The sequence below is a fragment of the Mustelus asterias genome, unplaced genomic scaffold (assembly GCF_964213995.1).
Source record: "Mustelus asterias unplaced genomic scaffold, sMusAst1.hap1.1 HAP1_SCAFFOLD_107, whole genome shotgun sequence".
Taxonomy (NCBI): Eukaryota; Metazoa; Chordata; class Chondrichthyes; order Carcharhiniformes; family Triakidae; genus Mustelus; species Mustelus asterias.
In genome coordinates, this window is record NW_027590151.1 from 542917 (window position 1) to 615005 (window position 72089).

General features: G+C 43.9%; 1 protein-coding gene and 1 non-coding gene across 2 annotated transcripts; both read left to right on the forward strand.

Annotated features, from left to right (window-relative positions):
• Nucleotides 1-6939: 6939 nt before the first annotated feature.
• Nucleotides 6940-35525, forward strand: LOC144484440 (T cell receptor alpha chain MC.7.G5-like). The gene is made up of 9 exons (XM_078202972.1): nt 6940-6982; nt 7131-7436; nt 8221-8256; nt 10452-10745; nt 11072-11122; nt 29774-30085; nt 33014-33076; nt 33521-33631; nt 34208-35525. The coding sequence occupies exons 1-8, from the start codon at nt 6940-6942 to the stop codon at nt 33628-33630; spliced, it is 1215 nt and encodes a 404-aa protein (XP_078059098.1). The 3' UTR covers nt 33631; nt 34208-35525.
• Nucleotides 35526-65705: 30180 nt separating this feature from the next.
• Nucleotides 65706-65778, forward strand: trnav-aac (transfer RNA valine (anticodon AAC)). Its single transcript has one exon. It is a non-coding gene; the product is annotated as a tRNA-Val (tRNA).
• Nucleotides 65779-72089: the final 6311 nt, after the last annotated feature.

Consider the following 72089-nt stretch of genomic DNA (forward strand, 5'->3'; position numbering starts at 1 on the left):
TTCTGCTAACAGATGAAATGACAAATTTCAGACCACGGTTCTGTTGCATGCTGAACGAGCGGATGCTCTCAGGGCATCAGGTGATTGTATTTCACTGGATTTCAATCGATTGTCACTCTTGTGTTAATATCTGCTGTGATTGAGAGATTTCAGACGCTCAACCGATAATTGTCCATGCAAAAGAAAGTTATTTTTTATGGTCAACACTCTCCAAATAATACTCACTTAAAATCAAAACGTGAAGCTGCAATTCCACTAATTGCCGTTTCCTGGTTTCTGCATTCCCTGGATCCAGAATATTAAAGGAGAATGGCGTCAATTAAGGTTTAATGGAATACGTAATCATGTATATAACTTCCATGGTAAATACCTTACATATCGTCACCGAGGACAATGTAGAAATGCAACACTGATGTGTGGTTTTCGATGAGTTGCCTTGGGACAGAATTTTCATATATCCTTTTCAGTAAAAGGCTGAATTATCTCCTTTGCTCAGACAACTCGGAGCTTCAAAGTCGCAAAAGTTTAGCCCAGTTTCTCTCTCCACAGAGTCTTTCCAGCAATTTTCTGTTTTTATTTCAGATCTCCCTATCATATGTACACATAGACATCCATTATTTCATATTGCCACCGAGAACATTCCCGTCGGTTTAACGTTGCAATTCCTCCTGTGTTTCATTATATCCAAGGAAATGACTAATAACGGCATTTGGTGTGGAAATTAATATTTGATATTAATGCGGGAGTGTTTGAAGTCTGTCGATATGTTGGGCGTTGGATATACATGATTTGTACTATGTGTATTGGTTGCAAGTTGTTGATTAATCTCACTCCTTACAACAGCAACATGCATCACATTCTGGAGTACTTCCATGGAGTGGAAAGTAAAATGACCACTTGGATTTTTTCAAAGTATCAAAACATTACGGTGGACCTGAGCACCAGCTAATGGCCCATTATGCGGGATATCTGTTATTGAAACCTGTAAGGGAGAGACAAGGGAGAAATGTAGGTGGAGATATGGGAAGAAAGCAAGAGGGATTGAATAATTGGAAATGGAGGCGAGACCTGGAGTTAAGCAGAGCAAGAACCGGTGATATAAATGAATGAATCAGGAATAGATTTAGAGGAAGATACAATCAGAGAAACAGCTGCAGCAAAACAGACAAATACGAACTAAAACATGGGGAATATTTGTTCCAAGTGTTATTTTCACTCCCAGATATTTGATACATTCTGTGTTTTGTTGCAGAAACCAATAGTGATGATTCTGTGTCCAAGGATCAATCTGAATTAAGGGTTCTCCAAGTACAGAGCATAATGTTGGATTGTAAATACTCGGACAGCTATTCTCCCTATTCTGTTCTGGTATCCGGGCGAAACTCCGAGATATTTAATGAGGATTTATAGCTCGGAGGATGTGAAACAATATTGTCCACTTTGTACAAAGGAACACTGTTGCTCAAATGTCATGATGTGGAGATGCCGGCGTTGGACTGGGGTAAACACAGTAAGAAGTTTAACAACACCAGGTTAAAGTCCAACAGGTTTATTTGGTAGCAAAAGCCACAAAAGCCACACCTCAAATGTCACCAGGACGCTTCTCTCCGATACCGCCTTATGTTTCTGGTGCAGAGATAGAGCGGATCCCGGACAAAAGCACCGCACTGATAGTTCCAGTTAGTGATCAGCAGAGGGCGCGCTCACTCCGAAAAACAGAAATAATAAGTGAGAGTAACAGAAATGTATTATAATTCCGAGCCAAGGCACTCACCAAAGTGAGTTAGTGGTTCGTCAGCTGACAGTTTGTCTCTGGTGTTATTTCCTCGTCTGTATCAATTATTGGCCAGCCCTTTCCCATCTCCCCTTTCCGTTTCTCGGTCCATTTGATCACAGTCGGTACACAGCGTGTGTGTGAATGCTTTTTTGCGAATATTACTGAATTTCCCCACAGTGCCACTGTCATTTCGGGCGTAATTTTCGAGCTTTGTTGTTTCCTGACACCTTTTACGGACCAGCCTTACCATAACTAGATAAGGATTTTCTTCTGATTTGATCAACGCCAAAGGACACCTTGCCCTTATAAGGAGATTAGTTATACCTCAGTTCAATGTTCTTCCATTGACTCGCAGTCACCTCACCAGACAGGGAATTGTGGACAAAACATGTCGCACATTTTCTCTTAGCTCGCAAGCATGGATTGAATCGTAAATTTAAACTCACTATCGTCTTATTTCTTTTGTTCGGGTTTGAATCTTGGAGATTCTGTCACTCAGCGACTGTCCTTCGATGTTATCAGTGATCGCTGGATGTACGCCCAGATCTCTCTGCCTGTCAATACTCCTAAGGGTTCTACCTTTCCTGTATAACTCCGACATGCATTGGACCTTCCAAAATGCATTATCTCACACTTGTCCAGATTAAACTCCATCTGCCATTTTTCCGCTCAAGTCTCCAACCGGTCTATATTTTGCTGTAGCTGTATCCTCTGACAATCCTCTTCACTCTCCGCAACTCCACCAGTTTTTGTGTGGTCTGTGGACGTACCAATCATACCAGCTACATTTTCCACCAAATCATTTCTATATACTACGAACAACAAAGGTCCCAGAACTGATCCCTGTGGATCATGGCTAGTAAGAGTTTTAACAACACCAGGTTAAAACTCTTACTGTGTTCACCCCAGTCCAACGCCGGCATCTCCACATCATGACGATCATAGCTAGTCACAGCCTTCCAGTCAGAAAATCACCCCTCTACCGCTACCCTCTGTCTTCTATGGCCAAGCCCCAGTTCTGTATCCATCTTCTCGCAGAGAACATAAGGCGCATGTGCAGTTTCGCCTTCGGCATCTTTTATATTAAATTAACAATTGTATTTTTATTTACATATAAATCACCTCCCGGTGGCGTGTCTGGGTCAGAGTTTCAGTCACCTTCTCCATTTCTGAACAGTGTTTTTTTTTCTTTAAAATAAACGGTGGGGGTAGGGGCTGGTGGTGACGTCACCGAAATAGGACGGCCCGTCCTTCCCCGCCTCTGGCTCCTGGTGTTCCGCCAAAGAGCTGCACCTAGTCCAGGGTGCGGCCAAGATGTGACACTGCAAGGAGCAGCAGCAGCAGCTGCAGGGAGTGGTCAAGTGGCCCCTGGCGCCCGAAGGGGAAACAGCAGCAAACAGAGTCTCTACCCAATGACTTCCCCAAGTTCAGTTGTTCAGTGACACTGGGAAGCTCTTCAAATCTAATCTTCTACTTCTCAGATTCATCCCCCCATCCATCACTCCTTCCCTCGATCGGACTCTCGATTCATCCATCCGTCCATCCCTTCCTCCCTCCATCCGTCCCTACATGTGTCCCTCCATTCACACAACAAGAACTATTCAGTCTGCACAGCAGCTTCAGTCTCATTCCCCCAGTTTGTTTTCCACTCTTTATCACACCAATTCTTCTCCCATATTCTTCACATCCTAACATTACAATACAAACTTGATAATCTCTCCAATTTGACATTTGTTCAGGGATACAGACAGCAGATAAATTATCAATTACACTCCCAACCTGGGCTATGGTGATACATTTACACATGATCTCATTTCACAATAAAACCCACACACCGGTTTTAAGTTTGCTTCCGTTATTGCTGTTGTGCCCAGCAGGTTGAGTAAAGTGAAATTGACATCAACACTTTATGGTCTCTGTCTCTCTCTGCGTTTGTGAGACTGCCCGTAATAGTGTGTGTGTGTGGCTGTGTGTGTGTGTGTGCGTGTGTGTGTGCGTTCTTCTGAAAGTATATGTTTTTGGTTTTATTTTATTTGATTTATTATTGTCACATGTATTAGTATACAGAGAAAAGTATTGTTTCTGGCGCGCTATACAGAGAAAGCATACATTTCATAGAGAACAGTAAGAAGTCTCTCAACGCCAGGTTCAAGTCGAACATGTTTATTTGGAATCACGAGCTTTCGGAGCGCTGCTCCTTCATTAGGTGAGTGGAGAGGTAGGTTTTACAAACACGGCATTACACGTACATGGAGAAGGAAAGGAGCGAGTGCAGAATGTAATGATACAGTCATAGCTAGGATGTAGAGAAAGATCAATTTAATTAAAACATTGTTATAGAGTTCAAAAGAGTTAGAATATCGTTTTAAAAGCATAGACCAAGAGTAAAAGATAGCATTAGAGAGATGATGGGCACAGCTTGCAACAAGTAGCCACGGTCCGACGCCATCTTGATTTTTTTGGTTTGTCTCTGTGTTTATCTGAGGGTGTGTGTCTGTGTTTGTTGTCTGAGTGTTTATGTGTATGTGTCCATGTGTGCGACTTTGCTTGTGTCTATTTGTCTGCAATCGTGTGACTGTTTTGCCTGAGGCTGTGTGTGTGTGGATGTGTGCCTGTGTATGTTTGCTTGTCTGGTCATGTGTGTATATATGTGTGTGTGTTATGCTGAAAGTGTGTGTCTGTGAGTTTGCGAGTTTGCCTATGTTGTTTGACTGAGATCATGTGTGTGCCCATGTTTGACTGTGTGCATGTATTGCTGTGTGCGTGACTGTGTTTGCCTGAGTGTTTGTGTGTGTGTTTGTGCGTGTGTGTTTTTCTGTGATTGTATATATGTCTGAGTGGTTGACTGAGACTTGTGTCTAAATGTGTGTGTTTTGTCTGAGAGTTTGTGCTTATCTGTGTGCTTGCATCAGAGTGAATTTGTATGCATATGCGTGTTCGTTTGATAGGACATCTGTGTGTGGGTCTGTTTCTGTATGTTTGTCAGCGTGTGTGTGTGTGTGTGTGTGTGTGCATGCATGTCTGAGAGCATATGTTTTCTTTGTGTGTTTGTCTGAGTTTTTCTCTCTATATGTCTATGTTCACGAGTTTGCTTGTGTGTGTATGTCTGAGTGTGTGCTTATGACTGTGTGTTTGTCTGTGAGTGCATGTGTATGCCTGTGTTTTTCTGAGACTGTGTGTCTGTGTGTTTGCAAGATTTCCTGTGTCTGTTCGTCTGCGAAATGTGTGCCTGTATTTGCCTGACTATGTGTTTGCGTGTGTGTTTGTCTGGACTTGTCTGAATGCGTGTGTGTGTTTGTGTCTGTGTGGTTGGCTGTATGTGTGTGTGTGCTTGTCTGACAGCCTGTCTGTGTGTCAGAAAGAGAGAGAAAGTATGTGTGTGTCTGTGTGTGTCTGAGCGTGTATATCCATGTATGTGCCTATGCGTGCGAGTTTGCCTGTATCGGTTTTTCTGAGATCCTGTGTGTGTGCGTGCTCGTGACTGTTTGTTTGTCTGTGTGTGTGTGTGTGTGTGTGTGTGCTCGTGACTGTTTGTGTGTGTGTGTGTGTGTGTGTGTGCGTGTGTGTTTTTCAGGGGTGCATTTGGCTGTGTGTGTGTGTATGTGTTTGCGAGTTTGCTTGTGTCTGCTTGTTTCAGAACTTGTGTGTTTGTCTGAATGTGCGTGTGTGTATGTTTGGGTATGTGAGTTGGTCTTGGATTGTGTGTGTGTGAACATTTAAAATAAAAATGGATGATAGAAAAGCTACAGCACAAACAGGCCCTTCGGCCTACAAGTTGCGCCAAACATGTCCCTACCTACTAGGCTTACCTATAACCCTCCATCTTACCAACTTCCATGAACTTATCCAAAGGTGTCTTAAAAGAACCTATCGAATCCGCCTCCACCACCACTACCGGCAGCCGATTCCACGCACCCACCACCCTCTGAGTGAAAAACGTACCCCGAACATCTCCTCTGTACCTACTCCCCAGCACCCTAATCTCAAACCATCAAGTCCTGGTAGCATCCTAGTAAATCTTTTCTGCACTCTTTCTAGTTTAATAATATCCTTTCCATAATAGGTTGACAAGAACTGTAAACAGTATTCCAAATGTGGTCTTACCAATGTCTTGTAGAACTTCAACAAGACGTCCCAACTCCTGTATTCAATGTTCTGACCGATGAAACCAAGCATGCCGAATGCCTTCTTCACCACTCTGTCCACCTGAGACTCCACTTTCAAGGAGCTATGAACCTGTAACCTTAGATCTTTTTGTTCTATAACTCTCCATAACACCCTCCCATTAAATGAGTAAGTCCTGTTCTGGTTCGATCGACGAAAATGGATCACTTCGCATTCATCTAAATAAAACTCCATCTTCCATTCACCAGCCCACTGGCCCAATTGATTAAGATCCCATTGCAATCCTTGATAACCTTCTTCACTTTCCACTATGCCACCAATCTTGGTGTCATCTGCAAACTTACTAACCACCCCTCCTAAATTCTCATCCAAATCATTAATATAAATGACAAATAACAGTGGACCCAGCACCGATCCCTGAGGCACCCCGCTGGTCACAGGCCTCCAGTTTGAAAGACAACCCTCTACAACCACCCTCTATCTTCTGTCATCAAGCCAATTTTGTATCCATTTAGCAACCTCAACCTGGATCCCGTGAGAGTGTTTCCAGCTTCTGCTCCAACCGAACCATGCGGTTTGTGAGGAGCTGCAGCTGGTCACACTTCCAGCAGACATAGACGCAGGGACACGAGAAATTTCCCTGATCTCCCACATCTGGCAGGAGGAACATATCACGGCCCTAACTGCCATCTCTGCACTTGGACACTGAAAAAAAAAGAATAAGAATCTTACTTGCTTTTGACAAAGAGGGACATTCCCAAACTCTGGGTGGCAACAGCCAGAGGGGGCGCGGGACGAGATTCTCGGGTCGGGAGCTCCGAGGCAGCGATAACTATGGAACCTCGACTGAATGTTCATTGCTTTCCGCCACCTTTAGATTTTCGAGATTTATTTTAAGCAATGGGCGTGGCCTAAATTGACGACGTTCGGGCCTGATGTCTTTCAGTTCAGCTCTGAGATCCAGTGTCCCAGAGCAGTCCAGCTCTGCAGTCTCCAGCTCCCCGTCATATAAACCATCAGCTCCGGGCAGCAGAGCGATGGGAATCCTTCTTGTTTTCAGCCTGTGTGTCTGTTTACCCCGTGAGTACTGATCACACTAAACTACATTGTGTGGATTGAATAGAAAGCTGCCCCAGTCCATCCCAATTACAGACATTGTCTGGAGTTTTAGCCCCGTTGTGTGGTTCAGCTCTGATGGGCCTTTAAACTCTCTGTGTTTCATTTCCAGGATCTTTCAGTCAGTCAGTGGAACAGAGCCCGGCAGCGGTGACCAGAAAGGAATGTCAGTCCCTCACCATCACCTGTGTTTTCTATGGTGGATTCTTTGCTCGTGCTTTGGAGAGGGCGGAATTCTTCAGACAAATACAGGCTGGGACAAAGCGGGAGCGGGTCTCCGACGGAGGGAGATTTGTTGTGTCGGTGAATAAAGCAACAAAGACATTTTCGTTGGAAATTCGGGATGTGAGAGTTGAAGACGCCGCCACCTATTACTGTAAAGCTCATTACAAAGGCGGCAACACAGTGATGGGTCTTGGCTTCCCGCCATACTAAAACTCTCACTGAAGATTTTCACATAAACAAATGAAAAAGCGGAGTTAATCTTCCCTGACACCCGCACAGTTCCATCGCACACCGTCAATCCCACAGTCAAGTTTATAATGAGAATTTGATTATTACCGTTAACATTCTGAGTGTTATAAACATGAAGTGTGTGCGGAAGCTGATATCTTTCCGGGATTGGCGTTGATGAACGAAGAATGGAAATGACTGATCCCACCTTACAAACCCAAACAAAAGATGGGATCATCGTCTCTCAGCTGGAACTGGGAACCGCAGTCCCCGCTGTTTAATTAATGTCCCTACATCTCACACAGTATATGGGGTTTTGATGCTGAATTATAACACTGTGTAAATGATTGGGGGAGTCACAGTGAAAAGGAGCTGAGCAAATACCTGTGCACAATTACCTTATACATTTGTAGGGCCCAGAGAGAGAATTATGGGTTGATGTTATGAGCGCTGCAATCTGGATTAATTACATTGCACTTTCCATCACTCACATCTTTCTTTGATATTTTTCTCAGTTAATATGAAGCGACTATCTCCTACCTGGGGATATTTACTGAGAACGCGGGGCCTCAAAAAGAACAGTTTGAACTGACAGAGACTTCAAAACATTGAATAATATTTATTGATTTAAATCCCCCGAATAATGGGAACTTCCAAATGACTGTGATGATTTCCCGTCAAGTTGAGTAATCGGTAGTTCTTGTACGGGGAGACTGAGATCGGTATCAGTGTGTACTACTGGTATGAAGCCGATGGATCAGGGACGGTGGTGACTGTCACAGCCGGTAAGTGACTCCAAACCCCGCCGTGTTACAAAATGTCTCGTTTAACGTTCACCGTCATTTTATTATCGTGATCGGGATCGTTTCAGTCCAATTGTTACGGATAAGGATCTGTTTACAAATCCGTTACAGATTTCGATTTGGGGGCAGGACGTGATTTAGGAGTCGATCCAGGTCAGCCCTGGGGAAAGCGAGTGTGAGACCTGATGCAGAAGGCGGTCAGCGCTGTAGGGATAGTGGTGGTTGTGGGGATGGAAGTGGAGGGGTGGGGGTGGATGGGCTGTGATGTGAGGTTTAACAGTATTTGGGTCATTATTAGTTTAACGGGCACATTGGGGTTAACATCCATATCAAGGGCTTTCACAATCCTGATAGTTTATAACAAATTATCGGCACTCTGGAATCCACCTTCGGTGTTAATTGTGACGGAGGGAGATCTGCCTGTCTCGAACAGCCCGGCACTGGGATCGCAGAGCTCTATCCTGGGCAGTAGACTGCAGTCCCTGCCGTGTAATGTGAAGAAGCTTCCGGTTGAATGAGATCAGTGCCACTGCGGACAGTTCATTTAACCGCAACAGTTCATCCAATAGCTGTCCCGGGAGACAAATAGAATAAAAGAGACAACAGACTTCAGACATTAGAGACCCTGGTTAGTTCTAGATTGAATTTTTCAATAGAGAAATCAGTTACTGAAATTAGTGAAATTGTACCTGACATTCCTCTAAACATCCTCCATAGAACCAATCACTTTCCTCATTTTCCACCGTCAAAAGAGGCATAATTTAAAATGAAACCAAATCCCCCACACATGAAAACACTTTTGTTCGAAATGAATATAACTGGAGTTTTACCATTTTTATACTGAAATATTAAACTAAACTGACTTAAACCTATACTTTATTTCTAATGTCCAAAAACACTGAAGAGATTAGTTAAACTATCTTTGTTTCCTGACAGTTGTCATTTACAGAAGAAAATAAATACATAAATTCGAATAAATTCAAACAGGGAGAGCCAGAATGTGGATCTCGCTGTCACATTGAATGTTTGGAGCAGAGGCGAGTGGTACATTTATGGGAAGACTCGAAAATACTGAAAGGAGAACAGAATAGACCGACAGAGTGAGCTGGATTGAAATTATCAATTTGATTTCTGACGGGTGAGGCTGGTCGGGTGTTTCTATGCAGACATCAGTGAGTTAGACCGAATTGCCTGTTCCTCTTCTGCAGTTTCTATACAATGTAAAACTTAGAGAAAATTCCGCCCAGAGAGAGCAGAAGAGAATCAGTTAAAGAGCAAAAAAAGAATTGAAATTGTCAGAGAGCCAGAAGAGGCAGTTCCCAGTGAGTAACTGTAAAACCACTGCAGAAACTGAACAGCATAAACCCAACTGACAACTGAGAGACTTTGGGAGAACTTTCCACGATTGCAACGAACCCAAACAGCGCAAAATAAATGTTGAAACAAAATAAAACTGACTGTAAATATTTCCAAGTAAAGAGAAAAGGAGAAAAGATGTTCCTGATAGTTAGATAGCAGAAGAAAACCAAATAGATGAACAAACAGAGATTCCCGGGAAGTGTTAAACAGATATAAAGGAATGACATTTGAGCACCGATGTTCAACATCATTCCATCCCCATTGGAGCTGATGAATCACAGTCATTCCCTGTTGGATCTTGCTGTGCGCTTCGACGTAGCGCAGCTGGGTAGTCACTTGGAACGGATTGCCTCACTGATAATAAAATATTCCCTCGTGTTTGTCTCTTAGGAAGGGAAATAGAAAGTGAAATATAACATACACCATTGAATCATAGAGTGCAAAAGGGTGACATTCGGCCCCTCGAGTAGATGCAGCCCTTTATAAGTGAAATCCAGTTCTTCCCCTCAGTCATGAATTTTCCCCATAACCCTATTTTATTCCTGTTCCGGCGCTTGACTATTCCCGTGTGTTTGTCACTGTTGATTCAGCTCTCACCATCATTCTGACATTGCATTCCAGACCGTTGCATCTTGTTGTGTAAAGAAAACCTCATTTTCCACTGGTTTACAATAATAATAACAGTGAATACAATTCCATCAGATTTAAAATAATAATAACACCGGATAAAACTGAGCTACTCCCGCAATTGACACATTCCCCTGGTAAACAGTGACTGAACCACAGAAGAAAACGCTGTTTCTTTTTTTATCCTCCAGATTCTAGTTCCCTGGTGTCTAAGAATCCGCCTCTCCAAACCTCTGCTGCCGATGACACGGTTACATTAAGCTGTGAATATTCAGGGTTCTGTCAGTACACAGTACACTGGTACAGTCAGCCCCCAGGGCAGGCTCTGAAATACCTGCTTCAGACACACACCTCAGGAGGGGAGAATAAAGAAAATGCTGCCGGGGGGAGAATTTCTGCTTCTATCGATTCTGCCGAGAAAATCAGCTGGTTAAAGATCTCCAAACTGGAACTGAGCGATTCCGCTGTGTATTACTGTGCACTGAGTCGGAGCACATCTGGGACCACAGTAGTTGAATCTCTCTTAATGCCCGTACAATAACCTCCCAGCACCACGGGAGAAAACCAAACTCTCTCAATAGCACCCTCCCAACACCACTCCCCACCACCGCCTTCCATCCCCACCGAGCGTACACCATTACTGACCCACCCCCACTGGGACACGGCAGAAGTTGTGTGGCTTTTGCTACCAAATAAACCTGTTGGACTTTAGCCTGGTGTTGTTAAACTTCTTACACGGCAGAAGGACAGAGAAAGGTGGACGAGACCACAATGGATCTTGTTATGGAATCAAACGGTGTGTAACATGGAGAGACTAGAAAGCTCATCTTTGGCAATGGAAGCAGGCTGATTGTGAAACCCAGTAAGTAACTAATCCTGGATAATGATTACTCAACATGTTACTTTCCCTCCATGACTTCATTGAGACATACAATCGCTGTGTTATTTCAATTATCACTGTTGTTGTATGGAACGGGTGAGCAGTTCTCATTGGGAATCCAAAGAGCAGCTTCACTGGGCATTGAGATAGAGCAATGAGAACTTTATTGTTTCCACAATTCAGGATTGTTTCCTTAAAACATTTAACTGGCCTTTATCATGAAAACCCACTTGGGTAGCTGGCAAGGAGATGTATTGCTGAAATGATTGTGTGTAATGCAATTAAATGATACATTGATAGATAGTTAAAAGAGGAACAGCCCGATAGAGTCATAGAGCCATAGAGATAGACAGTACTGTAAAAGTTGCTTCAGCCTAATGAGGGACAGAGATAGAGTAGACAGGAAGACACCTATCCCCATAATAGAGGGATCAATGAGCAGTGCTTTTTGGGGGCGATGCATTGAGTTAAAGTGCGGGGTAGGAGAGTTAGAGAGAATGTGAAGAGAACTTTTCCCCCAAAGGGCGATAGGAGCCTGGGACTCAGTGCCTGAAAGGCTGGTGTTGACAGAAACCCACACAACATTTAAGGTGTATTTGGATATGCACTTGAAATGCCATATCACAAACGGCAATGGGCCAAGTGCTGGAAAATAGGATTAGAAAAGTCAGCTGGTTTACCTTTGGTGGGGCAGACACGATGGGCCGCAGGACCTTTGATGTGCTGTAGACTTCTATTTTATTCCCTGGTGGGAGAGTCAAGGACCAGAGGCATAATCCTAGAGTAAGGGGTTGTCCATTTAAAGAAAGAGATGATGAAGAATTTCTTCTTTCGGATGGTTCCTAATCTGTGGACATCTTTACCGCAGAGGGCTGTCGTTAATAATGTTCAGTCCTGGGATAGACAGGTTTTAAATCCACAAGGAATTTGAGGGTTATGGGCATACGGTGGGAAAATGGAGTTGAGGATTATCACATCAGATCAGCCATGATCTCATTGAATGGTGAACCGAATAGCCTACTTCTGCTCAGGGAGAGTTATCAGGGGAGATGGAAAATATGAAGCACAGTCGATTTATTGATCCAATAATGTGCCTTTTAAAATTGTGAAAAACGTAGTAACTAAGTGTGAGGGAGCGGGAAGGAGGAAACTGTTACATTTCGTTCGGGAGAGAAGCTAATTAAGACGAGTAACATTAACTTAAACTGAATGTAAGCTAGCCCTGTGTTCATGTGGCTGGTTCTATGTTTTGTGGTAGCCGTTATCACTGTTCTATCTACGAAACTGAGAAGCTTGTCTTGGGCAAAGGGACAAAACTCACTGTGAAGCCCAGTAAGTCCTCAACTATTTTCCATCCTGATCTATTTACAGTAGGGGGATAATTGAAAGTTACAGTTCGAATATATAAGTTACGATATCGTGTTTTTTTTTCAATCAGTATCGACTTTTGGGGAGGAGGGGTAATATAATGGCCATTAATAATTTGAGGAGGTCTTGTGGCGTAGTGTGTTAAAGTCTCTGCCTCTGAGCCAGAAACGTCGGGTTCGAGTTCTAATCAATGTACTTGATGGCCAAGGAAGCTGAGTTCATAACGCGGCCCAACACTGGTGGTAAGAGTGGGAGCGATTCCTGCTCAGCCACGTTTGATATGGAGCGTGGCTTCCTAAATCTCTAAGCCCCTGGCAACAGTATAGCGAACTGTTCCAAAAATAGCTAGCTCTGGAAGCAGATTAATTCTGCCTTTGTGCACCACTGGGTGCAGTAAGGGAATTTGGGGTTAGATGTCCTTCGTGTTATACAATCGTATAAGATTCATTGTTCCTCTGTTGGTGGTAAATCAATTTTAAGATGAACTCTTCGCACACCATGGCAGCTTTCAAGGCACCCCGCCCATTAGGCAATGTTCCAGTTTCCTTGCTATGTGTATTAGCCAGAAACTGAATGACCTTATGCATTGATAGCTTTCTGCTGGCAATGTGTCACGGCGCTTATTACTATGACGGTAGTTAGAAACTCACCTTTGGCAGCGGAATCCAATTGATTGTTGCGCCAAGTAAGCGCCAGCTGATTTCTCGGCATCCTTCGATGGACCTTTCTGCTGAACCCGTGTCCAACAAATGGTGACAAAGAGCGAAAATAATTAATTAATTCAATTTAATAATACGTTGTTAAGTAGATCAACGTATCATTAGACAGTTAAGTAGAGAGATAGCGATCCACGGGATATAATTAGTAAATTCACAGATAACACAACAAGTGGTGGTGTGGTAAATAGTGAGGAGGAAAGCTTTCAATTGCAGTACGATACAGAGGGATTGATCAAATGGGCAGAGCAGTGGAAAATTGAAATTTAACTCTGAAAATGTGAGATGACGCATTCTGGGGGGACTAACATGGCAAGAGAGTTGAGAGAAGTTAATGAAACGCTGCATGGAAGGAACGTTAAACCTCTAGCTGTGTGTTGTGCTTTTGTGAAATAGAGAAAATCAAATATAATTGGAGTTCGTTGGGGAGTGGTTTCAGGGAGAGTTGCAGTTGCATTTTCCTCTTGCAACTTGAATCCTAATCTATAGTTAAAACATCAAGCAAGACCTCTGTCATTACTGTTCCCAAGAGAGTAACCGATTTGTTTAGTATCTGGAACGACAGTGTCACCCCCGCCGATGAAAGGCTGAACCTTGGCACTGGAACCAAAGTCACTGTGGAACCCAATAAGCACCCTCACAAAAAGTGAAGCACTGCGGACGCAGAAAATCTGAACAATATTTACTGAGAATTAAATTCCCATTTGTAAAGTGGATAGAAATATATGTCATATGGAGCTAACAGGCTGGAAGAGGGAATTGCATTTAAATTGGTGGATGGGGAAATATTTTTCTTTCAAGATATAACCTGCCCTGGCTATTGAAGTCAGCAGAAGCTGAAATTGAACTCAAAACTCAAACTCAGGAGAAATAAAATGTAAATAAATCTTATATTTCGGCTCATCTGGTTCGGTTTAATTTTTTGTCACATTGTGTACAGATGTTCTAGCACCAAAACTTTAAAACTTATCTTTGGCAGAGCAACGCATTCACTATTCAACCGAATAAGACATTTAAAATTTTCAGTTTGGATCTGGTTAGAATTTAAGTAGCTGAAGTTTCCTTCAAGGGTCTCAAGGGCTCTTCCTAATGTGAACTTTGTATATATTGCTCTGCCCTCGAATTAATGAGTGTGATTCATCATGCGCTAAATGACAGCTGCATCTTCACTCCAATGGAAGGTTTATGTCTGTGCTCTTTGTACTGTGCATTATGATGATACAGTGAAGCTCATATTTGGCAGAGGCACCCAGTTAACTGTTGTGCCAAATGAGTACGATTGGAAGTTACATTCATTTTGTTTCATGCAGATTATGTTTTCGCTATATGGTGTCTGACAAATAGCAAGTAGACAACGATACAAAGTATTACATGGAATACAATTGAACGCATTCTGCCTGTAAGATGAGCTTCAAGAAGATAGGGAGACAGCTAGCTCAGGTCTCAATGCTTATTTAGACATGCTGCAGGTGGCAGGCCAATCTTTAGGCCTCAGCAATGTGACAGGCATTGATGGGTGCCTCATAGAAACATAAAAACGTAGAAGATCGTAGCAGGAGGAGGCCATTCGGCCCTTCGAGCCTACTCTGCCCTTCATTACGATCACGGCTGATCGTCCAACTCAGTAACCTAATCCTGCTTTTTCCCCATAACTTTTGATCCCATTCGCCCCAAGTGCTATATCTAGCTGCCTCTTGAGTACATTCAATGTTTTGGCATCTACTACTTCCTGGGGTAATGAATTCCACAAGCTAGCACTCCTTGGGTGAAGAAATGTCTCCTCACCTCCGTCCTAAATGGTCCACCACGAATCCTCAGACTGTGACCCCTGATTCTGGACTCCCTCATCATCAGGAACATCCGCCCTGCATCTATGCTGTCTCGTCCTATCGGAATTTTGTAAGTCTCCATAAGATTCCCCCCTCATTCGTCTGAAGTCCAGCGAAAACAGTCCTAACCTAGTCAATCTCTCCTCGTACATCAGCTCCATCATCCCCGGAATCAGCCTGGTAAAGTTTCGCTGCAGTACCTCGAGAGCAAAGACATCCTTCCTCAGAAAAGGAGACCAAAACTGCACACAATATTCTAGGTGCGGCCTCACCAAGTCCCTCTATAATTGCAATGACACATCCCTGCTCCTGTACTCAAAACCACTCGCAATGAAGGCCAGCATACCATTTGCCTTCTTTACTGCCTGCTGCACCTGCATGCTTAACTTCAGCGACTGTTGAATAAGGACACCCAGGTCTCGATGCAAACTCTCCTCCCCCAATTTAGAGCCATTCAGGTAGTAATCTGCCTTCTTGTTTTTGTTTCCAAAGTGAATAAACTCACACTTATCCAAATTATACTGCATCTACCACTGATTTGACAACTCACCCAGCCTGTCCAGATCAGGCTGAAGGATCTCTGCATCCTCGTCACAGTTCACCCTCCCAGCCAACTTGGTATCATCTGCAAACTTTGAGATGTTACATTTTGTTCCCTCGTCCAAATCATTAATACATATTGTGAATAGCTGGGGTCCCAGCACCGATCCCTGTGGCACTCCACAAGATACTGCCTGCCAATTTAAAAATGGCAAATTAATTCCTACTCTTTATTTCCTCTCTGCCAACCAATTTTCTGTCCATCTAAATACAGTTCCCCAATTCCATGCACTTTAAATATGCCCGATAATCTCTTATGCGGGACTTTGCCAAACGATTTCTTAAAGTCCAAATATACCACATCGACTGGCTCCCCCTTGTCAACCCTACTCGTTACATCTTCAAAGAATTCCAACAGATTTCTCAAGCATGATTTCCCCTTCATAAATCCATGCTGATTCTGTCTGATCCTGCCACTGCTTTCAAAGTACTCCGCTATAAGTACTTGATAATGGATTCGAGAATTTTCCCCACTACCGATGTGAGGCTTACTGGTCTATAATTCCCTGTTTTCTCTCTACAACCCTTTCTGAATATTGGAATAACATTAGCTACTCTCCAATCTGCAGGGACTCTTCCAGAGTCTATAGAATCCTGGAAGATTACCACCAATGCATCCATTATTTCTAGAGCCACTTCCTCAAGTACTCTGGGATGTAGATTATCAACCCCTGGGGATTTATCCACATTCAATCCCATCAATTTTCCCAGCAACATTTCTCTACTCATGTTGATTTCCCTCAGTTCTTCCCTCTTACTCAATATTGCATTCTCCAACATTTCTGGTATCTGATTTGTGTCCTCATTTGTGAAGAGAGAACCAAAGTATGTATTCAGCTGGTCAGTCATTTCCTTGTCCCCTATTATACATTCCCCCATCTCTGTCTGTAGGGGATCTACATTTAGAAAGTATTAGTGTCAGTCTTTATGTTCCCTGCAAGTTTACTTTCGGACTGCATTTTCCCCTTGTTAATCAATCCCTTCGTACTTTGCTGAATTCTAAACTGCTCCCAATCCTTAGTCTTATTGTTGTTCTTGGCCAATCTGTATGCTTCTTCCTTTGATCGGATACTATCTCTAATTTCCTTTGTAAGCCATGGATTGACGCTCTTACTGATTTTGCTTTTGTGCCAGACAGGGATAAACAGTTGCTACAGTTCCCCCATGCGTTCCTTGAATGTTTCACGTTGCCTATCCATTGTCATCCCTTTAAATATGTCTCCCCAATCTATGAAGGCCAAATCACGCCTCATATCCTCATAGTTTCCTTCATTAAGATTCAGCATTGTAGTCTCTGAGTCAACTACTTCACTCTCCATCCTGATAAAAAATTCTCTCATGCTATGATCACTCATCCCCAAGGGGTCTCGCACAGCTAATAATTGGCAATTATTACCTTGTCACTACACAGCACCCAGTCTAAGGTGGCCTGCTCCCTAGTTGGTTCCTTCACATATTGGTCAGGGAAACCATCCCGTATCCACTCCAGAAATTCGTCCTCTAATTGTGGTTAATTTGAGTTGCTCAATCAATGTGCAGATTAAAATCACCATTGATCTCTAATTTCGTGTTTAATGCCATTTCCAACATCACCACTGCAGTTTCGGGGTCTATATATGACACCCACTGATGTTTTCTGCCCCATTGGTATCTCTCAACTCTACCCGCACAGATGCCACAATATCAGAGCTAATATCCTTTCTCACTATTGTGTTAATTTCCTCTTTAGCCAGCAGTGCCACTCCACCACTTTTTCCTTTATGCCTGTCCTTCCTAACTACTGAATACCCTGGGACATTCAGTTCTCATCCCTGGGAACCCTGCAGCCATGTCTCCATAATTCCAATTATAGCATACCCGTTTACATCTATCTGCAAGATTAGTTCATTCCCTTTATTGCAAATACTCCGCGCATTAAGGCACAGAGCCTTTAAGCTTATCTTTTTAACATTGATTGCCTCGCTCCCAGTACTTTTCTCTATAGCCCTTTTTGAATTTTGTCCTTGGTTTCTCTGCCTATCATTTTTCTTATTTCCTTTTCTACATCATGTTTTGTCCTTGTTCCCTCCTTCCCTGACTCCTTACATAAGTTCCCAACCACCTGGCATATTCGTTTCATTGGGTGACCTTGCATTATTGTGAGGTGGTGGAACTGGGTCGCGGCAGTGGCCTAGTGGTATTATCGCTAGATTATTAATCCAGGAACTCAATAGTTTTCTGGCGACCCGCGTTCAAATCTCGCCATGGCAGATGGTGGAATTTGAATTCAATAATCTGCAATTAAGAATCTACTGTCGACAAAGAAAGCCATTGTTGGAAAAACCCACCTGGTTGAGTAATGTCCTTTAGAGAAAGAAATCTGCCATCCTGATCTGACCTGGCCTACATATGCAATTTGGTTGACTCTCAAGGGCAATTGGGAATGAATAATAAATGCTGGTCAGCCACCCGTTGCCCATGTCCCATGAATGAATACAAAATCTCTCCCTTTTGGAAAATGAGCCCGAGTTGATTCAACTAAACGTAAACGCATCTTTCAGACTCAACTGACTTACCTCTTCGAAATCTAACAGGATTATGACAATAAGAACAGATAATGTTGGGAAAACCCCCAGCAGGTCAGGCAGCATCTGTAAGGAGGGAAAGCTTAGTTAACAAATTAAATACTATCATTTGAATCGTATTTCTTTTCTGCCAGGGGTTGAGGCGTCACTGGCTAGGCCATGTTGCAAATTTCTGTTAAGGCATTTCAGAGATTGGCACAGCAGGCGCTAAGGGCTGAATAGCCTTCCCTTGTTCCTATGTTTCCTAACCTATGTTCAGAGGCTAAATATATTTGTTGCAGGGGAGGATGTGGATGCTATCTTTGACTAGTGGCTACCTTGGCTCAGAAATTCTTCACGTTGATAGAATCTTAGAGCATCCAAGGAGGGTATTCGGCCAATTTAGCCTTTGATGGTGCGAAGGGGAAGATATGCAATATCTGTTACCTGCAGCGAATCAGTGACTATTCCAGCTTTGCCTTTGCCGTGAACTGCCTGAAATCTGAAACAGCTATCTCAATAGAAGGTTTCTGTCTGAGCAATTGTTACTGTGCTACGATAAGCTAACGTTCGGCAGCGGCACCCAGGTGACAGTTGTACCAAGTGAGTGTGAAGTCAGTGTTTCTTTTTCTTTCATTCCACATCTCCTCTGTGATCTAGTTTTCTGTTGTAAGTGTTCTAGTCAAGTTAGGCAGAGTGCCAATATAATATGTGGCATGCAGACGAAGAGATTGCACGGTTTTGAGTCAGTTTTGATCAAGCTAAGCTTACCCAGGCATTAGAGGGCCCTAGTATTATGGTATTGAACTGAGAAGCAGAATTGTGTCCTGTTAACGGGATAGGAAGATTCCATCCAGAGAGTTAACCCAAAAGAAAGGGGGGAGACGAGCAAGCATCATTGTTCTGTTTAAACTCCAAAATCAAATCTCTTACAGCAGAGATGGGGCCCTTCAGCCCGTCGAATCTCCACCAATAAAACGACACAAAATCTACACTAATCCCACTTTCTGGCACTTGGCCCATAACCTTGAATGTTACAACATTTGAACTGTTCATCCACCTACTGCTTAAATATTGAGAGTTTCCTCGCCTCTGTTACCCTCCCAGGCAGTGCATTCTAGACATCCACCACACTCAGGGTCAAAAACAAATTTCTCAAATCCTCAGATCCCGCCTAAACGTCCTGCTACTCATCTTAAAATTATATCCCTCGTTATTGACCGGTTAACTAAGGGGAACAGCTGTTCCCACTTCCAGGCAATGCATTGCATGACAGAACCAATCGGTTTGTAAAAAAGTTATTTTCTCATTTCACTTTTTCCTCTGTTGGAAATCATTTTAAATCTCTGCCCTCTCGTTCTCCATCCTTTTGCGAGAGGGAACATCTCCTCCCTCTCTACTGTAACCAGCCCCCTCGTGATTTTGAACAGCTCGAATAAATCTCCTTTTAACCTTCCCTCCAAGGGAACAGTTCCAATCTTTCCAACCTATTCTCATACCTCATAACTCATATTCTCATAACATTTCCAAGTTATTCTCAAACTGAAGTTGCTCATCCCGGCAACCGTCCTGTCAACCTTTACTTCACTCCCTCCAACGCATTCCCATCCTTCCTATTGTATGGTTCCCAGAACTTTTCACAATATTCCAATTGAGGTTTAATTGGATGTCTTATATAAGTTCACCATAACCTCTGATCTTCAGGTCGTCGTTGGCCTCTGGTATAGTACCAGAAGATTGGAGGTTAGCGAATGTTGTCCCATTGTTTAAGAAGGGGAACAGAGACTTCCCCGGGAATTATAGACCGGTGAGTCTCACTTCTGTTGTCGGCAAGATGTTGGAAAAAATTATAAGGGATAGGATTTATAGTTATTTGGAGAGTAATGAATTGATAGGTGATAGTCAGCATGGTTTTGTGGCAGGTAGGTCGTGCCTTACTAACCTTATTGAGTTTTTTGAGAAAGTGACCAAGGAGGTGGATGGGGGCAAGGCAGTGGACGTGGTATATATGGATTTTAGTAAGGCGTTTGATAAGGTTCACCATGGTAGGCTTCTGCAGAAAATGCAGATGTATGGGATTGGGGGTGATCTAGGAAATTGGATCAGGAATTGGCTAGCGGATAGGAAACAGAGGGTGGTGGTTGATAGTAAATATTCATCATGGAGTGCGGTTACAAGTGGTGTACCTCAGGGATCTGTTTTGGGGCCACTGCTGTTTGTAATATTTATTAATGATCTGGATGAGGGTATAGTTGGGTGGATTAGCAAATTTGCTGATGACACCAAAGTCGGTGGTGTGGTAGACAGTGAGGAAGGGTGTCGTAGTTTGCAGGAAGACTTAGACAGGTTGCAAAGTTGGGCCGAGAGGTGGCGGATGGAGTTTAATGCGGAGAAGTGTGAGGTAATTCACTTTGGTAGGAATAACAGATGTGTTGAGTATAGGGCTAACGGGAGGACTTTGAATAGTGTGGAGGAGCAGAGGGATCTAGGTGTATGTGTGCATAGATCCCTGAAAGTTGGGAATCAAGTAGATAAGGTTGTTAAGAAGGCATATGGTGTCTTGGCGTTTATTGGTAGGGGGATTGAATTTAGGAGTCGTAGCGTTATGTTGCAACTGTACACAACTCTGGTGCGGCCGCACTTGGAGTACTGTGTGCAGTTCTGGTCCCCACATTACAGGAAGGATGTGGAGGCTTTGGAGAGGGTGCAGAGGAGGTTTACCAGGATGTTGCCTGGTATGGAGGGGAGATCCTATGAGGAGAGGCTGAGGGATTTGGGATTGTTTTCGCTGGAAAGGCGGCGGCTAAGAGGGGATCTTATTGAAACATATAAGATGATTAGAGGTTTAGATAGGGTGGATAGTGATAGCCTTTTTCCTCTGATGGAGAAATCCAGCACGAGGGGGCATGGCTTTAAATTGAGGGGGGGTAGTTATAGAACCGATGTCAGGGGTAGGTTCTTTACCCAGAGGGTGGTGAGGGATTGGAATGCCCTGCCAGCATCAGTTGTAAATGCGCCTAGTTTGGGGGCGTTTAAGAGATCCGTAGATAGGTTCATGGACGAAAAGAAATTGGTTTAGGTTGGAGGGTCACAGTTTTTTTTTAACTGGTCGGTGCAACATCGTGGGCCGAAGGGCCTGTTCTGCGCTGTAATGTTCTATGTTCTATGTTCTTTGCTCTTGTACTCGATGCCTCGATCAATAAAGCCCAGAATGCTTTATTAGCCGCTCTGGCAAAAAACACATAGTGGGTCTTACAGTTACGATAGAACAACTGTACTGATAGACAAACTGATGGCTTCGGTGGATAATTCCAACAGAAATAGGGTTCTCATAGCTGTTTAAAGAATAAAATCCTGAGGGATGGAAAGTGCCCTGATGTGCCTTTGATGCCTCTTTCGAATGCTTTTTTAGCATTTACACTTATGAGCGTCACTGGAAAGGCGAACATTTGTTATTCATCCCTAATTGCCCTTTGAAATGAGTGACTTTCTCAGTTTTAGACGGACAGTTGCGAGCCAACTACATTGCTCTTGGTCTGGAGTCACAAGTAGAACAGGACATGTGAGATTTCCTTCCGTGAAGGACATTAGTGATTCTGTCGAGTCCTGAAGAGAATCAACAATTGTTTCATGGTCCCATTCCTGAGACTAGATTTCAACTCCAGATTTTATTAATCAAATTGAAGTTCCACCAGATGCCATGATGGGATTTATACGCACGTAGCCAAATGTGTTGTCGTGACCTCTGTAATACTTTTTCAGTGGCATTATCATCCCGCCACTCATGGGCTTTTGAAACATTCGAGCAAAGGAACTTAAGTTTAATGGGAGAGTGGAAATAGAAACATAGGAAGTTGGAGCAGGAGTAAGCCATTCGGCCCTTCCAGCCTCCTCCACCATTCATTATGACCAAGGTTGGTCATCCAACTCAATAGCCTGTTCCTGCTTTCCCCTCATATCCTTTTATTCTTTTAGCCCAAGAGCCATATTTAATTCTTTCTTGGAAGCATAATGCTTTGGCTTCAACTGCTTTGTAATTGTGAATTGCACGGGATTTTCATTCACTTGGTGAAAAAGAAATTCTCCTCATGTCAGTCCCATATCCTTTGGCAATGAGCCCCGGTTCTCGATCCTGCCGCCATCCTGCATCAACGCAGATGAACCGGCTGTGGAAGCAAATCGAATTTCAAAAACCTCGTCATGAAAAACAATCCTAACATTGCTATTCATGGGGTTATGTCAATTTTGTACCATCTGGTATCACTATGCACACTTTGCAATCAGAAAGCTTATCTTTGGCAGTGGAATAAAACTCACTGTCGAACCCAGTAAGCGAAGCTATTCTCTGCATTTATGTCTGGTTATAGTTTAAGAAAGTATTGTCCGATTCTAATACACCTGTAAAGAATCTTCGTCCTGTAATAGCTGCTGTTGTATTGGTTGGGAGAGCCAGGGGGTGGGGGGGGGCGGGGGGCGGGGAGAGCGTGGGGAGGGGGGGATGGGGATGGGAAGTGGTGTGGGTTAAGGAGTGAAAAATTAAAATGTCCTCTGACAACTCTGGGTCAGAATTTACAAACAGCAGATTATTAGAATCCTACAACAATGGAGGAGACCATTAGGCCCATAGCTCTTGCTTTAGGAACAGTAGAGTCATAGTCATTGAGTTTTACAGAACAGGAAGAGGCCCTGCGGCCCATTGTGCCTGCTCCAGCCATTTAGCCCCTCTCTATTCCAGTTTCATTTTTCAGCACTTGGTTGTCGCCTTATATATTACGGCATAAATGATTTTTGGACTTGCGTGACAAGGTCCCTCTAGTCCTCTGCACTTTCTAGCATCCTCCGGTTCATTATGCATTCCCGTGCCTTGCTACTCCTCGCAAAATGCATCACCTCACACTTTTCAGGATTAAATTCCATTTGCCACTGCTCTGCCTATCTGACCAGCCTGCCTATATGGTCCTGTAATCTCTGCAAGTCAGTGACACTTCACTTCATACGAAAACGATGTGTGCATTCTTGGCTTGACTTCGTGTGAACTTTGTATACAGCACTCCCGAAATAATGCAAATTAAATGTTTTTCTTCTGTACTCTGTGAGGTAAATATGATGCAACTGCTGCAATGCAAAATTTCTGTCTTGGAAATTGTTCCTGTACATTTACTAATTACAACACTGAGACATCCACATTCAGCGGTGAAGGTCGTGACCAGTAAGGATAAGCTTACTTAATATCATTATCTGCTGTGTGATGGACAGGGAGCCAGCATCATGTGGGAAGGCAATTGAGGACATTGCACCGATATAATGAACTTACACGGCTGAATATCCAGTTCAGCTGCTCCTAAACTTGCAGTGTCCAACCTTTGTAGATCCAATGTCATATTGTCATATTTGTAATGTCATATTGGACTAAAAAAAACTTTATTTTTATTCCTTGGATGTGGGCATTCCTAATTTCCCACTGGACAATTTCAGGGCCCACTACATTGCTTCTTGAATCCAAAGTCAAAGTTCAAAGTTTATTTATTAGTCGCAAGTAAAACTTACATTAAACACTGCAATTAAGTTACTGTGAAATTCCCCTAATCGCCACAGTCCGGCGCTTGTTCGGGTCAGTGCACCTTAACCAGAACCACAATGTGGGAGGAAACCGGAGCAACCGGAGGAAACCCACGCAGACACGGGGAGAACGTGCAAACTCCAGACAGACAGTGGCCCAATTTGGGAATCGAACCCGGGTCCCTGGCGCTGTGTAGCAGAGCTAACCACTGTCCTACCACGCCGCCCCCGCTAGCTGGCATATTTCCTTCTCCAAAGGACATTGTTGAACTAAATGCACATTTACTACCATACGCACCTCGTCTACTCTCAGCCGCCATTTTGGCAATAGCACATTCACTTCCCTCGTCCAAGTCACTAATGTATATTGTAAACAATTGTGTCCGGAGCATTGATCCCTGTGGCACTCCATCCTGAAAATACTCCTCTTTTCCCAACTCGCTGTCTCCTATCGATTAGGCAATTCTCTATCCATGCTAATATATTACCCCGAAAAGCATAGGATCTGAAGTAATCTTTCGTCTGAGACCATGTCCAATTTTATTTTGCTGCAATGATAAGATGCAAACCATCGAACGACAAGGCTTTCTTAACGGCAATCGACGATGGTTGCCATAGTTTTTACTAGAGGCTAGATTTCGATTAATTGAATTGAAATTACATCAAGTGCTGGGGTGGGCATTGAATTCATTTCTTTCAGGGAATTAGCCTTGGTTTCTGCGTTGCTAATCCAATGACATCGCCACTTCGCTACCACCATCCCATAATGTTGAATGAAGACTATTTAAGGATAGTTTCAATCATAAGCATGTTACAGAGCCAGAAATCAATTAGATTCATTTCGTTTTGTGGGCTTTATGAAATAATTAATATTCAGTGGCATTACCCAGCACTTTCCCGCACGGACATATAAAATATAGAGAAAGTTAGAAAATAAGAGCAGGAGTAGACCGTTCGGCCCTTCGACCCTGCTCTGCCATTCGACACGACCGTGGCTGACCCTGTAACTCGACACCATACTCGCCCTCTCCTCATAATTTTTGACACCTTAAGAGTATAGTGATATATTTCCATTTAAAATATATTCTCTGATTTCGCATCCACAAACTTCTGCGGTAGATAACTACAGTTTTACCAGCCTCTGAGTGAGGGCATTTTTCCTCATCTCAGACCTAAATATCCAACCCTGTACACTGAAACTTTGACCCCTTGTTCTAGACCCCACCAAAGGAAACACCATCCCTGCATCCAGTCTGTCCGTGCCTGCTAGAATTCTGTATATTTCAATGACACCGCCTTTCATTGTTCGAACCTCCAGTGAATACAGATGCAGTCGCCCAATCTCCCCTAAAAGGACAATCATGCCATTCCAAGAATCATTCTGGTGTACTTTTTCTGCACTCTTTTTATTGCAAGTGTATTCTTTCTTCGATAAGGAGACCAAAACTGCCCACAATATTAGATTTCGTCAAAAAAGGGTTGGATTTAGGAAATGTCTTAATGGAGGAAAGTGAGGCAAAATGCTTCCTGGTTTCGCTCCTGAAAGTCTTAAACATTAAACATCGTCTAAAATCCTGTTTGATTAAATCTTGGACTCCCCAACCAGCAGCAACTGTTCCTGTTTATCAACCCTCTCCTTTTGGGTATGATTAAGTCACTCCTTAACTAAATTCCAGCGTTTTAGATTTAAACATCATTTACACTGTTAATCGAGTACTCTCAACATACATACTGCTTACAGAGTAAAATTTCTTCTCCTGCTGCTCTATTCAAGGAATTTTTAAATGCTGACTTGTAATTTTATGAAAAACGGAACATAAATGTTGCCGGTTCTGATTGCGGACTCTTTATTTCAATCATGATCTCAGATCTTCACATTCAAACATGAATACTAAGCTTCGAATATATTTTTCGTTCTCTCAGTGTTTGTGCTTTCTGTCTTCTTCACCTGTCTAAAGAATTTGAATAAAGACATTCGTTGATCAATCCTTACTCTTAGCATATAGACATTTATAAACAACGTGGTTCTTTGATTTTCAATTCTAAATCTTACATTCAATTCTAGCTTACATTTCCCTGCACTGAAAACATCCACTAGTTTTATCCATTCACAAACTATTAATATTTCTTTGCAAATCGGTGCTTCCAGCTACGCTAATTACAATGCTGTTTTTGTGTCATTTGCAAACTAGCATATTCAGCATTCTATCACATTCTATCGCATTGTCTTAATAAATACAACTAAACTGCATATCATTCTGTATAGGTATATGTGTGTGTGTATGTGCGTTTGAGTGTGTGTGTGTGTTTATGTGTGTGTGTTTGTACGCCTCCATGTCTGTATGTCCATACCTGTCTGTGTAAGTGTCTGCGGCGTATTTAAGTATTCAAGCCTCGAAGCAACATAAGAGCAGGCATTTGGCCCATCGATAAAGATCGAACATTCAAACTGATTATGGCACACACACACGTACCCACCCATACAAAAGCACACACACAAACACTCACACAGACGTACACAAGCACACACACACACACGCACACGCACATTAATATTTGGTGACACACAAACGTACCATTTGCCTTCCTCATTGTTTGCTGTACCTGCACGCTAGCTTTTAGTGACCAGGTCTGTCTGGAAGTCAACTCTTTTCAACCTCGCACCATATAGAAAATATTCTGTATTTCTGTTTCTTTTTCCCCAACCATAGTGGAAATCTTTATACTTAGTCACTTTTTATCCCATCTGCCATGTCTTTGCGCATTCACTCAGCCTGTCCAAATCTCCTTGAAGCCCCCATTGCATCCTCCTCTCCATTATGTCTGTGCCATCAACAAGGTTTGAATTATTTTATTTGGTCCCCACATCAAGTTTCTGCTTGTGTTCCAATCTCTGTGTTTGTTTCTGGGCATGTCTGCCTCTCAATACCTCAGTTTGAGTGTCTCTCGATTTGTGTGTGTGTGTGTGTGTTTGTGCGTGTGTGTGTACGCCTGTGTGCCTGTACGTCCATGCTTGTCTGTGTGAGTGTCTGCGGCGTGCAAATGTATTTCAATCTCAAAGGAGCATGAGTAGGCCATTTGGCCCAAAAATAATGCTCCAACTTTCAGACAGATCATGGTACACACACACACACACACACACACGCTCTCTCGCGCTCCTATTTGATTAGACAAATATGTATCATTTGCCTTCCACGTGTCTTGCTGTGCCGACATGCTAGTTTTTCGTGACCCATGAACAAGGACCTCCAGCTCTCTCTGGCAACAACCCTGTCCAATCTCGCACTGTTTAGGAAATACTCTGCCTTTCTGATGTCTTTTTTTCTGCCAGAATGGATAACTTCACACATATTCAGTTTTATTCCATCTGCCATGTTCTTGCCCATTGACTCAGCCTGTCCCAATTCCCTTCAAGTCCTCCTTGTATCCTCCTCACCATTAGTTGTGCTCATCAGCAAGGTTGGAAATATTTTATTTGGTCCCCAAATCCAGTCTGTCTGTGTTTTGTGTGTGGTTCTGGGTGTGTGTGTCTCTCAATGTCTCAGTGTGTGTCTGTGTATGTGTGCGTGTAGGGGGGCGGGGGCGGTATGCCTGCCTCGAGATGCATGTGTGTGTCATAGTGTCATAGAATCATAGAGGTTTACAACATGGAAACAGGCCTTTTGGCCCAACTTTTTCATGGCGTCCATTTTTTAAGCCCTAAGCTAGCCCCAATTGCCTGCATTTGGCCCATATCCCTCTATATCCATCTTACCCCCATGTAACTATCCAAATGCTTTTTAAAAGACAAAATTGTACCTGCCTCTACTACTACCTCTGGCGGCTTGTTCCGGACACTCACCACCCGCTGTGTGAACAAAATGCCCCTGTGGACACTTTTGTATCTCTCCCCTCTCACCTTGAACCTATGCCCTCTAGTTTCAGATTCCCCTACCTTTGGAAAAAGATATTGACTATCTAGCTGATCTATGCCCCTCATTATTTTATAGAGCTCTATGAGATCACCCCTCAGCCTTCTACACTCCAGGGAAAAAAGTCCCAATCTATCCAGCCTCTCCTTATAACTCAATAGGGCGGCACGGTAGCACAGTGGTTAGCACTGCTGCTGCACAGCTCCAGGGTTCTGGGTTCGATTCCCGGCTCGGGTCACTGTCTGTGTGGAGTTTGCACATTCTCCTCGTGTCTGCGTGGGTTTCCTCCGGGTGCTCCGGTTTCCTCCCACAGTCCAAAGATGTGTGGGTTAGGTTAATTGGCCAGGTTAAAAAAATTGCTCCTTAGAGTCCTGGGATGCGTAGGTTAGAGGGATTAGTGGGTAAAGTATGTAGAGGTAGGGCCTGGGTGGCATTGTGGTCGGTGCAGACTCGATGGGCCGAATGGCCTCCTTCTGCACTGTAGGGTTTCTATGATTTCTATGATTCAAACCACCAAATCCCGTTAGCATCCTAGAAAATCTTTTCTGCACTCTTTCTAGTTTAATAATATCCTTTCTATAATAGGGTGACCAGAACTGTACACATCATTCAAAGTGTGGCCTTACGTCTTGTATAACTTCAACAAGACGTCCCAACTCCAATATTCAATGTTCTGACCAATGAAACCAAGCATGCTGAATGCCGTCTTCACCACTCTGTCCACCTGTGACTCCACTTTCAAGGAGCTATGAACCTGTACCCCTAGATCTCTTTGTTCTGTAAGTCTCCCCAACGCCCTACCATTAACTGAGTAAGTCCTGCCCTGGTTCAATCTACCAAAATGCCTCACCTCGCATTTGTCTAAATTAAACTCCATCGGCCATTCGTTAGCCTACTGGCCCAATTGATCAAGATCCCGTTGCAATCCGAAATAACCTTCCGCGCTGTCCACTATGCCACAAATCTTGGTGTCACCTGCAAACTTACCAACCATGCCTCCTATATTTTCATCCAAATCATTACTATAGATGACAAATAACCTTGGCCCAACACTGATCCCTGAGGTACACCGCTGGTCGCAGGCCTCCAGTTTGAATAACAACCTCTACAACCACCCTCTGGCTTCTGTCAAGCCAATTTTGTATCCATTTATCTTCCTCACCCTGGATCCCGTGAGATTTAACCTTACGAACAACCTACCATGTGGAAACTTGTCACAGGCCTTGCTAAATTCCATGTGGACAACATCAACTGCACTGACCTTCTTGGCTATCCCTTCAAAAACTCAATCAAATTTGTGACACATGATTTTCCACTCACAAAGCCATGCCGACTGTCCCTAACCAGTCCTTGCATCTCCAAATGCCTGGAGATCCTGTCTCTCAAAATACCTTCCAACAACTTACCCACCATAGATGTGAGGCTCACTGGCCTATAGTTCCCAGGCTTTTCCCTGCAGCCCTTTTTAAACAAAGGCACAACATTTGCCACCCTCCAATCTTCAGCACCTCACTTGTGACTAACGATGATTCAAATATCTCTGCTCGGAGTCCCGCAAATTCCTCCCTTGCCTCCCACAATATCCAACGATGCACATCATCAGGTCGCGGGAATTTATCTACCTCGATGTGCTTTAAGACTTCCAGCATCTCCTTCTCTGTAATATTTATTTCCCCAAGTTCCCTCACATCCATGCTTTTCTCAACAGTAAATACTGATGAGAAATCTTCATTTAGGATCTCACCCATGTGTATGTGTGTGTCTGTGTGTGTGTTTGGTGTGTGTGTGTGTGTTTGTGTGCATATGTGTCTGTGCATGTATGCGTGTCTGCTGATGTGCCTGAGCATGTGTGCGTGTGCATGTGTATGTGTGCATGTGTACGTGTGCATGTGAGAGAGAGAGAGAGAGAGAGGCGTCACTCCTCAGCCTTCTCTTTGCGAAGGCAAAAAGCCCTAGCTTATCCAGTCTCAGCATTCGGTAAATTAATGGAGAAACTTATATAGGGTTAAGACACAGAAAAAATGCGGTCTAATCGAATGGCGCGGCAGGTTGGAGGAGGTCATCCTGTTGGATTCTGATTCTTTCCTCTTATTTCATAAATTTCCAGAGGCGAAAGACCCGAAAATCCCAAAATTGAACATTTTTTACCCGCCAGTGCCACCGGGAACAACCGACATCGACACAGCTGCAGTATGCTTGGCCTCGGACTTCTCCCCCAAAACAATCAAGCTCTCCCTTTGCACGGGATCCGGCAAGGAGGCCAATGTGACAAGATCCAGTGTCCTATTGGAGAGTGGGTACTACAGGAGCTCGGGTTTTCTCTCTTTCTCCCAATCCGAGAAATCGCCAAACATCACGTGCAAGGCATTTCACGATAATCAAAATTACTCAGTAAACATCCCGCCCACAGCTGAAATTGGTAAGTTTATTTTATTTTCGTTCATGTGATGTGGGTGCTGTTGGCTTGGCCAGCATTTATTGCCCGTCCTAAACTACCCTTCAGCAGAGGGCATTTAAGAGTCACTTGCCGGCCAGACAATGCCAGGACGGCAGATTTCCCTCTCTAAAGGATATTACTGAACCAGATGAGTTTTAACGATAATCGACAATGATTTCATGGTCATCATTAGACTTCTAATTCCATTTTTTTTAAATAATCAAATTTCGCATCTGTCATGGTGGATTTCGAACACGCATCCCCAGATCAATATCCTGGGTCGTTGGAGTACTAGCCCAGTGACAATGCCACTGCGCCACTGCCTCCTCTGAGAGTGTTTTATGATAGGAAGAACGTCCACTAAATATTATCCATCCTCTTAACTACCGAAGGACTCTCGGTGTCATCGTCACCCAAAATGTAGTCTTTTTGAAAGATTAGCTGACTAATGATTGAAGGTCAATTATTCTAGTCTGGGGACTTCACTGCAGGAGTTCCTCAGTGTCTCAGGCCCAACCAGCTTCAGTTGCTTTATCAGTCACCTTCAATCCATTATAAGGTCAGAATTTGGGATGTTCGCTGATGACTGAACAATGTTCAGCACCATTCATGACACCTCAGATCTTGAAGTAGTGCATTACAAATGCAGCAACAGCTGGACAATACCTCGGCTTTGACTGAGAAACTGCAAATAACATTTGCGCCACACATGTTCCAGGCAATGACCACCTTCAACAGGAAAGGAGCTAACAATCAGCTCTTGGCATTTACTGGCATTATCATAGCTGAATCCCCCCATCAACATCCTGAGGGTTAACATTGCCCAGAAACTGGACTGGACTATCCATATAAGAAGAAGGCATATGGTATGCTTGCCTTTATAGGACGGGGTATAGAGTATAAAAGCTGGAGTCTGATGATGCAGCTGTATAGAACGCTGGTTAGGCCACATTTGGAATACTGCGTCCAGTTCTGGTCGCCGCACTACCAGAAGGACCTGGAGGCATTGGAGAGAGTGCAGAGAAGGTTTACCAGGATGTTGCCTGGTATGGAGGGTCTTAGCTATGAGGAGAGATTGGGTAGACTGGTGTTGTTCTCCTTGGAAAGACGGAGAATGAGGGGAGATCTAATAGAGGTATACAAGATTATGAAGGGGATAGATAGAGTGAACAGTGGGAAGCTTTTTCCCAGGTCGGAGGTGACGATCACGAGGGGTCACGGGCTCAAGCTGAGAGGGGCGAAGTATAACTCAGACATCAGAGGGACGTTTTTTACACAGAGGGTGGTGGGGGCCTGGAATGCGCTGCCAAGTAAGGTGGTGGAGGCAGGCACGCTGACATCGTTTAAGACTTGCCTGGATAGTCACATGAGCAGCCTGGGAATGGAGGGATACAAACGATTGATCTCGTTGGACCATGGAGCGGCACAGGCTTGGAGGGCCGAAGGGCCTGTTTCCTGTGCTGTACTGTTCTTTGTTCATTGTTCTTTGTAAGTGCTGTGGCTGCAAGAGCATGTCAGAGGTTGGGAATCCTATGGTGAGTAACGTATCTCCTGAACCCCCAAATCATCTGCACCATCCACAAGATATAGTCATGATTGTGGTAATGTATTCGCTACTTGCCTGGATGGGTGCAACTCCAACAACACTTAGAAATTTGACAAGATCCAGGACGAAGCAGCTCCGCTTGATTAAACGTTTATTTATTAGTGTCACAAGTAGGCTTACATTAAAGCTGCAATGAAGTTACTTTGAAAATCCCCTAGTCGCCACACTCCGGCGCCTGTTCGGGTGCATTGATGAAAAAGTTTGCATGGCCAATGCACCTAACCAGCACATCTTTCAGACTGTGGGAGGAAATTGCAGCACCCAGAGCAAACCCCGCTGACACGGGGAAAACATGCAGACTCTGCACAGTCACCCAATCCGGGAATTGAACCCAGGTCCCTGCCGCTGTGGGGAGGGGTGGGGACAGCAGTACTAGCCACTGTGCCGCTCTAGCATTAAGTACTCCATTCACAAACATCCACTTCTTCCACCACCGATGCACAGTGGCAGCAGTGTGTGCCATCCACAATATACACAGCAGTAACTCTCCAAGTCTCCTTCCGCTGAATCTTCCAAACTCACGACCGCTATCATCTCGGAGGACAAGGGCAGCAGATGCCTGGGAACACCATCATCTGGACGTTCCCCTCCAAGTCACTCAGCATTCTGATTTGGAAATGTATCGGCAGTTCCTTCACTGTGGCTGGGTCAAAATAGTGGAACTTCTTCCCTAACAGCACTGCGTGTGTACCTACACCCGACAGACTGCAGAGGTTCAAGCAGGAGACTCACAACCATCTTCTGAAGTGGGCAATTAGGGATTGGCAATAAATGCTGACCTGCCAGCGATGTCCACATTCCGTAAGTGAATAAAAATAATAAGAGCGAACTATTATAATTCAGGGCAGTGTCCAGGAGCCGCAGCTGCTGGTGCAGCACCGAATTTAGGAAAGTATTAAATACTAACCAGGGCACTGGAGAACCCCGCTCCTCTGGAGAAATGCCCTGATATCATTTAATCCACTGCAGAGCTGAAATCAGGCCTCGGATTCATGACTTCTTCGGAAGACAGTGAAATACTGCACTGATGGATCGGCCCTGGATCCTGGGTTTTAATCCCTGATGGGGAATCGACCCTGCACTCTTTGAACTCAGATTTGGGCCGAACTAAATGGCAGAGCTACCAATGTTGCTCCGTTGTGAATCATCAAGTGAACAAGTCCAATCGTGCTGTTTGATTCTTACTTTCTTCGTGGTTATTGGTTATGACAACAACATTATTCAAAGTGATCCTGAGACCAAACATGGTTCCAGTCATGTCACTCGCTCACTTAATAAGTCAAATGTCTTTTTTGCCCTTCCAGATGAACCTAAATGCCCTACAAGTCGAAATGATTCCTCGACAGAATCAAGTGACACGGAAAACGGTATGTGCTTTCTTCAACATTTATCGAAGTAAAATACTTGCAAATAGACAGATTGATAAGTGGACAAATAGGCACGGATACAGACCCGGAGATTGAATGATAAACATATAGTGAGATGGGGAGAAAGATAGATTGTCACACAGAGTGAGGGAGAGAGATATATAAATCGAGGGGGAAAGCGAGAGAAGAGGAGAGGCGGGGAGAGAGAGAGAGAAATTCAGAGTGAAAGAGAGATGAAGATAGATAGACAGGCAAGCAGACGGTCGGACGGACGGACTGACAGAGATGGACAGACGGACGGACGGACAGGGATGGACAGACGGACGAAAGTCAAGCAGTTAGATAATGGAAAAAATATCACATTAGTGGTATACAGTTGTTTTTCAATACCAAATCACATATCCATTAAACCAGATCTATCATTTGTTTCTCTTATTTTGGCAGATCGACTGAGGGTGAACTTTTTGTCTTTGACGGTGATGGGGCTAAGACTTTTGTTTTTCAAGAGCATTGTCTTCAATGTCATGATGACGGCCAGGGTGTGGCTATTTTGAGGTAAGGTCGGTCACCTGGATGCGTGCCAAGAAAGACAAACTGTGATGAACAATGTCCATTGACGGGATCTCGCGAGGCCACTGTTAAGGCAGACGCTGAAACTAACCCGTGGAGTGAGCATTAACTTGGATGCATTTAGACAAACAAACTCTTACTCCAGTGCCCCATCCTCATCGCTTTTCATCCCTCCCTTGCCACCGCACCACCCCCCCCCTCCCCCGCCCCCGCCCCCGCCCCCCTACTCCCGCTCCGCCCCCCTACTCCCGCTCCCAATCGCAGCCTTGACTTCTTAAACCTCTCCAGAGTTTTGTTTAATTATGCGTGTCACTGACTCGCCTAACTTTTTACTCCCATCCCTTGGTCATGAGCTGTGTGGCTCTTTCGGAGAGTCGGTGCAGACTCTATGAGCCAAATCGCATCCTTCTGCACTGTAAGGGTTCTTGTGCACTTGCAGTGGCTTCTGAGAATATTATTGGAGAATGTTAATGGAGACCCTAAAGATACAATGTGTTCTTTGCTTGCTGACTCTTTGATGTTGCTTTGATGACTTACTGTTGCTCCTTCCATTCGAAACAGAACTGCATTGGACAATGAAATGGATTCAGGTGTGAACTCATTGACTGGGGCATCAAAATCCAGAGGCTTCCTGATCAGAAGTTCCGCTTCAAGCAATTCAATCTCGCTTGTTTTAAATGACGACTTAACTTTTAAAGATCCTCATTTCGGTAACTTTTTTCCACTGTTATTTTGATTTGAAACTCGTGGTTCTGCATGAATTCTGCTGCTTATGCTACATAAACATTTCAATTATGCAATTCAGCAACAGCGTGGAGCTAACATTTATATGGTTTCTGCCTGCATTAGTGTCGGAGACATTTTTGAAAACAGCATTTTCAATTTTAGGACATATAGAACTTCGATTTTTATATTCTTTGCTGAGAATAGTAGAATCCTATTCCAGAGAAAGCAGCCACTCAGCCCATAGTGACAATGGCAGCCCCTTTACAGGGCAATCTAGGTAATGGCACCTCACATGTTCCTTTTGGTTGTTTTACTCTGGTAGTTATTTTAAACATTGCATTTTAATGCATGCAATTTAAGAGCGTAAGATACATTAAATCAGCAAGGATCTGACTGGATTTTCATCAAACTCGATAACTCAGTAGTTAGATTTGGATGGCGAACAGGTAAGCTGGTTTTGAAATGACCCCTACCTGATCCGCTCAGTTTTAATCAATCTCTGTGTTTCTTTCTTAGTATTTCAAGAGCTAGTGGAGGGAATGGTGAGTTTGGCAGCCTGGAGTTACTCCTCTGAATCAAAGGAAGTCGATCAGAGCGAATATCAGGCGGTTAGTGGGATGCCACCTGCTTTTAGATTGTTGCCAAGGTAATATTCTTTCTCCTGTACTTAATCTTGGACTCCAGATTTTCCTCCCAGTGCCCCGGAGGCACCAAACCCCAGCCTGTACATCTGGACCCTTAGAGATAATCGAGCCACCACTTGCCACTGTGCAGAGCTTTATCATTACACGGCATTTCACAAGTAAGATGAGCAAGAGTTTTTGAACATCTCGCCACTGGCTTAGCCTAATATCAGGTTATTGCTCTCAGGTTATTTCACAAATGGGGCGTTCATACACATTTAAGATCATCCGGTTAGTCAGGGGAAGCGAGAGTTATGGGGCTAAGGTGGTAAAGTGGAGTTGAGGATAATATCAAACTAGCCATGATTTCATTGAAAGGCGAAGCAGCTCCGGTGGGCCGAATGGTCTACTTCTGCTCCTCCGTCTTATGCTCTTCTGGTTCGTTAACCACACCTTTGTGCATATCTGTCACCTTGTTATTTTGTCATATGCATCGCTTATAATATTGAATAAATTTGCAGTCTTTAATGAAGGGTGTCTTCTGTCTCTTTGTTAACGCAATGGGAAGACATGCATTTGGTTTGGTTGACAGAGAGCTCTTGTAGTCGCGCAGCACAAATGGAGGCCACTCAGCCCATCATGAGGATACCGGCTCCTCATGGCGGATCCTGCCAATTGGAGCCAATTTATTTTTTGAACTCCAACAATTGAAAGTCCACAGGTTTAAAGCCCCTGGTCTCAGGGCTGAGGTTCATTCGCTCGACGGCCAGTCCAATACAAAGAACAAGGAACAAAAAAAATTACAGCACAGAAACAGGGCCTTTGCCCCACCTCCTCCCCCCCGCCCGCCCCCGCCTCCCCAAAAAGCCTGCACCGATCATGCTGCCCGACTGAACTAAAACCCCCTATCCTTCCAGGAACCATATCCCTCTATTTCCATCCTATTCATGTATTTGTCCAGACGCCCTTTAAAACTAACAATTGTATCTGCTTCCATTACCTTCCCAGCAGCGGGTTCCAGGCACCCACCGCCTTCTGTGTAAAAAACTTGCCTCGTACATCTCTTTTGAAACGTGCCCATTGCACCTTAAACCTATGCCCCCTAGTAATTGACTCTTCCACTCTGGAAAAAAGCTTCTGACTACCCACTCTGCCAATGCCCCTACTAATCTTGTACATTTTTATCAGGTCACCCCTCAACCTCCGTCATTCCAGTGAGAACAACCCAAGTTTCTCCAACCTCTCCTCATAGTTAATGCACTCCATACCAAGCAACATCCCGGTAAATCTTTTCTGTACCCTCTCCAAAGCCTCCACATCTTTCTGGTAGTGTAGCGACCAGAATTGAACACTATATTCCAAGTGCGGCCTAACTAACGTTCTATAAAGCTGCAACATGAACAAAGAACAACAAAGAACAAAGAACAATACAGCACAGGAACAAGCCCTTCGGCCCTCCAAGCCCGCGCCGCTCCCTGGTCCAAACTAGACCATTCTTTTGTATCCCTCCATTCCCACTCCGTTCATGTGGCTATCTAGATAAGTCTTAAACGTTCCCAGTGTGTCTGCCTCCACCACCTTGCCCGGCAGCGCATTCCAGGCCCGCACCACCCTCTGTGTAAAATACGTCCTTCTGATATCCGTATTAAACCTCCCCCCCTCCCCCCTCACCTTGAACCTATGACCCCTCGTGAACGTCACCACCGACCTGGGAAAAAGCTTCCCACCATTCACTCTATCTATGCCTTTCATAATTTTATGCACCTCTATTAGGTCACCCCTCATCCTCCATCTTTCCAGTGAGAACAACCCCAGTTTACCCAATCTCTCCTCATAACTAAGCCCTTCCATACCAGGCAACATCCTGGTAAACCTCCTCTGCACTCTCTGTAAAGCCTCCACGTCCTTCTGGTAGTGTGGCGACCAGAACTGGGTGCAGTATTCCAAATGTGGCCCAACCAACGTTCTATACAACTGCAACATCAGACCCCAACTTTTATACTCTATGCCCCGTCCTATAAAGGCAAGCATGTCATATGCCTTCTTCACTATCTTCTCCACCTGTGACGTCACCTTCAAGGACCTGTGGACTTGCACACCCAGGTCCCTCTGCGTATCTACACCCTTTATGGTTCTGCCATTTACCGTATAGCTCCCCCCTACGTTAGTTCTACCAAAATGCATCACTTCGCATTTATCTGGATTGAACTCCATCTGCCATTTCTTTGCCCAAATTTCCAGCCTATCTATATCCTTCTGTAGCCTCTGACAATGTTCCTCACTATCTGCAAGTCCAGCCATTTTTGTGTCGTCCGCAAACTTACTGATCACCCCAGTTACACCTTCTTCCAGATCGTTTATATAAATCACGAACATCAGAGGTCCCAATACAGAGCTCTGCGGAACACCACTAGTCACAGGCATCCAGCCGGAAAAAGACCCTTCCACTACCACCCTCTGTCTCCTGTGACCAAGCCAGTTCTCCACCCATCTAGCCACCTCCCCCTTTATCTCATGAGATCCAACCTTTTGCACCAACCTACCATGAGGGACTTGCCAATTTTTGACTTGCCAATTTTTAAATTCAATGCCCCGGCCGATGAAGGCAAACATGCCGTATGCCTTCTTGACTACCTTTTCCACCTGCGTTGCCACTTTCAATGACCTGTACACCAGATCCCTGTGCTATCAATACTCTTAAGGGTTCTGCCATTTACTGTATATTTCCTATCTGCATTAGACCTTCCAAAATGCATTACCTCACATTTGTCCGGATTGAGCTCCATCTGCCATCTCTCCACCCAAGTTTCTAACCGATCTATATCCTGCTGCATCCTCTGATGGTCCTCATCGCTATCCGCAAATCTACCAATCCGCAAATCTACCAACCTTTGTTTCGTCTGCAAACTTACTAATCAATCCAGTTACATTTTCCTCCAAATCATTTATATATATTACAAACAGCAAAGGTCCCAGCACTGATCCCTGAGGAACACCACTTGTCACAGTCCTCAATTCAGACACGCTTTTATTTTGGTGGTCTTACCGTTATTCTGCCGCCCCCCCCCCCCCCCCACTCCCACCCTACCCCCCGCCCCACCCCCCCTCCCCAACCCGCCGAAAAATATAACAACGAAAAACAATAGGAGTTAAGGTAATTCCTGATAGGAATGACGAATTGAAGAGTTAACCCCCACAGGCTGGGAAAGCGAAAAGAATCCCAAAATGTTCCCAATACCCAAAGAGAAACGCTGCTCCTGTGCCTGGTTTAGCTACATCGGCTGCAGCAGTAAATAGGGCCATTTGGATTGGGCTATAAATGTTAGCCAGGCCAGTGACTTCCACACACAATATATTTGTTGCTTCACCCAGCGGTACGTGCATTTCCGGCAGGGCCAGAATGTATTTCTCATCCCGAATCACCATTGAACCGGGTGGGTTGCATTGACCATGGTGTTGTACTTGAAGTCTCATGTAGTGAACCAGATGGGTTTTAACAACAATTGACTCATGGTTCGCTTGTTGAATTCCAGGTTGCTTTTATTGAATTCAGATTTCTCTAACTGCCATGGCAGGAATTCAATCCTCATGTGTGTCCAAAGCTTTAGCCCTGGCTCTCTGGATTAATCGTCATGCCGTTACAACACCCCTGAAGGGGGAGGGAGGAACAATTGATCATGATGGGTTTTGGGCCCGTGTTCACCATGGAATATAATAATAGAATCGTAAAAACCATACACTGCAGAAAGAGGCCGTTCGGCCCATCGAGTCTGCACTGATTCTCCGAAAGAGAAATCAACCCAGACCCTCCTCTCTGCCCACGGTCAATCCACCTAACCTGCACATCTGTGGGACACAAAGGTGCATTTTGCCATGGCCAATCTACCCAATCTGCACATCCTTGGACTGAGGGAGACCAGAGCACCGGGTGAAACCCACGCAGACACGCGAGAACGTGCAAACTCAACACAGGCAGCCACCCAAGGCTGGAATCGAACCCGTGTCTCTGGCACTGCAGAGCTAACCACTGTGCCGAGGACTCTGGATGACTTGCCCAGAGACCGCTCCCCCTAGCAACAAACCCATAAAACTTTAGTGTGACTTCTCAACCTGTACTTGATATTTTAAGAGGAATGATCCAGCTCTCTAACAGGAATGGCACAAATTAAACTTCTCAGTCTTGATGTTCATGCTCTGAATTTCCTCTCAGGTGTTGATTTTCTTTTGCTTGTTGGCAGTAGGGGGGTTAATCGACTTTGGCTTGCTTATTTTGATAGAAACTGTTGAGATATAATGATACATGCGTTTACTGTTGATTGGGGGAACCAGGGTCTGGGGGAACCAGGGTCTGGTTGACAAGGCGACCAACGGCAGCAGGATGTGGGCCGAGTGTGCGGTTTCAGTCAAGAGGTCGCTGAGCCTCTCAGTTTACTCAAAGACCAGAACGTGTGGTTTAATCACCCGGGACTGGAAACTCCAGCAGCGAGGTGGCAGTTAGGCAGTGCGGGGGGAGGAGTGAGAGGCCAGATGTTGCCAATTGTCGACAAGCATGAATATTTTCAGAGACTTTCCCAGCGACTGAAGCTGCAGGAGATTTCTGCATAAGACAGTTCCAAAAGCACACAGGCATGTGAGAGAAGAAACAATTCCTCTCTTCTTCGCCCTCTTTCCTATCTGTCCCGCAAAGGTTAAACATTCTGTCAACTTCCACCCTCACACCGCTGTCCCCATCACCCCTCCGACCCTCCCCCCCACCTCCCCCCCCCACCCCCCGCCACCCACCCGCCCAAAGGATCATATATGTTTCAAAAAATCATCACTCAATCTTCTGTACTCCAATGGACTCTGTCTGATCTTTCCTCGTATCACCCCGTCCCAACTCCTCAATCCAGTCGAGCGAAATCACTTGCTTCCCCGCCTTAAGAAAGAAAATCTGCGGTCTTTACACCGACTGGCTTCATGTGACTCCTGACACACAGTATTTTTTTATTCATTCATGGAACATGGGCGTTTATTGCCCATCTCCAGTTGCCGTTGGAGGGCAGTTGACAGTCAACCACATTGATGTGGCTCTGGACTCACGTGTTGGCCAAACCAGGTAAGCACGGCAGATTTCCTTCCCCAAAGGACATAGTGACCCAAATGTTTTTTTCTGACAATTGGCAATGATTTCACTGTCATCAGTAGATTCGAAATTTCAGATATTTTTATTGGATTGTGTTTCAAACATGGGACCCCAGAACATTAGCTGAGTTTTTGGATTGATACTCTAGCGATAATATTACTCGCCATTCCCTCCCCTGGTTGACTGTGAACTATCATCTGAGATGGCCATTAGCAAACTGTACTGTTCAAGGGCAATTAACAAGAGCAATACAAAACCAGAAAATGCTGGAAAAGCTCTGCAGCTCTGACATCATCTGTGAAGAGAGAATAGTGTTAGCGTTTCGAGTCCGGATGGCCCTGACGAATCGTCATCGAGACTCGAAACTTTGGCTCTATTCTCTCTCCGTAGATGCTGTCAGACCCACTGAGATATTCCAGAATGTTTTGTTTTTGTTTTGGATTATAGAATCCGCAGTAATTTGCATTTCGGACTAGCAACAATTTTTGGCCTTGCGAATAATACTGATAGCCCAATGAATGAAAATTATTGAGAAAGAATCCAAGAATTAACAAGTTTCTGTTTAACCGATTCTTCAGGCAGCAACTATTAGTGAATCAAATGAAAGTGTTGCACTCCAGTCAATCCTGTCACTCATCCGGTTCATACATTAAAGAACGAGGCAATTCGGCCTAACGAGCGCATGCTTGCTATCTCAATGAGCTAAAAAAAACCGTTGGCACATGTCCCTCGACATGTTATATTTTGGATTTTGTAATCATTCTCTTTCGAAAGTCACCACGGAAAATGTTTACTCTGGTCTTTGAGACAATGAGTCCCAAACCCTAACAATTGGCAATGTAAACCCGACTTGCTCATCTTCGATTCCAGGAACAGTTCTTGCTCCGTCTCTTACACGTGCGCCTTACCAAGCCACCGCGAAATTTTAATATGTATACAGTAACATACAGGCTACTGAGAAGTAGGAGTTGGTCGCTTGCGGCCTGCTCTGCCAGTAAATAAGATTATGGCCGATCTCATTATAAGCTTCTGCCAACACTGATCACCTTTCACACTCCTTGTTTACTAAGAATCGAGCTCCTTCTGCCTTTAAAAATATTGAAAGACTGCTTCCACTGCCTTCTGAGGAAGGGACTTCCAGGGACACATGACCCTCTGAGAGGAAAACCTCCCCACTCTTCCTCTCCTAAACGTGCGACCCCTTATTTTTAAAGAGTACCCTTGGGGCTTCACTGGAGCATTGCAGCAGGCTAAGGAGGGACTCGTAGGCAGGGCGAGTGAGGATGAAAACAGGCTTTGCGTTGGAATTCTCGAAATGAGCCACACATTTCTTTTCAGGGAAGAAACCAGCGTGAACGTAAGAGGCCAAAGTGCAGCATTTCAGACAAAAACAGGAAACGCTGCTTGCATCATGCCAGCCAGTAACTGTGCAAGTGAGAAACCGAGTTAAGGTTTCAGATTGATGTCTTTGCATGAGGGCTGGAAGATGTAAGAGATGACGAGTTATTTATTTTCTTCCGCCCTATGTGGTTGCTGCAGCCTCTCGCCTCTTGTCTCACTAAACATTTCAGAAGATAGCTAAATGTCGGCCACATTTCTCTAGGTCTTGTCTCACACATAGTCCAGGTTGTCGGCAGATTTCCTTTCTGAAAGAACATAAAAACTAGAAGCAGGAATAGGCCATCTGGCCCTCCGAGCCTGCTCCGCCATTCAATAAGATCATGGCTGATTTTTTCATGGGCTCAGCTCCGCTTACCCGCCCGCTCACCATAACCCTGAATTCCTTTACTGCTCAAAAATCTATCTTTGCCTTAAAAACGTTTAACGATGTAGCCTCAACTGCTTCACTGGGCAGGGATTTATAGATTCACAGCCATTTAAGTGAAGAGGTTCCTCCTCAACACAGCCCAAAATCTCCTCATCTTTATTTTGAGATCTTGTCCCTTAGTTCTAATTTCATCTGCCATGGAAACAACCTCCTTGCTTCTATCTTATCTATTCCTTTCATAATTGTATGCGTTTCTATAAGAACCCCCATTTTCTTCCAAACTCCAGTGGGCATTGGTACAACATTGGTGCGCAGAATGTGCTTTTGCAACAACGGATGACAGTTTTCTTAAGTTCTCTATTATTCAGCCGAATTTTCAATTCTACATTTTTATTAATTAAATTTAAATTCCACCTGTTACCGTTGGTGGGATTTGAACTCGTGTTTCCAGAGCACCAGACAATACTTCCCCGAGCCACAGCCATTACCACGATAAAAACACAAGGGCAATAGATACCTGAGGACACCATCAAAAGGAGATTCACCCTCCAAGTCACTCACCATCCCGACTTGGAAATATATCGGCAGTTCCTTCAGTACTGCTGGGTCATAATCCTGCAATTGTCAGAATTTTATATCTTTCAATGTGATCTCCCATTCTTCAGAATTTAATTGAATGCACACCTCAATCTCTCCTCAAAGGACAATGCTTAAATCCCAAGTATCAGTCTGGTGAACTTTTGGTGCACCCCATCTATAACAAGTATGTTCTTTCTCGCCTTCCTATCTAAACCCAGATTGGCGGGACATTAACATAGTGGTTAGCACTGCTGCATCATAGCACCAGGGACCCGGGTTCGATTCCTGACTTGGGTCACTATCTGTGCGAAGTGTGCATGTTGTCCCCGTGTCTGCTCCGGTTTCCTCCTGCAGTCTGAAAGATGTACTGGTTAGGTGCATTGACCAAGCTAAATTCTACATCAATGCACTGGAACAGGCGCCGGAGTGTGACGACTAGAGGATTTTCACAGTGACATTATTTCAGTATTAATGTAAGCCTACTTGTGACACAAATAAATAAACTTAAAAGTTATTGCTGAATGCAAAAATTCAAATTGCATTCGGTGCACTGAGGGTGCTGGGTGGGGAATTGGATTGAACCCGTGTGCCCATAATATTAGTCTGGGACTCTCCAGTGACATGGTCATTGTCCTACGATCTCCACCTTCCAAATATGTTATTCAGATTTCAATTAATTATTGAGCAACCTATATGAATGCATGAACATTTCTGTTTCAGTGTCCAGATGCGCCCTACGTCCGCCCCCTGCTGACTGCCCATTGCACAGCGGGAACAGGCGGATGCCACGATTCTCTCTGTCTTTCCTCTGGATGACCAGAGGTGCAGAAAATAATACAACTCAAACATTAGGCTGCAAACGGCAAGAACCAAAAGTACAACTGCAGAGTCCAAAAGCAGAAAGAAAGGCACATTCTGGGCTGTTTCGACGGTTTCAGGACATGGAAATTAATCTGTTCTTATGTGTGCTGTAGATTTGAACCTAACGGCTCAGCGCTGAAAGAGTTAATCGAAAAGTGAGCATGCGATGAGCAGGAGCTACTGTAAATGCTTTAGTGCAAGGGAGCCCCATCAGTAAGACCAGAACCTTGCAGTCATGGAGTATAGTGAGGAATCTCACTCACTCTCTCTCTCTCTCTCACTCTCTCTCACGCACACATACTCTCACACACGCACATACACACACTCAAATAAACACGCACACAGAAAAACGCACAGTCAGACATGCACACACACTCAGGTAAACGCGCACACACACTCAGACAATCAGAAACAAACACACATACAAACACGCACCCAAACGCTCAGACAAATACACGCACACAAACACACACCCATAGGCATACACACACACTCAGAGAAAAATGCAAACTCTCTGAGACAAAAGCTGACACACACAAACACAGACGTCGACAAAGACACACAGATTACCTCAGGAAAAATAACACACACATATACACACGCACACACACAGATACATACATGCACACAAGCACACGCATAGATACACACACTGTCAGATAAACACACACACAGGCACGCACACACATTGACAAGCAAACACAAACACACACTCTCAGACAACACAAATATACACACACTCAAACAAGCACATAGAAACACACACACTCTCATAGAGCAGACACAAATGCTCAGACAAATTCAGACACACATACACACACGCTGCCTTTCAGCTAAATACACACACTCAGACAAACACAAACACAGACACACACAAACAGAATCTCAGAAATCATACGCACGGATACACCCACACAGAGCCCCAGACAGACACACACACATGCAGTATCAAAAGAACATGCAGAGAAAGATATACACTGTTGCTCAGCGAAAACAAAAAACATACACAGACCCACACACACAGAAACAGAAAAAATAGAAACCGGAAAAGGTCTTTCGGCCTTTCGAGCCTTCTTCGCCACTTGTTATGATCATGGTTGATCGTCAAATTCAATATCCTGATCGTGCCTTCCCTCCAAATCCCTTGATCCCTTTAGCCCCAAGAGCTATATCTAATTTCTTCTTGAAATCCAGCAACGTTTTGGTCATAATCACTTGCTGTGGTAGTGAATTACACAGATTCACCACTGTCTGGATGATGAAGTTTCTCTTCACCTCAGTTCTAAAGGTTTTACCCCTTATCCTCAAACTATGACCCCCTGGTTCTGGACTCCCCAGCCGTCTGGGATATTCTTCCTGAATTTACCCTCATACTTTTAGATTTTTATCAGTCTCTATGAGATTCCCTCTCACTCTTCTAAACTCCAAATAATTTAATCCTAACTGACTTCGTCTCTCTTCACACGACAGACCAGGAATCAGTCTGGTAAATCTTCACTGCCCTCGCTCTGCAGTCAGGACATCCTTCCTCAGATAAGGACACCAACACTGCACACAGTACTCCAGTTGTGGGCTCACCAATGCCCTATAAAATTGCAGTAAAATATCCCTATCCTTATACTCAAATCCTGTCGTTATGAAGGCCAGCATACCACTTGCCTTCTTTACCGCCTGCTGAACCTGTGGTGCTTTCTTTCAGCGCCAATACACGTGGATGCTAAGCTTTCGCTGAATATTCACCTATTTATTCAAATAATAATCTGCCGTCCTATTGTTGCTACCGAAGTGGATGATCTCGCATTTGCCCACAGTATACTGCATCTTCTATGCATATGCCCATTCACTCTGCCTGTTTAAATCACGCTGAAGCATCGCTGCATCCTTCTCAGAGCTCAGCCTCTCACCTAACTTTGCGTCACCTGCAAATTGGAGAAAACACATTTAGTTCCCTCTTTGAAATCAATTATACACAACATGAACAGTTGGGCTCCTAGCATGGATCCCTGCGGTACCCCACTGGTCACTACCAGCCAATTGGAAAAACACTCATTTCTACCAACTCTTTGCTTCCTATCTGCTAAGCAGCTTTCTATCCAGCTCAAGACACTATCCAGGCCACTTTTATGGTCGTACGCTATATGAGACCTTACCGAAAGCCTTTTAAAGTCTAAATAACCCATACCCACCAGTTTTCCTTGGTCACCTCTACTAGTTACATTCTCACACAATTCCAATAGATTTGCCAAGCATGATTTCCCCTTTGCAAATCCATGTTTACTTGGTCTGATTTTACCACTGCCTTCCAAATGCTGAGTTATGAAATCCTTAATAATTGATTCGAGCAATTTCCTAGTTCTAATGTTCGGCTCTTTGCCTTATGCTTCACCTTATTTCTCTCTACGTCCCTTTTCGAATGGCGGGCGTATATTAGCTACCCTCCAATCTGTAGCGTCCAGTTTAGAGTCTAAATATTTTTTCGAAAATGCCCACAAATGGATCAACTATTTGTTATGTTTCCCGCCTTCTTACTTTCATACGCTATTTTTTCCCTTCCTAATCAATTCCTGGGTCTTTTTGTGCTGAATTGAAACTGCTCCAAATTCTCACGTCTATGGATTTATTTGCCAATTTGGATGTTTCTTCTTCCCTTGTAAGCGATGGCTTGGCCACAGTTCCCTTACCAGTCTTCCACATCCTATGTGCTAATATCTTACTTCAATATCACATAGGATCCCTACAGTGCAGAAGGAGGCCATTCGGATTATTGAGTCTGCACCGACCACAATCCCAGGCCCTATTTCCGTAACCCAAATTATTTACCCTGTCAATCCCCTGACACGAGGGTCAATTTCGCATGGCCAATCAAGCTAACCCACACATCTTTGGACTATGGGAGGAAACCGAGGCACCCGGAGGAAACCCACGCAGACACCGGGAGAATGTGCCAACTCCACATAGGCAGTGATCCGAGGTCGGAATTGTACCCGGGACCCTGTCACTGAGGCAGCAGTGCTAACCACTCTGCCACCGTGCTGCCCCGCTTTAAGAAACAATGTACTCCATTTTTTTTGTTTTCTGTCTGTCCTTCCTAAACATCGAATGGCCCTCAATGTTTAGTTCCCATCCTTGCTAACCTTGGAGCCATGTCACCATAATGCCAAGTATATCATACATTTTGATATATTTCAAATGTTCACACACACACACACAATCCGAGACCAACACACATACACATACACAACACATACACATACACAACACATACACATGCACAACACATACACATGCACAACACACACACACACATACACACATTCAGAAAAACACACAAGATCTGAGACAAGCAGACACAAGCAAACTCGCAAACGCATACACACATACAGACACACACACCTCTGAAAAACACACACACACACACACAAACAGACAAATGGGCGGCACGGTAGCGCAGTGGTTAGCACTGCTGCTTCACAGCTCCAGGGACCTGGGTTCGATTCCCGGCTTGGGTCACTGTCTGTGTGGAGTCTGCACATTCTCCACGTATCTGCGTGGGTTTCCTCCGGGTGCTCCGGTTTCCTCCCACAGTCCAAAGATATGCGGGTTAGATTAATTGGCCATGCTAAAAATTGCCCCTTAGTGTCCTGAGATGCGTCGGTTAGAGGGATTAGTGGGTAAATATGTAGGGATGTGGGGGTAGGGCCTGGGTGGGATTGTGATCGGTGCAGACTCGATGGGCCGAATGGCCTCTTTCTGTACTGAAGGGTTTCTATGATTTCTATGAAACAGTCACGAGCACACACACACACAGAAACACACACACAGGATCTCACAAAAACCGATACAGGCAAACTCGCACACACAGGCCCATACACGGATATACTCGCTCAGACAAACACACGCACGCACCCACAGGTACACACGCACACACATACTTTCTCTCTCTTTCAGACACACAGACACACTGTCAGACAAATACATGCACACACACACAGACAACCACACAGATACAAACACACACACGCATTTAGACAAGGACAGAAAACATACACGCAAACACACAGGCAAATGCAGGCACACGTATTTCTTAGACGGACAGACACAGGACAACTCGCAAACACAGAGACACTCTCAGAAAAACACAGGCACACAGTCACAGACAAAGATACAATCACAAGAACACACTCAGACAAACACACACAAGCAAACTCTTGCACACAGCCATATACAGAGAAAAATTCAGACAAAGAAAACATACACTCTCAGACATGCATGCACACACACAGTCACACTCGCTGGCAAATATACACACACAGACCCACACACAGCTGTACTATCAAACGAACACACAGGCACACACATACAAATTCACTCTGATGCAAACACACAGATACACACAATCTCTCAGACAAAACACACACACTTAGAGACAAACACATAAGCACTCAGTCAAACACTCAGACATACATACAATCACAGAAAAACATATAGGCACAAACACCCAGGCAAACACAGTCACGCACACAGAAACACACGCACACAGTCCAACATAGGCACACATATGATCTCAGTCAAGCAACATAGGCAAGGTTGTAAACTCACAGACACACACTTTCAGCATAATACACACACATACACACACATGAACAAACAAGTAAACAGACACAAGCACACGCACAGACACACACACACACACAGACTCAGGCAAAAACAGTCACGATCTGAGAGAAATAGACACAAGCAAAGTCGCACATACGGACACATACTAATAAATACTCAGACAAAAGCAAACACACACACACTCTCAGATAAACACAGAGACAAACCAAAAGAAATCAAGATGGCGTCGGACCATAGCGACTTATTGCATGCAGTGCCCCGCATCTCTCTAATGCTATCTTTTACTCTCGGTCTTTGCTTCTAAAACTCTATTCTATTTCTTTTGAAATCTATAATAATGCTTTAATTAAACTGACCTTTCTCTACACCCTAGCTATGACTGTAACATTACATTCTGCAATCTCTCCTTTCCTTCTCTATCTGCGTGTAATGCCGTGTTTTTGAAACCTACTTTTCCACTCACGTAATGAAGGAGCAGCGCTCCGAAAGCTCGTGAATCCAAATAAACCTTAACCTGGCGTTTTGAGACTTCTTACTGTTCTCTATGTGCGGTATGGGTTTTTTGTATAGCGCGCAAGAAACAATACTTTTCACTGTATACTAATACACATGACAATAATAAATCAAATACAACAAAATCAAAAACATATACTCTCAGAAGAACACACAGAGACACACACACACAGACATACACACTATTCCGGACAGTCTCACAAACACAGAGACAGAGAGAGACCATAAAGTGTTGATGTCAATTTCAGTTTACTCAACCTGCTGGGTAACGGAAGCAAACTTAAAACGGGTGTGTGGGTTTTATTGTGTAATGAGATAATGTATAAATGTATCACCGTAGCCCAGAGTGGGGTTGTAGTTGATCATTTATCTGCTGTCTGTATCCCTGAACAAATGTCAAATTGGAGAGGTTATCAAGTTTATATTATAATGTAATGATGTGAAACATGTGGGAGAAGAATTGGTGTGATAAAAGGTGGAAAACAAACTTGGGGAATGAGACTGAAGCTGCTGTGCAGACTGAATAGTTCTTGTTGTGTGAATGGAGGGACACATGTAGGGACGGATGGAGGGAGGAAGGGATGGACAGATCGAGGGACCGATCGAGGGAGGGAGCAATGGATGGAGGGATGGATGGGGGTGACCTGGGGGAAGTCATTGGGCAGAGACTACGCTAGCTGCTGTTTCCCCTCCTGGCGCCAGGGGTCACTGGGACACTCCCTGCAGCTGCTGCTGCTGCTGCTGCTCCTCACAATGTCACATCTTGGCCGTACCCTGGACCAGCTGCAGCTCTTTGGCGGAACATCAGGAGCCAGTGGTGGGGAAGGGCTGGCCGTCCTATTTCAGTGACGTCACCACCAGCCCCGACACCCGCCATTTATTTTAAGAAAAAGAACGACTGTTCAGGAATGGAGAAAGTGACTGAAATTCTGAACGAGACAGGCCACCGGGAGGTGATTTATATGTAAATAAAAATACAATTATTAATTTAATATGAAAGATGCCGAAGGCGAAACTGCACATGCGCCGTATGTTCTCTGCGGGAAGATGGATACAGAACAGGTTTAGCCATAGGAGACAGAGGGTAGCGGTAGAGGGGTGATTTTCTGACTGGAAGGCCGTGACTAGCCATGATCCACAGGGATCAGTTCCGGAACCTTTGCTGTTCGTAGTATATGTAAATGATTTGGAGGAAAATGTAACTGGTATAATTGTAAGTTCACAGACGACACAAAATTTTGTGGAGTTGCGGAGAGTGAAGAGGATTGTCAGAGGATACAGCTACTGCAAAAGATAAACCGGTTGGAGACTGGGGCGGAAAAATGGCAGATGGAGTTTATTCTGGAGAAGTGTGAGATAATGCATTTTGGAAGGTCCAATGCATGTCGGGATTATATAGGAAAGGTAGAACCCTTAGGAGTATTGATAAGCAGAGAGATCTCGACGTACATCCAGCGATCACTGATAACATCAAAGGACAGTGGCTGAATGACATAATCTCCAAGGTTCAAACCCGAAAAAAAGAAATAAGACGGTAGTGGGTTTAAATTTGTGATTCAAACCATGCTTGCGAACAGAGAGAAAATGTGCGACATGTTTTGTCCACAATTCCCAGTCTGGTGAGGTGACTGCGAGTAAATGGAAGAACACTGAACTGGGATACAATTAATGTCCTTATCGGGGCAAGGTGTCCTTTGGTGTTATTCACATCAGAAGAAAATCCTGATCTAGTTATGGTAAGGCAGAGATTCTGGCCCGTAAAAGGTGTCAGGAAACAACAAAGCTCTAAAATTACGCTCGAAATGACAGTGGCATTGTGGGGAAATTCAGTAATATTCGCAAAAAAGCATTCACACACTCGCTGTGTGCCGACTGTGATCAAATGGATCGAGAAACGGAAAGGGGAGATGGGAAAGGGCTGGCCAATAATTGATACAGTCTAGGAAATAACACCAAAGACAAAATGTCAGCTGACGCACCACCAACTCACTTTGGTGAGTGCCTTCGCTCGGAATTATAATCCATTTCTGTTACTCTCACTGTTTTACGGGTGAGCGCGCCCTCTGCTGATCACTAACTGGAACTATCAGTGCGGTGCTTTTGTCCGGGATCCGCTCTAACTCTGCAGCAGAAACACAATCGGAGAGAAGCGTCCTGGTGACATTTGAGGAACAGTGTTCCCTTGTACAATGTAGGCAATATTTTTCCACATCCTCCGCGCTATAAATCCTCATTAAATACCTCGGAGTTTGGCTGGGATACAGGAACAGAGTAGGGAGAGTAGCTGTCGAGTATTTACAATCCAGCATTATGCTCTGTGCTTGGAGAATCCTTAATTCAGATTGATCATTGGACACAGAATCATCACTATTTCTGCAACAAAACACAGAATGAATCAAATATCTGGGAGTGAAAATAACACTTGGAACAAATATTCCCCATTTTTTAGTTCGTATTTGTCTGTTTTGCTGCAGCTGTTCTCTGATTGTATCTTCCTCTAAATCTATTCCTGATTCATTCATTTATATCACCGGTTCTTGCTCTGCTTAACTCCAGGTCTCGCCTCCAATTCCAATTATTCAATCCCTCTTGTTTTCTTCCCATATCTCCACCTACATTTCTCCCTTGTCTCTCCCTTACAGGTTTCAATAACAGATATCCCGCATAATGGGCCATCAGCTGGTGCTCAGGTCCATCGTAATGTTTTGATACTTTGAAAAAATCCCAGTGGTCATTTTACATTCCACTCCATGGAAGTACTCCAGAATGTGATGCATGTTGCTGTTGTAAGGAGTGAGATTAATCAACAACTTGCAGCCAATACACATAGTACAAATCATGTATATCCAACGCCCAACATATCGACAGACATGTCAAACACTCCCGCATTAATATCAAATATTAGTTTCCACACCAAATGCCGTTATTAGTCATTTCCTTGGATATAACGAAACACAGGAGGAATTGCAACATTAAACCGACAGGAATGTTCTCGGTGCCAATATGAAATAATGGATGTCTATGTGTACATACGATAGGGGAGATCTGAAATAAAAACAGAAAATTGCTGGAAAGACTCTGTGGAGAGAGAAACTGAGCTAAACATTTGCGACTTTGAAACTCCGAGTTGGCTGAGCAAAGGAGATAATTCTGCCTTTTACTGAAAAGGATATATGAAAATTCTGTCCCAAGGCAACTTATCGAAAACCACACATCAGTGTTGCATTTCTACTTTGTCCTCGGTGACGATATGAAAGATATTTACCATGGAAGTAATATATATGATTACGTATTCCATTAAACCTCCATTGACGTCATTCTCCTTTAATATTCTGGATCGAGGGAATGCAGAAACCAGGAAACGGCAATTAGTGGAATTGCAGCTTCCCGTTTTGATTTTAAGTGAGCAATTTTTGAAGGAGAGTGTTGACCATAAAAAACAACTTTTTTTTGCATGGACAATTATCGGTGGAGTGTCTGCGATCTCTCAATCACAGCAGATATTAACACAAGACAGACAATCGATTGAAATCCAGTGAAATACAATCACCTGATGCCCTGAGAGCATCCGCTCGTTCAGCATGCAACAGAACCGTGGCCTGAAATTTGTCATTTCATCTGTTAGCAGAAACACCACAGACTCTTCAAACTCTTCGTTCACTCAACAAGACCTTTGTCCAGTCCTAATGGAGACAGCACATCGGTATCAGGCGCTGGGGTGTGTTACTGTGTCAGTGAGTCACTGAGACACAAAACCCGAACGTAGCAGATAAACTATCCAGTTATATCCCGAGGTGATGAGAAGCTTTTTTTATTGGTCGTGGTTCATCCTGAGCAACTCCGTGACGAAGGACTCTGTGCTCTACGGGCTGTTCCCAGGGACAAACCGAGACAAGCACCAATTGCTGTTGGAGAATTTTCAACTGGGTAAAATACACCATTTGCCTTCCCGAAACCAGTTGATCTTCATGTGCAAAGAATTGTCCTCGATCGAGTGTTGCAGACAACACATTCCAGGGCACAGGGCTACCGATTGAGGGACGCACTAAACCTTGGGGCTGTTGCTGCAAAGGCGCAATGAGGAAAACTGCGATCTTTCGACCATTGTGATCTGAGGGGAGCAGAACTCTATATGAACGCCCCGTGCTGTTGGACTCACATTGAATGAATGCAGTGAATATTACACGTCTCGCAATTCTACTGAAGCACCTGAGAGTGTAACTTGTTCAATGTAGACAACCTAAATAACATCGCCCCTCCTGTATTGACGATCTTGAAATATGTATTATGTTCCATTGATTGCACTGAAGCTCTTCAATGTGCAACATTATCTTTGCAGAAAACTTCAGTATCACTGCACTTTCTGAAATGACCATTTTGCAACGTTCTGTAATGTTTCATTGAATGCGTTGAAGCGCGTCAGAGTGCAAAATTATCTGTGTCCGAAACCTAAACGTTATTGCACTTTCTGTAAAAACCGTTCTGAAAAATTCTGTAATGTTCCTTTAATTATACACAGAGTGCAACAGCTTTATTGTCGAAACCTTGAATGTTATTGCACTTGTTGTTATGGCCATTTTGAAGTATTTTGTAATGTTCTTTCAGATACTTTATGAATAAGTTTTCTTTTGGAAAAAAGCACAACGTCCCAGTTTGCGAGTTCACAATCCTCACAGCTGTCACTGCTCCCTTCAGTAAGTTGACTACATTGTGAACTACTGGTGAATACAAAGAGCTTCTACAAATACATAAAAGGCAAAAGAGTAACAAGGAAGAGAGTAGGGTCTGTTAAGGATCAACTAGGTCATCGATGTGCGGATCCACAACAGCTGGGTCAGATCCTAAATGAATATTTCTTATAAGTATTTATTGTTGAGAAAAGCATAGGTGTTCGGGGCCTTGGGGAAATAAATAGTGATGTCTTGAGGAGTGTACATATTACTGAGAAGGAGGTGTTGGAAGTCTTAAAGCGCATCAAGGTGGATAAATCCCCGGGATCTGATGAAATGTATCCCAGGACATTGTAGGAGGCTAGGGAGGAAATTGCGAGTCCCCCAGCAGAGATATTTGAATCATCGACAATCACAGGTGAGGTGCCTGAAGATTTGAGGGAGGCAAATGTTGTGCCTTTGTTTTAAAAGGGCTGCAGGGAAAAGCCTGGGAACTACAGGCCAGTGAGCCTCATACCTGTGGTGGGTAAGTTGTAAGGTATTTTGAGAGGCAAGATCTGCAGGAATTTAGAGACGCAGGAACTGATTAGGGACATTCAGCATGGCTTTGTGAGTGGAAAAATCATGTCTCACAAACTTGATTATGCTTTTTGAAGGGGTAACCAAGAAGGTAGATGAGGGCAGTGCAGGTGATGTTGTCTACATGGACTTTAGCAAGGCTTTTCACAAGGTACCGCATGGCAGGTTGTTGCATAAGGTTAAATATCATGGGATCCAGGGCGACGTAGCTAAATGGATACAAAATTGGGTTGATGACACAAGCCAGAGGGTAATTGCCGAGGGTTGTTTTTCAAACTGAAGGCCTGTGACCAGAGGTTTGCCTGAGGGATCAGTACTGGGTCCGCTGTTATTTGTCATTTATATTAATGATTTGGATGAGAATATAGGAGGCATGGTTAGTAAGTTTCCAGATGACACCAAGATTGGTGGCATAGTACACATTGAAGAAGGTTTTCTCGGACTGCAACGGGATCTTGATCAATTGACCAGTGGGCTGACGAATGCAGATGGAATTTAGTTTAGATAAATGCGAGGTGATGCATTTTGGTAGATTGAACCAAGGCAGGACTTACTCAGTTAATGGTAGGGCGTTGGGGAGAGTTACAGAACAAAGACATCTAGGGGTACATGTTCATCGCTCCTTGAAAGTACAGTCACGGGTGGACAGAGTGGTGAAGACGGCATTCAGAATGGTTGTTTTCATTGGTTAGAGCATTGAATACAGTAGTTAGGACGTCTTTTTGAAGTTGTACAAGACATTGGTAAGGCCACACTTAGAATATTGTGTACATTTCTGGTCACCCTATTATAGAAAGGATATTATTAAACTAGAAAGAGTGGAGACAATATTTACTAGGATGCTACCGGGACTTGATGGTTTGAGTTGTAAGGAGAGGCTGGATAGACTGGGACTTTTTTTCTCTGGAGCGTCGAAGGCTGAGGGGTGATCTTACATAGGTCTATAAAATAATGAGGGGTAGATCAGCTAGATAGTCAATATCTTTTCCCAATGGTGGGGGAGTCTAAAGCTAGAGGCATAGGTTTAAGGTGAGAGGGAGACCGTACAAAAGTGTCCAGAGGGGCAATTTTTTCACACAGAGGGTGGTGAGTGTCTGGAACAAGCTGCCAGAGGTATTAGTAGACGCGGGTACAATTTTGTCTTTTGAAAAGCATTTAGAAAGTTACATGGGTCTGATGGGTATAGAGGGATATGAGCCAAATGCGGGCAATTGGGACTAGCTTCAGGGTTTGAAAAAAAGGGCAGCATGGACAAGTTGGGTCAAAGGGCCTGTTTCCATGTTGTAAACTTATATGACTCTATGGTGCTATCCATTCCTCAGGAAAATGGTTACTCGGGCCGGCTGAAGCATGTTAGCATTTTACTGCTCTTTATTTCTATGTATTTTGTTAACGTTGAGCTCTTGACTGTTGTGCGGGAAAGGTTAATCCAAATTAATATCATCACCGCGATATTGAGCCAGGTCTGCACCGACAGCAGTTATTTGTTCAGTCACTTCAGTTGCAGACGGAGATCTGTGCACCGTACAGACAAGGAGGAGTCTGTTGACCTATTGTGCCTGTGCCAGGACTTCGCATGGGCTATCCAAATAAGTCCACATCCCTGCTCTTTACAAAGAGTCCTGAAGGAAACTTGGTCCATCACGCAAACCAGCCTCCCATCCACTGACTCTGTCTACACTTCCCGCTGCCTCAGAAAAGCGCCCGGCATAATCAAGGACCCCATGCACACCGGGCATACGCTTCTCCACCTTATTCCGTTGGGAAAAAGAAACGGATGTCTGAGGTCACGTACCAACCGACTGAAGGACGGCTTCTCCCCTGCTGCCATCGGACTTTTAAATGGATCTACCATACATTAAGCTGTTATTTCTCTACACCCTGGTTTTAATTGTAACACTGCATCCTGCACCCTCTCCTGTCCTTCTCCCCTATGTTCTCTATGTATGGTAAACTTTGTCTGTATAGCATGCAAGAAACAATACTTTCCACTGTAGACCAGTGTATGTGAAAATGCTAAATCAAATCAAATCAAGTTTATCCAAACCCAAGACAATTCCTCCTATACATCTTTTGAAACAATATTCAGTTATTTCATTCAGAAAAACAATGAGAGAAATAAAACCTGAAATAGAGGCATGCATTCTAATGAGCATTTTCTAAAATTTTATACTGTTGACGGATTGCGATATTAAGAATGCTGAAAATTTATTGTACTGAGCTGGTGCTCCCAGTTTGTCTGATTCTCGGAGCAGCGCTCCGAAAGCTTGTGCTACCAAATAAACCTGTTGGACCTTAACCTGGTGTTGTGAGAGTTCTTACTGTCATGAATTAGAGCAGAAAGGAGCTCTCAGCCAATTGGATGAATCCAGAGCAAAGAGCACAGGAGCTTATTGGATATCACCTAATGACGCTGTCAGGAATAAACCAATTTGTAGATTGTGGTATCCAATCAGCTCTTTATTCTCTATTCAGTGCTCTCCACTCTTCCGACCATAGGTTCTGTAGGGTGTGACGTCAGATCAGCCACAGCCAATGCTCTCAGCTTTATTTTGTTCAACCGTCTGCAGCTTTTGGAGAAACAAGCCCCTGGAATCCAGGAGCAACAGCAATGCGGCTCCCCGTTTTCACTCTGATCTGGGTGACATTCATTGTTGGTGAGTTTAACACTTTAAAAATGAGTTATTTTCTGGAGGAATAAAGTTGAAAAGCAGGACATTCATGTTATACAGGCATTGGACAAATGAATTCTTGCGAGTGGTTTTAGTCTTTTGAAAATAGATTCGAAAAGCACACTGAAAAGGCGATTTCGAGAAATGGTACTCGGATTGGGAGATGAGAGCTATCAGAATGCAAGATTATGATTACTTTCTCGACTGACCAAAGAAACTAACGCAAATCTGACTGATCTATTTATAATGATAAGGAGGATTGGTGTGGTGGACGGGGAGGGGATGATTCCACTTGTAGGAGGATTCCAAATGTATGTCCCACAATTCCAATGAAACAATGAGATCAACTGAGAATCGGAGAGAAACATCTTTAGAAAGAGTTGGGTAGAATGTGACTCATACTAACACAGTGAACACTTGAGGAGAGGAGCAAAGACTAATTTAAAGGTAAACTCAACTAAACAGCTGAGGAAGAAAGGGACAAATGCATTGAGAAGAGGCGAGAGGGAGGAATCTCCAGGGGATTGTAAACGGGAACATAGATCAGTTGGAGAGAATGTGGTATGATTCAATACATTCAATACATATTTTTATGTTACACTGTCAGTGAATGTTCTCCCTTAGTTCAATTGAACTTTTAATCAATGTTTTTCCTTTCTTTAACCGTGTGTTTCAGATCTGAGCCATGGAGATTCTGTTACTCAGCGGGAATCCTCACTCACACGGACAGAGGGAGAAGATGTCACTTTAAACTGCACCTTCACCGACGATACTTATTATTTATTCTGGTATCGTCAATACCCAGGAAAACAGCCCGAGTTTGCAGTCCGGAGAGACAAAAACGGCGGTTTTGAATTAAAGGCGGATTTCGCTCGGACCCGGTTTTCTGATTCAGTCCAGCAGTCAGACAATTTGTACCGAGTGACTATTTCGGAGCTGCGGCTGTTTGACACTGCGGTCTATTACTGTGCACAGAGTCTCACAGTGATGAGAACGAGTGAAATCCTCGTACAAAAACTGCCGCAGGTTTCTGAGTCACAGCTGCTGTCTGCTGAGAGCTGTTTCTAACAGTGGGTTATACACTAACACGTCAATACATTCCTGTGAACGCAAACCAGACCACAATTCACACAAACATCATCTAAAATCGTTCACAGATTCTGTCTGATTATTACATTCACTGTGCGAGGGAAGAATTAGCTGTTGTTTATTTGGAATCACCGGGAAATCGGCACGAACATTGAGAATTCAAAATGCTGCAGGTAGCCTTGAACTAGTTGTACCCTTGTTCTGATGTTTCAAAGAACACTCGGGGCAAAGAAACCAATGCTGTTCGGTTTGATATGTCAGTCAATAGTGTAAACTGATGCCCGCCTGCTGAGGCAAATCCTCATAATCACATCAGCCTGATTAAACATCTCTCAATGTTACAGTAATGAAATAAAAATATCAACTGGGAATCGAAGAGAAACTTCATTGGAAAGAGTTCGGAAGAATGTGACTCATATTAACACAATGAACACTTGACACATATTAAAACTCAGAATTCTTAACAGTAAAGGTACAAAAGTTTATTTCAATACATGCTTAGAATCCAATGAACAATGATTAATATCTCTATTAATAATCTCGGAGAACAGGTTTGGTGTACTCTAGAGACTGGAACATTTGGTAAGAAAATCGACTGAATGCAGAAACCTAATTGAGAAGAGCGTCAGAAAGTTCCTGAAGGACAACTAGGGATGGGCAATAAATAGCGGCCTAGCCAGCAAAGCCCACATGCCCGAAAGTCTTTCTTTAAAAGTCTGCTGTAATCACCAGAAGTGCTATGGGAAATCGAAACCGCGGGATAAGTCTTTATGCTCAGACAAATATTTTGTTGGGATATGGGCCAAACGCGGGCAATTGGGACTTGCATAGTGGTTAGAAGAGGGTAGCATGGACAAGTTGGGCAGAAGGGTCTGTTTCCATGCTGTAAACCTCTATGACTCTATGACTACTTCCATATCCGTTATTTCCCTGAATATCCACAAATCTATCAACTGCCTTCAAGAAATCAAACGACTGTACAATCATTGCTCTCTTTGACACATAGAGTGCATTAAAGCGAATGTATGGTTTTTGACTGAGATGATTTTTGAGATATGCCTCTGATGAGTTTTATTTCATGTTGTAATAACGGCACCAGAGTCTCCTATTCAGAGTTGCTCGTAAACGACAGAAACTACTATAAAGAGGGATTTTACATACACTGACAGACATTCAGCACAAAGAACCTGATCATTCGGTTTAATTGGTTTTAATGAGATGATTTTGTTTCTTTTGACTGTTCACAATCCAGCTCAGAGATCGGATTCAGTGAGAGGAGGTGAGAATGCCTTTGCTGGTTTTTGTACGGATTAACTGCGTCTCTGTAACTGCGGTTCAGCGCACACTGTTACAGATACACGGCAGAGTCAGAGACACGGACCCCGGTGATATTTAATGGAGCTGTTTTCTTGTCTCTGTCCAAATTAGCAGAAAACTGGTCCGAAACATCAGGAGACTTATCCCCCTTCCCCTTGCCGTAACTTTTCACTAAATATCTCGGAGCTTCTCCGGGATACAGGATGTACCAGAATAGAGTTTTGTCAACGTACTTAGCTTTATAACTGCAGTTCAAAATTACCGTCTGTACTTCCTGAACCGTTAATTCAGGCGGCTCCTGGGAAACTGAAGTTTGGCCATTGGTTCCTGTAACAACATATAGACTGTGTGAGAAATCTGTGAGTGAATATAACCCATTGAACACACACTGAGGATTTGAGCTCAGACTCACGGGGCAGCATGTCCATTATTATCAGTAAAACACGCAGGGAACATGTGGTTCCTGAATGGACAGTAAACAGCGACACTGTTTAAAATATGTTGTTGCTTCTAGTCTTATATCACGGAGTAAACTCAGATCAGAGGCAGCTTCAATCATTGGCAAATTGGGGGTTTTTCCCAGTGTTGCAATTGGCTGGTCCCCTTGAGATGACGTCAGCTGTGGACCAAACACTGTTCGTGGTGGACTAAACACAGCTGGCTCCCTCCAAACACATTCCATCCCGGACTTTGTGTGTTTTTCTCACTCTCTTTCTCTCTCCATGAAAGGTGAATAACGTTATCAGTTACACTGTCTCTTTCTCGGTTAACCCTCTTTCGTTCGAACTCAATATCCCCCTTTTTATAGATAGATTTTTCTTTCTAAATAAAGTTAAAAATGAAATAAATAATTTACCCTCATTTACTCTGCGGGTATTAATGAGTGCATCCACTGCATGAACATAATAGTAGTTACTGCTTTATTTATACCGGGGATAAGTAATCACCCAAGTCCACATTGACTTGCGTTTCCACTGGGATTACTCTTATACTGGGAAAGTACTGATTCAATCAGTCATTATTTCTGTCCAGAAACTTCAAAATGTGACAACTCTCAGTGTGCCTTTAATATTGGATCACATTTAACAGGTTCCCCTGACAGATAGGCATCTGATACAGAAAGATTAGAAGTATTGATTTATTAAGTTATTCACCCGAGACATCTGTGGGTTTTGTGATTGGATTTATCCAGGAGTAATCTGAGCGCCAAATGTCACATTTTCCCAACTGTGACAATCACTGACGTTAGGGAGGGAAAGCCACTCAGATGAGGCTGCATTGTCACGTTCATTTTCTCTGAAATTCAACGCAATGTGTTTTGCGGATTGTGGATTGTGGACCTGCGCCAGTTTTTGTACGAGGTCCGCGGGAGCCTCATTTACTGTGTGTCTGAGTGCACAGTAATACACGGTGTTGTCTAACATCTTCAAATCTTTCATGGACAAGTGAAAAGTGTTTTGTGTCTGGCTGAGATTCCCGCTGAAATGTTTAAAGCCGGGAGCCGTATCGGTAAATCCATAGCCATCGCTCTGAGCAGATACTGAGGAGCTCGGTGTGGATACTGGCGATACCAGAACAGGACATAGACTGTAGCTAAGCCATATACAGAGTAACTGCAGGGTATTGCTGAATCTTCACCCTCTGCTGCTTCAACTCCTGGTTCTGACTGGGACACTGAGTCACCGTTACTCATCGCTGAAAATAGACAACAGACACGCAGCGGGTTAGAAGGAGTAACAACAACGGAATAATCGCCTAGAGATGGAAATGGGCAATGAATATGGTGGTTGGCGGATTTCAGTCAAAGGTTCAAAATGACCGACCTGTGATCAGGACAATAACCAGAGGCAGACAGAGCTTCACCCCCATGGTTCCAGTCTGAACACCAGAAACAGAGGCAGTGATCACTGTCTGCATAACACCTGGAACTGTAAAAGTTGAAACAGTCAGTGGACTGTTATGAGGTCGAATGTAACTCCGTCTCTCCGCCCATTTTTACATCTTCAAACAGTCGCTTCCTCCAGAAGGGAATCGTGATTTTTTTATAAGTGATTAGAGAGCGCCCTCCCGTGGACTACATTGCCCGCATTTGGAAACATACACACACGGCCACCTGTGAAGACTGACACATATCCCCAGATAATAGAATCATAGAATCATCGAATTTGTACAGTACAGAAAAATGCCATTCGGCCCGCCGAGTCTGTACCGATCGCAAGCCTCCCAGGCCCTATTCCCGTAACCTCATACATTTACCCCGCTAATCTCCCTGACACTGGGGTCAATTTCGCATGGCCAATCAAACTAATCTGCACATCTTTGGACCGTGGGAGGAAACCGGAGCACCCGAGGAAACCCACGCCGACACGGGGAGAGCAGATACACACACGGCCACGTGCAAAGACCAATACGTGTCAGGATATATAACCATATAGATAACAGCCCAGACACTGACATCAATTCTAACGTCCCTCGTTATAAATCCAGAATTATTCTGTAGATTTCTGTCACATTAGTCTGAGTTGCTAACTATGAAAATACATGAATAACTCCAACTCCGTGTTCACTAGAAGACTCGTATACCGCACAGAATCAACAAAAGCATAGACACAGGGACAAGTAAACACAGTGATCGATTCTCAAACTGATCAACTCAAACATAGACACACAGACAATCACTAAGGAAGATAAACAAACAGATTAACACAGCCACTGACACACTGAATGGAAGTGCACCCATTGACAATCTCAAAAACTTACGAGCTCCAGAGTAAACTCCCTGAACCGGAATTCCCGAGGGTCGTGTCAGTGCGGCAATATCGTGTTAGATATTCATTGCGATGGAACTGTCCATTTTAACAAGAACAGCCAGAAATCTATTTCTCATCAATGGTGATCATTAATTGATGACTCAGCAGTGGACACTTTTGGAGAATAAGCAATAATGAATGTATTTATTTTTACAGCCAAACACATTCTGGATGTGTCCATATCATGTTTAAAGTTTATTTATTAATGTCACAAGTAGGATTACATTAATACTGCAATGAAGTTACTGTGAAAATCCCCTAGTCGCCATACTCCGCCACCTGTTCGGGTACACTAAGGGAGAAATTTAGCATGGCAATGCACCTCACCAGCAAGTCTTTCAGACCGTGGGAGGAAAATGGAGCAAATCCACACAGACACAGGAAGAACGTGCAAACTCCACACAGACCCAAGCCAGGAATCAAACCCAGGTCCCTGGCGCTGTGAGACAGCAGTGTGCCACTGTGAGGCAGCACTGTGCCACTGTGCCACCGTGTCACCCCATGTGAGGTCAGTGAAGGTAAGACAGATTCCCCACCCATTCTCGAGCTTGTCAGATCGAATGTTCGGGACAACACAAGGAGACTGCTTCAGGTATAGGTGATTCATTCTCATCTGTTATATTCCACACTCTGTAGAAATTTGTGGAGTTAATGTAGTTCTATTAGATATGATTCCGAAATAATGAGGAGATGCTTCATCCGATTAAACTCGTTTTGCAAATTCGATATGAAATCAATTGCATAAATAAATATGTTTACATTGAAAACTATATTGGGAAGCTATATCCAATACTTCATGGCACTGTGTCAGGGAAACGTTGTTACTTAAAGCAAACTGTACATGGATTCCACAAAACGCCTTCTTCCAATGGGAATTTGACAATGACTTGAAAGGGAGAAAAATCAGCTTCATGGAATGAGAGGAGGAAATTGAAATGAGAACAAAGAACAGTGCAGCACAGGAACAGGCCCTTCGGCCCACCAAGCCCGCACCGACACGTCAGTTTGGTAACTGGTCATAAAATAACTGGCATAGGCATGGTGGGTCGAAGGGCCTCTTGTTGTTCTCTGCCATTGTCAACCATTTTCAATCATTACAACAATCTGAGGTCCCTATCTGCTTCAAGAAGACGCCCATCATCCCGGTACCTAAGAAAAATCAAGCAGCATGCCTTAATGACTATCGGCCGGTGGCTCTGACATCCATCATCATGAAGTGCTTCGAAAGGTTTGTCATGGCATAAATCAATTCCAGCCTCCCGGACCACCTGGATCCACTACAGTTGCCTACCGCCACAACAGGTCCACAGCAGACGGCATTTCCGTGGCCTTGCACTCAACCCTGGATCACCTAGATAACAAGGACAGACTCCTATTTATTGACTATAGCTCAGACTTCAACACTATTATTCCCACGAAACTCATCTCCAAACTCCGTGACCTGGGCCTCGGCACCTCCTCTGTGACTGGATCCTGAACTTCCAAACTCACAAACCACAATCTGTAAGGATAGGAAACAACACCTCCTCCACGATCATCCTCAACACCGGTGCCCCACAAGGCTGTGTTCTCAGCCCCCTACTATACTCCTTATATACCTATGTAGATGACTGTGCGGCCAAATTCCCCTCCAATTCGATTTTCAAGTTTGCTGACGATGCCACCATAGTGGGTCGGATCTCAAACAATGATGAGAAAGAGTACAGGAATGAGGTAAAGAATCTGGTGAACTAGTGCAGCAACAATCATCTCTCCCTCAAAGTCAACTAAATGAAGGAGATTGTCATCGACTGCAGGAAGCGTAAAGGAGAACACGTCCCTGTCTACATCAACAGGGACGAAGTAGAAAGGGTCGGGAGCTTCAAGTTTTTAGGTCTCCAGATCACCAACTATCTGTCCTGGTCCCCCCATGACGACACTATAGTTAAGAAAGCCCACCAACACCTCCACGTCTTCAGAAGACTAAGGAAATTTGGCATGTCAACTACGACTCTCACCAACTTTTACAGATGCACCATAGAAAGCATTCTTTCTGGTTGTATCACAGCTTGCTATGGCTCCTGCTCTGCCCAAGACTGCAAGGAACTACAAATGTCGTGATTGTGCCCAATCCATCACACAAACCAGCCTCTCATCCATTGACTCTGTCTACACTTCCCGGTGCCTGGGCAAAGCAGCCAGCATAATTAAGGACCCCATGCACCCCGGACATTCTCTCCTTCACGTTCTTCCTTCGGGAAAATGATACAAAAGTCTGAGGTCACGTACCAACCGACTCAAGAATAGCTTCTTCCCTGCTGCCATCTGACTTTTGAATAGATTTACCTTGCATTAAATTGATCTTTCTCTACACCCTAGCTATGACTGTAACACTGCAATCTGCACACTCTCATTTCCTTCTCTATGAACGGTATGTTTTCCTTGGAAAGACGGAGAATGAGGGGAGATCCTTGGAAAGACGGAGAATGAGGGGAGATCTAATAGAGGTATACAAGATTATGAAGGGTATAGATAGGGTGAACAGTGGGAAGCTTTTTCCCAGGTCGGAGGTGACGATCACGAGGGGTCACGGGCTCAAGCTGAGAGGGGCGAAGTATAACTCAGACATCAGACGGACGTTTTTTACACAGAGGGTGGTGGGGGCCTGGAATGCGCTGCCAAGTAGGGTGGTGGAGGCAGGCACGCTGACATCGTTTAAGACTTACCTGGATAGTCACATGAGCAGCCTGGGAATGGAGGGATACAAACGATTGGTCTAGTTGGACCAAGGAGCGGCACAGGCTTGGAGGGCCGAAGGGCCTGTTTCCTGTGCTGTACTGTTCTTTGTTCTTTGTTCTTTGTTTTGTCTGTATAGCGCAAGAAACAATACTTTTCACTGGATGTTAATACATGTGACAATAATAAATCAAATCAAATCAAAATCATTCTTGGATCAATATGTCTACAGCAGTTACAATGAATGTTGCAACATTCCAAGAGAGTCCCATTGGGTCCTATGGACGCCAGCAGTCTCTGTAGTGTAATGGTGGTTGCATTCACCTCACACACGAAAGGTCCCTAGTTCAAAACCATGCCGAAATATTATTCAAATTTGTTCATTAAGGGTGAGGGAAGTTTACATGATTGAAATTTGTTGTTAAACATTATCCGAAACTCGATATTAAAGCCATGTTATCTTTGCTCTGGCCTCGGCCTCAAAATCTTTCAGCAAAATCAGAGATCCTGTATTTTTATGATGCAATGAGGGGAAATAGATGTTCCTGTTTTGACACCGTGGACATATCAGCAACTCATTCAGTCCACAACAGAATTTAATGGCTTTGTTGATGCGGACGAACAAAGTTAATCATCATCTGAACCATGTCAAATAGTATTGTGTGCTTAAAAAGGCAGACACAAGTGGAACTGTAACTGAACTGGAGGAAATGCGCACATTGCGCAGAACCATTACTTTAACATCGTTCTTCAGAGTAAAGAAATAGGGAAAATCACTCAGACAGTTGAGGAAATCGAGAATCAGTGCGGATCTACTGGACTTTCCTACAGCTGAACGGGATTTAGACGCCTGAGTGTTTCACACACAGAATGAAGAGGGATCAAGTATATCTAACAAATCATTCTTAAATCTATTCCCTTTGAAGATATTTGATTTTGTTTAAAAGCTGATTGTGGTCAATCTCAATGAAGCACCGTGACATGTGTATTACCCAGAGACTCGATTCCTTTTGTTGGTCAGTCATGTTTGCAATTCAATGTTGTATATTTCGGAGATATTTCATTCAGAATGAGGAGATAGGTAATTAATAAAAATATATTAATATTAAACATTGAACAGCGAACAAATATTGGGTAGAACTGGTTGAAATTATTCAAAGAAAGATGAGTATGATGCATTAATAATTGAGCAGAAATCATTGCTCCCTTAGATATTTGCCGGACGACCGCTTATAAATGTTGAAGTTCAAGATGAGTTGAGAAATCAGGTTGAAAGAAACGGTTTTTGTCTTGTATTCAGTGACATGGGCTCTCAGTGTAACCATTCGAACCTGCAGCAACACAGTGGAGTTGAACATTGTGGTCAGGCCAATTGGCGGCGCTATGCTGTCAGTTGTTTCTGTAGTGTAGTGGTTATCACGTTCGCCTAACACGCGAAAGGTCCCCGGTTCGAAACCGGGCAGAAACTCTTATTGAAATTATTCATTTAGTATGAGGGAAGTTTTCCATGGTTTCAGTTGTTGCTGAACATTATCCGAATCTCGATGTTGTAACCATGTTATCTTTGCTCTGACCTCGGCCACAAATGCTCTCAGCAACAGCAGAAATGCTGTATTTTAAGACGCAATGAGGAAATAAATGTTTGTACTTTGACACCGTGCGCACATTAGCAACTTGTTCAGTCCATAACATAATATAATGGATTTATAAATGCAGACTAACATAGTTAATCATCATCTGAAACATGTGTAATAGTAGTGTGTGCTCATAAAGACACAAGTGAAACTAACTGAACTGGAGGAAATGGCGCACATTTCCCGGAAGCATATTTTTAAAATTGTTCTTCATAATAAAGAAATGGGAAAAAAATCACTCAGGCAGATGAGTAAATCGAAACTCAGTGTAGATCTGCTGGACTTTTCTATAGATGAACGGGAGCTCGGCGCCAGAATGTTTCACATGCAGAATAAAGAGGGATCAAGTATAACTAGCAAATCATTATTAAATCTTTTCCCTTTAAAGATATTTGATATTGTTTAAAAGCTGACTGTCTCAAATAAGCACCATGGGATGTGTATTAACCAGTGACTCGATTTCTTTTATTGGTCAGTCATGTTTGCAATTCAATGTTGCATATTCCCGAGATATTCAACTCAGAATGAAGATGTATGTATTAAATACATGTATTCATATTTAATATCGAATATCAAAACAAATATTGAGTAACTAGCCAACGATTCAAGTCTGGATGACCCTTCGTCAGAGCTAAGAGCAAAGAAAAGCAGAAAAGATTTAAATTATGAGGGTGGAAGGGGGATGCTGTAATTGGACAAAGGGAATGCAAATAACGATAAAAGATGGCTGAGAGAGATACTAAAAATGTCCATTAAGCGATCAGAATAGCAGAGCAGAGGTAAAGGTGGTTAAGGCAGTTGCCCTGAAAGAGAAGTGTGGGGGGGGGGGGAGAGGGGGGGGGGAGTGAGGGGGGAAGGGGGAGTGGGGGGGAGGGGGAGTGGGGGGGAGGGGGAGTGGGGGGAGTGGGGGGAGAGGGGGAGTGGGGGGAGGGGGGTGGAGTGGGGGGGAGGAGGGGTAGGGGGGAGAGGGGGAGTGGGGGGGAGGGGTGGAGTGGGGGGGAGGGTGGGGGGAGTGGGGGGGAGGGGGTCGTGTCCGCTCCGCCATTCGGTCGTGCTGCAAAATTTCTCATCTCCATTCTTCTCCCCTTTTCCCAGTAACCTTTGATCCCCTTACCAATCAAGAACGTATCTATCTCTGTCTTAAATACACCCAATGACCCGGCCTCCACAGCCTTCTGTGGCAATGAATTCCACACATTTACCACCCTCTGGCTGAAGAAATTGCTCTCATCTCGATTCTAAAGGGCCGTCCCTTTATTCCGAGGTTGTGCGCTCGGATCCGAGATTCACCTACTAACGGAAACATCTTCCCCACGGCCACCCTATCGAGGTCTTTCAATATTCTGTAAGTTTCAATAAGATCCCCCCCCCCCCCCCCGCCAAACTCCATCGAGTTCAGACCCAGTGTCCTCAGATGTCTGCAGTTTTATTTGATCGGCTTCAGTCGCTCATGTTTGTTGTTGTTTATTTTAAGTTCGGTTTGTGACGGCTTCTCAAGACCATTAATCGCATTGCCTTGTGTCTGACCTGTTTACATTGAACTCTTCGTTCTGAACCGTTGATTTCCTCGAGTTGCGAATGTAAATAAAACGGATTGTACAGTAGCGGATTGAGATGTAGATCCCGTGCGAGAAACAGATGCAGCAACACAGAAACCTTCAAGCTAAGAAACGGAGGTAAACAAATGGAAAGACAGAGGGTGAATCAGAGGCCGAGACCGTAATAGAAGTAAAGGCATAAGTTCGGAGAAACAGATGCAGAGGGATAAACACGAGGAACGGGAATGGTAGAAATGAGGGAGAGGCTGAGAGATAAATAGTGGGACAGGCAGTGAGATAAATGGGGGAAAGAGGGAGGCAGGAAGGGAAATAGATGAAGATACAGTGAAGGAACCGTGAAGGGAAAAGTTGTATATAGATGGAGGTAACACAGTCGGAGACACAAAGAGAGACAAACGAATAGAGAACAAGAGAGGCAGAGAGATAGGCAGTGAGATAAACAATGGCCTAAATGGTACACTGAGAAAAGCAATGGCCTAAATGCGACCAGGAATTACAGAAAGGGAAAGAAAAATAGCACAATGTAGCGTAGTACGTGATACCGGCAGGGTGATTTCCAAGAACCTCTTGACATCCTGAGTAACCAGACCAGTCGCACCATCACATTGTTATCCTTCCCGTACCCACTGCAGTAAATACACAAACACGGTGCGGCAGCGCCATCTGGCGACGGTCCGAGGTCATTTCCTGGAAAATCATCGAATTCTCAAATTACAGAAGGTTGTTGCTGCATGATTATATTACATTACTCTTGTTCATCCTTTTACTATTACAATGCAATTAAATGCAGTTGAACGCATACGTGAGGGATAATCCCAACTTTATTTAATTGCTGACGATTCGCTTTATTCAATTAATAGTGGTTAAAAAGCTAATTTTAAACAAAATCAACCCATCAATATTCCGATAAGTGCCTCCTCTAAAATACCAACATAAGATGTAAATATGACCCTGGATTCACACCCATTTCCGATGTGCTTTCGTTATTTTCATTTAAATCTTTCCATCATAATGTTACTTGTTGAGTTATTATATTTTATTATACGTTATCTAATATAAATAGTATCTAATCTAAGAGTATCTTTATCTAATATAATGAGCAATTTGGTGGACTCGTTGAAATGGGAGACTGGGAGAAATCGTATTGTCTAAACTCGGAAATTCAGGGAAAAGGGCAGAAAGAGAAGAACGTGGAGTAAATGTGAAGACAGAGACGGTCAGAAGTAGGGCAAGGGAGGTAGTGGCGGAATGACACAGCGAGATAAACAGGTCCCAAACAAAGGGAGAGCCGGAGAACCTGAGAAATACAGGGAGAAAGAGAAACTCAGAGTTCATTAGTCCAGAGCGAACACTGATAGGTGCCCGACGACCATCAGTTCAGAGAGAGCAGCCAATCCTGTCGCTGGGAAACGCCCCTCAGTTTCTGAGTAAGTGAAGTTTCCGCTGATATGAATTTCCAATTTAATATCAGAACAGAAATATCAACATGTTTCAAATATTGTCTCATTTCTGCCGAATCCTAAACCAGACACCATGTGCTCCTCATTTTGGTTGCTGATAATAATGGTCTTGCGGCCCGGTGAGTCAATAAGCTCTGACAAAATGTCATCCTGACACGAAACGTTACCTCTGTTCTCCCTCTCACACATGTCAGATCTGCTGAAGATTTCCAGCATTTACTTTGAGCCAATGTTTAAATGATCAGCGTCTGTCCCATGGACTATGTTCGCTCCCAGATTTTGAAGAACATCTGTGTTTTATTACAGGGACAAATGCTGAAGATTCAGTGTTTCAAGATCGATCTGAATTATCGATTCTGGAAGGACAGAACATAACACTGGGCTGTAAATACTCAACAGCTGCTCTTCGAGCCCTGTTCTGGTACATCCTGTATCCCGGGCAAGCTCCAAGGCAGCTGATGAATATTTTTAGCTCGGGCGATACCGATAAGCCTCCGGATATCCCAGATAGGTTCTCGGCTGCTTTACAGAAAGGAAACAACACTGTTCCTTTAAATATCGCCAGCACTCTTCTGTCTGGCACCGCCGTGTATTTCTGTGCCATGGAGCACACACTGGTTCAGAGATATAGCGAAACACGTACAGAAACTCCAGACTGGGAGTTCTAGTTAGTGGACGGCAGAGGGCGCGCTCACACAGATAAACAGAAACAATTCAGTCTCAACAGTGAGTGTCACCGCATCATAAACAGAATTACAAAACAAAACACAACGCTCAACATGAACAGCTGAGCCGCAGTTGGTTTTAACTTGTAACCATGCTAAAAATGCATTTATGATTAATTAACTCACACTTAGCCTTTTGCTGATATTTCCTTGCATATGTGAATTATTCCCTATCTTCACTCTTCGTTTTGTGGTCGGTTTGATCAAAGGGTCCATTTGATCAGAGTATTATGCTCGCTAAGGGATCAGGTATATAACATGTGCATTTCACAAGGTTGACTGAGAACCATTCAAACAATCCCTGAGAGCAAGGTACCATCAATGTTCATTCTCATTTTCAATGACTGTCAACTGTTTTTTGACATAATTCGCAACTTTATAATAACCGGACCAGCGACTTTAATCCAACCCCTGTCCCGAACAATAGAGCGATATTCCTATTAAGCCAACTGAATATAACCCAGCTTGGGATGTTTCTGCTCACTGAAAACCACGTATCCATCCACAGGACTAAAAACACGACAGGGGACACATGAAAGTGAGGTTCGAGGATCCGATCACATTATAGCAGATTACTAAGAATGTGGATTGGAACGAGAGTTTTCTTGCGTCAACTTACCCTTTTACAGAGCGGCCAGCGACAAAGTGTAAGGCGGCAATTGGGTTGTATGGGGTGGGGAGGGGAGATTTCGGGCAGATAATTGTGAAATATACACATTTAATCTCAGTTCCAAATCATGTTGGAGAGTTTAAAAGCACTCCAATCTGATTAGTTCAGATTTTAATATACATTTCAGATCTGAGTCATGGAAATTCTGTCACTTAGTTACTGTCCTCAAATGATAAGACAGAAGGAGAAGTGTTTTTTTTAAGTTTCACCTATGATATTACATGGAGTGATTTTGTTTTATTCTGGCATTGTCTACTCCCGATGAGCTGCACTTACAGGAAGTCTTAATCATGTCTGCGGACAAGCGGTGAGACAAACAAAAGCAACAGCACCGTTCAGGCATCCAAACCTCTCTCAATTTCAATGTGTAGGAAATGGACTCTGAAGAGTTGACCAGAAGAAGGGCTCACGTATGGAGTTTATGATGAATCATAGAATCATAGAAAAAGAATCCTTACAGTTCAGAAGGGGTGCATTCGGCCCATCGAGTCTGCACTTGCCACAGTCTCACCCAGGCCCTATTCCCGTCACCCCACACATTTGCCCTGTTAATCCCCCTGACACAGAGGTCAATTTAGCATGGCTAATCAACCTAACCCGCACATCTTTGGACGGAAAGCAGCCCCATCCATGCACTCTGCATCATCTCCGGAAGCTCCTGTCCTGGCTTTTCAATTTTGTGATTCATTTCTTAAAGTTACAAAGTTACAAAGCCAATGCGCAGAGCGGAGAGGACAATCAAGAACCAATCTCCACACCTGCCCCTACATCAATTAAAATTCAAATTCAACCCAATTGATGATCCCCACAAGAGATATGAGCAAGATCCAAGCTGACAAGAGAAGGTATTGCACGTGAACTTGGGCTTTATGCGACGCTTAGTCTTAGCCAAAAACCCGAGAAGTTTGCAGCGGTTAGACTCGTGGACAGTTGCAGCCACATTGAGGACCGGCGCTGTCAGCCGCTCAAACAAACACCGAGAGAAACCAAATTAACATTGCATCAAACTGTCACGCACCTGTTTCCAGCAGTGGCTGAGAAAACAGGCAGCAGAATATGATCAGACCGACAGTTCCATCATCAACTCAGCCTATCGATAGAAAACAGAATCCCTACCGTGCAGAAGGAGGCCATTCGGCCCATCGATTCTGCACCGGCAACAATCCCACCCAGGCCCTATCCCCTGAACTCCATGCATTTACCCTGGCTAGTCCTCCTGACACTAAGAGGCAATTTATCATGGCAAATCCACCCAACCCGCACATCTTTGGACTGTGGGAGGAAACCGGAGCACTCAGAGTAAACCCACGCAGACACGGGGAGAACATGCACACTCCACACAGACAGTGAGCCAATGCCGGAATTGAACCCGGGTCCCTGGCGCTGTGAGGCATCAGTGATAATCATTGTGCCACCATTTGGCCCATAAAAAATTGAAATCATGCAGACTTCCCGCAACCTAACTGAGAACGTTTAATAATGTAGCTGCCCGGTTTCGAACCGGGGACCTTTCGCGTGTGAAGCGAATGTGATGACAATTACAGAAACTGTGAACAACAGAGAGCTTGAACTACCGTCAAGTTTACATCGAGCCAGGCAGAAATCGAACTTGAAACCTTCTGAACAATAATCAGACGCGTTGTGCATTGAGCGACTCACCGACATGAACGCAGGACCTCCCTGCTTCTGATTAGATCTTTATTCTGCAACCTCAGAGCTGGATATTCACAT

What these genes read in the sequence shown, in the direction of transcription:
- LOC144484440 (XM_078202972.1), top strand. Translation starts at nt 6,940, where the DNA reads ATGGGAATCCTTCTTGTTTTCAGCCTGTGTGTCTGTTTACCCC. An exon ending in CCCGCCCACAGCTGAAATTG is followed by an intron (nt 30,086 to 33,013) that starts GTAAGTTTATTT and finishes TTGCCCTTCCAG; the next exon opens with ATGAACCTAAATGCCCTACA. An exon ending in ATCAAGTGACACGGAAAACG is followed by an intron (nt 33,077 to 33,520) that starts GTATGTGCTTTC and finishes TTATTTTGGCAG; the next exon opens with ATCGACTGAGGGTGAACTTT.